This window comes from Theropithecus gelada, chromosome 1, assembly GCF_003255815.1.
Source record: "Theropithecus gelada isolate Dixy chromosome 1, Tgel_1.0, whole genome shotgun sequence".
NCBI classification, from domain to species: domain Eukaryota; kingdom Metazoa; phylum Chordata; class Mammalia; order Primates; family Cercopithecidae; genus Theropithecus; species Theropithecus gelada.
The window spans coordinates 166,342,979-166,415,067 of NC_037668.1; the positions used below are offsets into that span (position 1 = coordinate 166,342,979).

At 35.5% G+C, this 72,089-nt stretch overlaps 1 pseudogene; it reads right to left on the minus strand.

Annotated features, from left to right (window-relative positions):
• Positions 1-13,031: 13,031 nt before the first annotated feature.
• LOC112631989 lies at positions 13,032-29,484 on the minus strand (annotated as a pseudogene).
• Positions 29,485-72,089: the final 42,605 nt, after the last annotated feature.

Sequence of the window (72,089 nt, forward strand, 5' to 3'; positions counted from 1 at the left end):
GGCTTATCTCAAACTCCTGGCTTCAAACAATCCTCCTGCCTCAGCCTCCCAAAGAATTGGTATTATAGGCATGAACCACTGCACCCAGCTTGTAATCACAATTTCTTATTTTGTCCTTCACAGGATATATAGTTCCACTTTCTAATTTCACCACAAGGTGAGGGTTCATGAAAGGGAACTGGGTAGAAAAACTAGTCATGACAAAGAAAAAGAGGAAGGAGAACAAAAGAAGTGCTTTATGTTTCTCACACTTCCTCTTCCTCTGCTTACATCCTTAAAACTCAAGTCTTTTCCTCTTTAGTTTAAAATCCCCTGGAAGGAAACAGTAGATGTTTTATAGCTTAGCCTATTGAATTAGCCGTAAGTCATTCCCTGAAGGCAGATGGACAACACAACAATAACAATACCCTTAGGAAATCACAGACACACACACACACACACACAAAACAGAGGCACACAAGGCTGGCTGACTGCTTTGGTTATTAGAGCAGGCTTGGATGGGAAAATATAGGCAGGAACAAAAGGTAGACAGTAGAAGAGGAACATCCTCAGAGAATTACACAGGAAACCTTCTGGGCACTCACAGACAACTCTGCCTTGAGGGCTTGTTCTGTCTTCTACTTTGTTTCTTTCGTACCCTTTATCTGTCTTACTTCCTATCTTTATTGATGTCAACTAAAAGAGCCAAACTCTGTAAAATATTTGAAGAGAGTTATTCTGAGCCAAATATGAGTGACCAATGGCCCTCAGAAGATCCTGAGAATGTGTGCTGAAGGTGGTTGGGATACAGCTTGGTTTTACGCATTTTAGGGAGATATGAAACATCAAGCAAAACATGTAAGATGTACCTTAGTTCAATCTAAAAAGGTGGGACAAGTGGAAGTGGGGGCTTTCATGTCATAGGCAGATTCAAAGATTTTCTGATTGGCAATTAGTTGAAAGAGTTACCAATGCAAAGGAGTGTCTGGGTTATGAGAAAGGATTGTGGATACCAAAGTTTTATCATGCAGTTGAGCCTCCAGGTAGCAACCTTCAGAGAATAGATGGTAAGTGTTTCTTATCAGACTTAAAGAGTCTGTTCTATCAGTAATTCCAAACGGGAGGAGGGTATATTGAGGTATGTCTGGCTCCCCTCTTCCCATCATGGCTTGAACTAGTTTTCAGGTTAGCTTTGGAATGCTCTTGGCTGAGAGGAGGGATCCATTCAGATGATTGGGAGCCCTTAGAAGTTTATTTTTTGTTTACATTGATAAAGTATTTCCCTAGACCAGGGAAGACAGAGTTCCTGGCTCCTATTCGTTGGAAGGAAGGAAGAAGTAGAGGGTCTAACCACTATTCGCCACAATGATTCTAAGGGGAAGTGCTTCATGGGTTCCAACTAATCACCTATAAATAACTTAAGAACAAAACTATTTCTGGTTTGGTGGCTGGACGTATACTGATGCCTTTTTATCTGGGAGGAATCTAAGCACTTCCCTTTTATCAATTTTCTCTTTCTCTCAGGAAGGACTACCTCTTACTCCTAGGGACATGTTCTGAGTTGTGTCCCATGTGGCTTATTTGCATCTAGGTTGTTCATTGTATACCGACTGAAGTGTCATCAGTAATAGCTTAGTACTAGGAATACCAGTGAATTAAATGTGGTTAAATTTAAGTTGGAAGTCCTTAAAAATTCTCTAACTTTGAAACACCAGAAATCCTCCTTCATTGAGTCAGACATTTCTTAGAAATCAATGTTAGAATCTGTCTTAGAACACGGTCTTAGAAACTGTCTTTGGGTTATCACTTACCATAAAAAATGCAAACTTTTTAGCATGGCATCAAAGATCTTTCGTTATCTCTTTGTTATTTCTACAGCTTATCATGCCGATCTTCTTTATAATGAAACATTTTCAGGTCACTGAATATGCCTCTCCCTCTTGTTTCTGGCCCTTTGTACATACAGTTTCCCTTGTTTCACGGTTTCTTTACCATACTTCCTTGCTGGGCTAAGTTTTCCCCTTTAAGGCAACTTAGATTTCCTTCCTTTTACAGGTTGTTAACTGATTTTCACAAGAAAATGATAAGTACCACTGTTAAGGTACTCTTCAGGGTTCCCCTAGTACACACGAAACTTACCATGTTGTAGCATTTCACATTCTGTTTTCTTTTTCTCTTCTGTCTTTGATTATGCATTACTTTAGGGAAAGTGCTCTTGTACCTCTGGTATTTAGGTATTTGTTTCTGTGATTGAAACTGGTTATGTCTAGGTACAAACTGGTAGAAAAGTACATTATAACTTCGTTAGTGACCCCAAAACTAAATAGACATTTTTAAATTAGGAGGAAAAAAACTGCATTTTATGGGAGTTCAACTCTAAAATGCAGCTATAGGCCTTAGAGCATAGTCAAGTGTTGATTAACTCGGCAATTATTTGCTAAGAACTTGCTTCTCTTTTCCAGTATTCTGTTACATATCTTAGTGGGAGCAAACTAGGTAAGAGTAGAGAACACTCCGGTGGGGAAGGATGATTTGAAAGATAAAAATAAATTTGACTTGACTTAAAAGCTAGGGTTGGAGAGTTGTTATAGATTAATTCATTATTTGAAACATTTGAATGACAGGCTGAGAAGTTAGACTAAATGGAATGTCTAGAACCAATGAAGAATTTTAAGGAGGATTATATGGATGTAGTAGTGACAATGACGAGCAAGATGAAAAAAGACACAACTGGAACAGAATTAATTTTCCTCGCAATTACCTTTGCCCTTTATGTACTTCCTTTTCTCTATGGTATTCCATTCTATACTTCTTCAAATGCTGAGTCAAGGACATAAAATAAAAAGTCCAACTTAGGCACTTTGACACTTAATAACTAACATTATAGAATCTTGGGGTCAAAACAGTCCCAGTCCATTATTCAATATCTAATTTAATATTTTTCACCTTGTTCAGTATTTGAGTTTTCTCCCTATGAGGCTTTTATTACAGTCTATACTTTTAATTCACTATATCCCGATCTAGCTCGTTTAATTTTGAAAACAATTCTCAAAAGAGTTTGTTTATTTAATTGAAACATGTATTTCTTTTAGATAAATGACGAGTCATAGATCCACTCCTTGAGACTGCGTAGAACAAATCAACACTCTCTCATGATAATTTTTCAATTATTTGCACCCAACTACCTTGTTTTCACTTAGGCTTTTCTACTCCACCTGGATAAATGTTTAATTTCTTTCTTCTTTAGGTGTCCTGTCCTAGGAGAACACTCCTACTTTAAGTTATGGTTCCCAGTACTAAGCTTTATGGATATTTGAACTAGAGCACAGTAGTAAATACCAATAGCACACTCTCATTCTTCACACGCTATTTCTGTTAATACATGCTAACCAGTTATATTATTATTATCATTATTATTATTTTGTATGCCACTATTAACTCAGTAGTCTGGGCTTTCTATAAATCAAACACTCTATGTGTTTATACAGTGATGCTAAGCTACGTGACATCATGTTATAGTTTAGGTACAGAAGTAAAGCCATCAATCTTTTAAAAAGATACTTGTACAGCAGAAATGCTATCCATAAGTATTTGTCCAGATTGTTGACATGCCTGATGAGGGACCTATGTTTTGTCTTTTTGTAATTTGATTATTGGCTTTTCTAGTGATTCTGCTTTGTTTCCATGCTTTGATTTGATAGATATTTAAAAATAAACGCAGTATCTGACCAAACCAATCTCTACTTCATCACTGACAAGGTTTTGGCTTCTTACCAAGTCCACATCACCTCATCCCCATCAACTAACATAGTAGTTGCTATTTTCATCTTTACTCTCAGTCTTTCATCACTCAAATTTTATAATGACATTGTCTGGTGATAAAACAGGATATAAAAAAATAGCATGTTTTCCCTATCCTATTACTTATACAGTTGTGACTTTTTTGGCCACAGAAGAGAGGTTTTGTATTTATTGCTATCAGATTACTTCATACTAGGTTTGATCCATTACCAGTCTACTCTGATGACAGCATTTTTATCTGTTATATAATGTATTCCATTTCATATGTAACATATTTTGGAGATTTAAATGAGAAAGTACAGTTTTGTTATTATCCTACAAAATGGACTTAAAAATTTATTCATCAAAGTTTGTTCTTTTTGGTATGAAAATTATTGTAGCTGACAGAGAAGTTAGAAGCAAAAGATTAAGAAGCCCAGGTTTTTTTAATTTTATTTATTTTTTATTGTATTTTTTTTTTTTTTTTTTTTGGTACCAGCCTTTATCAGTGACAAACAGCAAGCTCTGTTTTATGCAAATATCTTTTTTTGTTGTTGGTTTTCTCAGCAAACCTTTATTTTCTTCAGAGAAATACTTCACTAACTCTATTTTTCCCTTTTTTGTTTACTTGTGTATTGCCTTTATTCCAAAGTAAAATAAAATTCATGGGAGCTAAAATTTTCACCGAGACAAGGAAATGATTTTTTAAGTGTTCTCATTTTGTGTGTGTGTGTGAACAGAGTCATCCAGTCATCCAGCTGTTTTTCAATCCCCATATTATGCTTGTTTGTCAGATTTGTGCATTGCATTGGGAAAATATCCTTCATTTACTGCATCTGACTTTGCAGTTTGTAATATAGGTCTGAGATGTATTATTTGCATTCATGTCTCCTTTTACTTTTCTCATAACTGCCATGCAACATGCATCTACCCTTAGGTTCATGAGTTTCGACTGTAGGCTTATAACTTCATTAACTGGACTACTATGATGCCCCACTTACATAAATTAGTGCTGTTTGAGTTTGGTTGTACGTCTACCAGTTCATGTCAATCAGAAGTGTAATCACATCTAGTTATAGTGAATCTCCTGGTTTATTATTGTGCTGAACTGAGGCTCAATTTATTTTAGTTTACTTACTTATTAATATTAATAATTTATTAGTCACAGTATGTATGTTGGTCTATGGACTGTATTCGTTCATAACTCAGCATCTCCTGAAATTGTGCCTTATTTTTTTTTTTGCATTTTTTTTTTGAAAAAATTTATTGTGAATTCTATTGTGGGTATATTTACATGGACATTTTTCTTTTTCCCTCTTTCCTTTTGGTAACAACTTTGATGAAGGAAAGTAAAACAGTAATACTGATAAAATGTAAGATACTAGCTTATTATATGTTCTCTGTACCCTATTAACTTAGTAAGTGTTGACTTCATACGGTCTATATATAAAAAGCCAAGAAGGTCTCAGGTATGTTCACTTACTTTTGTCATTTTTTTTCTGCTGCCTTGATGATATCTATCACTTAGGCCTCTTGAGGTCTGTATTTTGCTAGTGCTGTTGCTGTTGATGGCTTTTATGAGACTCATGATGACACTGCCGAGGCTGTTCTTTCCTGAAACAAGTGATTGGGTCACTATGACAGCTGCACTCCCTGGAATTCTGTTGAGGTGCACAATGCCCTTGAAATCCACTCAAGTTATTGTTTTGTTTCAATAGTAATCATCTTGCCAACCTCTGTCTTTTCATTGGTGTATTTAGATAGTTTATATTTGATATAATTATTGCTATATTAGGGCTTATGTCCTGACATTTTATTTTCTTGTTTTCTAACTGTTCTACTTTTTACTTCTCTATTTTCCTTTTTCTACTTTTCTGTGGGCTACTTGGACAGTATTTTTAGGCTTCTAGGTTGATTTGTCTAGTATGTTTTTGTTTTTGAGTGTATCTCTTTTTTGTGTGTATTTTTTATGACTATTCTGGGTATATTACATTACATACCCAGAGTAGTATTACATTACATACTTAGAATAGTAACTAAAAACAGATACACACAAAAAGAGATACACTCAAAACACATTAACTAAATCAAAATAGAAATATTATACATAAAATAAAAATAGAAATATTATATATATGTAATTTTCCCATCTAGTGTGACATTTGATCAGTTTGAGTGAAAAATAGTCATCTTAAATTTAAGTCCTTTTCATTTCCCCTGGTTGTAACAAAACTGTCTTAAATTTTTCTTCTACATACATTACAAACCACTTCATGATCCTGCAATCCCACTGCTAGGTATTATATCCCAACGAAAGGAAATCAACATATTGAAGAGATATCTGCACTCTCATGTTTATTGTAGCGATATTCACAATAGCCAAGACATGGGAGCAACCTAAGTGTCCATAAAAGATAGATGGATAAAGGAAATGTGGTAGATACACACAATGGAGTATTATTCAGCTGTAAAATTAATGAGACCCTATCATTTGCAACAACAATGATGGAACTGGAAGATATTATGTTAAGTGAAACAAGTCAGGCATGGAAAGAAACAACATTTTCCACTCATTTTTGGAAGCTAAAAATTAAAGAAAAATTGAACTCCTGGAGATAGAGAGCAGAATAATGGTTACTAAAGGCTGGGAAGGGTAGCAGGGAGGAGGGAAAATGGGGGTGGTTAATGGGTACAAAAATATAGTTAGACAGAATGAATAAGATCTAGTACTTGATAGCACAACAGGGTGGTTAGAGTCAACAATAACCTATTGTAAATTTTAAAATAACTAAAAGAGTGTAATTAGATTGTTTGTAATGCAAGGAGATGACAAATGCTTTAAATGATGGATACTCCATTTACTCTGATGTGATTACTTTGCATTGCATGCCTGTATCAAAATATCTCGTGTGTCCCATAAATATATGCAGCTACTATGTACCCAGAAAGGTTAAAAATTAAAAAAGAACCACTTCACATAGTGCTAAAAGTTTTTCTTCAAACATGATTTAGAACACTAAAGAAGAGAAGAAAAACCTGTTATATTGCCATATATATTTTTACTCTTTATGTTACTCTGTTTTTCTTCTCTGATGTTTCAAGGTTCTTTTTATTAAATCATTTGCTTTCTGTTCTAAGAACTTTCTTCAGTCTTTTCTTTCCCTTAAGGATAGCACTGCTGGCTAGAAATTCTCTTAGTTTTTCTTTATCTAAGACTATCTTGCTTTCTTCTTCATTTCTGAAGGATATTTTCACTGAATATTGGATTCTAGGTTGATCATTTTTTTTCTTTCAACACTTGAAAAATGTACCGCTTTCTTCTGGCCTCCATGATTTTTATGCTAAATCTGCTATTATTCAAACTATAGGTAGGATGTAGTTCTTCTTGCTGCTTTCAATTCTTTTATGCTTTAGTTTTCATAGGTATGATATGATGCATCTTGGCATGGGATTTGTTGGGTTCATCCTGTTTAAGGTACACTAAACTGCTGCTGCTGCTTACTCTTATTCTTCTTCATCTCTTTCTCCTCCTCCTCCTTCTGTGTTCTCCTTCTGTTTCTTTCTTCTTCACCGCCTCCTCCTTTGCATGAAAGAAGAGATAATGAAAAGTTTAACAGCAAGGAAATGGGCCACAAGTTCTATTATGCTTACACTAAGCTTTGTACCTTTTGCCAAAATTGGTAAATTTGCAGACATTCTTTTAAGTACTGTTTTAGTCTCACCTTCTTTATCTTCTCATGGGACTCCAATGACACAGATGTTTGATCCTTTGCTACAGGTTCGCATATCCCTGAGATTTGGTTCAGTTAGGCAGTGATTGTCTTTTCTCATTCAAGTCCTGGTTCTTGGTATGATAAGTAAATTTCTACTGTATTCCGGATATGTTGAGTATTAGGCTATGAGAATCCAGATCTTATTTAAGTCTTCTGTTTCAGCAGGCCTCCTCTGATACCACACTGGCAGAAGTGCTACCTCATTACTGCCAAGTGAAGGTGGCCTTCGCTGATACCCAAAGGTAAGTTGTACTTTGTTACTGATCAGCAGGGATGGGAGTTTAGGCTCCCACTAGGTCTCTGATGGCATCATCCTATCTGGGAGGAGGAGAAGTACCTTGTTACTTTGCCCCACATGACCTCTACTGATACTAGGCAGAGGGATGAGGCAGTGTTCATTATTGCTTGAGGTCATAAATGTCCTTTATTTTTCCTGTTCATTCTCTTTGAACACTGTGATGGTTAATACTGAGTGTCAACTTGATTGGATTGAAGGATGCAGAGTATTGTTCCTGGGTGTGTCTCTGAGAGTGCTGCCAAAGGAGATTAATATTTGATTCAGTGTACTGGAAAAGGCAGACCTACCTTCAATCTGGGTGGGTGCCATCTAATCAGCTGCCAGTGCGGCCAGAATAGAAAGCAGGCGGAAGAATGTAGAGAGACTAGACTAGCTTAGCCTCCCAGCCTACATCTTTCCCCTGTGCTGGATGTTTCCTGTCCTCCAACATCAGAATCCAAGTTCTTCAGCTTTGGACTCAGACTGGCCTCTTTGCTCCTCAGCTTACAGATGGCCTATTGTGGAACCTTGTGATAGTGTGAGTTAATACTCCTTAATAAACTCCCTTTTGTATATTCATCCTATTTGTTCTGTCCCTCTCGAGAACCCTGACTAATACAGACATTAGTATGGCAAGGAGGGAATTGGGTTTCTTGTAACAGCTGGGTCAGCATGTAGATTGCCTGCCTGCATGGTCCCCACTGACACTACGAAGGGGTGACACGAGTTACCTTGGGACAGGAATGAATGTCTTGGTTTCTTACTCCGCCTTCTCTGATACTATCATGTGGGGGAGTTTGGGGACCATGTTTCTATCTAATGAGGGTGGAGTCCAGGCTCCCTTCTAGCCTTTGCTGATGGGATTGGGAGTGAGACTGCATTATGCATTTCCATAAATGTTTGACTGGAGTTGTGCTGTTATTATCTAAAAGTTTTCTGTATTGCTAGGTGCCCCTTTCCTCCTCTTTTGGTTAGAGAGAGAGCAGACTTTTCATGAGAAAATCTCTTTGCTCCAGCTGATGATATTTCTGGGTTGCTGGATTCTCTAGCACCCAATCCAGGATGTATGAGATAAAAGGGAAACTCAGGGAACACACTGCCTCATTCTTTGGTCCCACAGTCCCTAGCCAGTCTTGTCTCCACTTTCAGAGTCTTCTTATGTTTCTTTTACGTATAATGCCCGAGGTTTTGATCTGTACTTAATGAGAGGATTAGGGTAAAGTATGTCCACTCCATCTTTTGAGACTTATGTTTTAATACAGTAAAGATTTGACTTCCATCTCTTCTTTCCAAACAGTTGATTGCATATTAGAAGAGTAGTACTGCTAAAGCGACAGCTGAAACTTTAATAACAGCAAGAGGAAAGAAAGTCTCACTACTTACAATTTGCAAAATAAGATACTATTAAGCCTCTATATTTCCATATGCACAAAGGGAGGTAACCTAACCTTAACATTTAATAATAAGAAACTATTCTCAAGCAAATAATTACTGACAAAAATGAAAACAAAAATAATACTCATTTCCCATAATATTTCAAAATAAAATGTTTTTTAAAAGTTTATAAAAAATGAGTTTGAGACATTAGTCCTTTGATATGAAAATATGCTCTATTCTACCATCATAATTGTTTAGGAGAGTTTAATATGACTTACGCTGCCCATTGTTCTCAGTGAGTCACGTTCTTTTTTCCTGACTTTGATACAGTGCTTCAAATTGTTTTACTAATTTTTCATTTTTATTATTTTATATCTCCAAGTTATTGGATCTTCTGGAAAACAGTTGAACCCCGTAGCATATGATTCAGTAAATGCTTTAAGCTAAATAGGCCCAAGAAGGACACCATGACAAGCTTTCCTTGCCCATAGGTGATTTATCTTTGGTCCTAGAACACAAAATTTCACAGCTAGGAAGAACCTAAGTGCTTTTTCATACCACTAGTCATCTGAAATGTATGTCCAACAGAGATGACATGAAATAAAAATTAAACAGTGTGCAGCTGGAATCAGAGTGAGGTTGAGGTCACAGTATAAATATACCTTAAGAAGTGTAGATGATACAGGTAGATCTGAGACTGAAGGAATGTGTCTCTCTTGAAGAGATGACTGCTTAGCAGTTGATATTGAATGAAATAATAATGGAGAAATTTTTTATTTAGGAGTTTAATTCATGATTTATAATAAGTTTTGTAAAGACAACATTCAAAATCTTGACTGAGTTGCTATACTGCTTTGGAAAAAAATGGTATCTATTTTGGTAGTATGTGCTGGAAAGTCAAACTTCTAGAGTAAAACAGACTTCCCTATTTACTTTCTGTTTATATGGTTTTTTGCACATGTTAAATATAAATATTTCTACTAGGAAAATAATAGCACATATAGAAAAATTCTAATAGCCAATCAACCTAAATGCCCATCAATGGTAGACTGGATAAAGAAAATGTGGTATGTATACACCATGGAATACTATGCAGCCACGAAAAAGAACAAAGTCATATTCTTTGCAGGAACATTGATGAATCTGGAGGCTATTATCCTTAGCAAACTAACACAGGAATAGAAAACCAAATACCACATGTTCTCACTTACAAGTGGGACTTAAAGGATAATACATGGACATAGAGAGGGGAGCAACACACACTGGGGCCTATTGGAAGGTGGAGGTGGAGAGGAGGGAGAGGATCAGGAAAACTAACTAATGAGTACTGGGCTTAATACCTGGATGATACAATAATCTGTAAAACAAACCCCCATGACACATGTTTACTTATGTAACAAACCTGCACATGTACCCCCTGAACTTAAAATAAAAGTTAAATTAAAAAAGAACATGTGTTCTAAAAAAAAAAAAAAAATTCCAATGACCTTGAATTTTACTGTTTTACCTGTATTAGTGTATTAAGAGATTCCTGATCAAGTATGTAACTGAAGCTGAAAAAATAGCTATAATTTGTCACATCTAGAAGGTTTCTTTAGCTCTAGTATAGGATGGACTAATCTTTTCATGGGAAAAAATTTAAGAGAGATTAATGCAGCCTGACCCAAGGACAGATGGAAAGATAATCTTGAGGTGATCATAATGTGAATTACTCAGAATATCTAGACCATTTTCTTCTATTAATCCCCTGCAATTCAAGCAAGGAGCAAGAACTATCACTTTTGGAGGGGCATTTCCCCTGGGGACAGGCCTGGAGACTACAAAAAGTGACCTGAGATCCTTGTAGCCATCCTCAGAATCAGATAGGTGCATACTGAATGGTAAGTACCCTGATAATGTCTTCAAAGGCCACTATATGAGACATCTTCTGAGATTTCCCGAGTATTCCAGAGAGATTGGAGCAGGAGCTAGAAGTGTCATTGGGAAGATGACAGTTCTGAAGATGAGAGCTGCACCAGTAAAAACCCTTGTTTCCCTTATGATGGCATATATGCCTTCTGTAGGTTGATGCAGTCTGGAAAGACTAATTAGAAACCTAAATTATTTTCAAGATTTACGTTTATTTGTAACTAATTTATAGCATATATTTGAAAATTAGTTATTTTATAGTTATTTTTTGGCACTGGCCAAATAAAAATACTTCGATCAACCACTCTTTCCAAAAGACTTGGTTCCAGAGACTTGTACTGATCCACAAAGATTTGCTGCTATGTCTCAATGTATAATAAGTATTTTGAATTTATGGAAGAGAAAAATATCTTTTTCTCACCCATATACAAGAAAGATTAACAAGAGAAAAGCATAACACATTTATTTAACATAAGATTTACATGATAATAGGGGTTTTCAGAAATGAAGACTCAGGGAAAAATGTGTATTTTTATGACTTAGGTTTGATGAAGAATTTTATTTTTATTTTACAAACATTTTTTATTTATTTTCTCATTTAACTTTGTTTTAATGTGTCACAAATTCTGTGACAGATTTTTGGTCAAGTTGTTTTCATTAAAGAGCACTGATTTTAAAAATCTAGTAACTTAAAACTGCCACATGCAAAAAAAAAAAAAAAAAAAAAAAAAACCAAAAACAGACATTTCTCAAAAGAAGACATTCATACAGCCAACAGACACATGAAAAAATGCTCATCATCGCTGGCCATCAGAGAAATGCAAATCAAAACCACAATGAGATACCATCTCACACCAGTTAGAATGGCGATCATTAAAAAGTCAGGAAACAACAGGTGCTGGAGAGGATGTGGAGAAATAGGAACACTTTTACACTGTTGGTGGGATTGTAAACTAGTTCAGCCATTATGGAAAACAGTATGGCGATTCCTCAAGGATCTAGAACTAGATGTACCATATGACCCAGCCATCCCATTACTGGGGATATACCCAAAGGATTATAAATCATGCTGCTATAAAGACACATGCACACGTATGTTTATTGCGGCACTATTCACAATAGCAAAGACTTGGAATCAACCCAAATGTCCATCAGTGACAGACTGGATTAAGAAAATGTGGCACATATACACCATGGAATACTATGCAGCCACAAAAAAGGATGAGTTTGTGTCCTTTGTAGGGACATGGATGCAGCTGGAAACCATCATTCTTAGCAAACTATCACAAGAACAGAAAACCAAACACCGCATGTTCTCACTCATAGGTGGGAACTGAACAATGAGATCACTTGGACTCGGGAAGGGGAACATCACACACTGGGGCCTATCACAGGGACGGGGGACGGGGGACGGGGGAGGGATTGCATTAGGAGTTATACCTGATGTAAATGACGAGTTGTTGGATGCTGACGAGTTGATGGGTGCAGCACAGCAACATGGCACAAGTATACATATGTAACAAACCTGCACGTTATGCACATGTACCCTGGAACTTAAAGTATAATAATAAAAAAAACAAAAAACAAAAACAACAACAACAACAACAAAAAAATAAAAAATGGCCCACAAAACATTCTCCTTTCCTTTTAAAGGTTTTATGATGCATTATTATCATTAGCCAGTCTTTTACTATTAAATGGCCAGTTGAAACAAACAGTTTTGATTAAGACTGATCTGCAGGTATTAGGGATAATATTTATTCAGCCTTCTGAGCTTTCTGGGGAGACTTGATGAACTTGCTACCTCCCAGCAGCCTTCTTGTCGGCTACTTGGATGACACCATGACAGCTGTCTATCTTGCATCACGAACAGCCAAAGGATGCAGAGGAGGATAGTCAGAGGACTGCTGAACATGCCTGACTTGGCAGGAACCTTATCAACAAATGGCAGCATCACCAGATTTCAAGAACTTAGGGCCATTTTCCAGCTTCTTACCAGAATGGCCATCAATCTTTTCCTTCAGCTCAGCAAACTTGCAAGCAAGGCGAGCTGTGTGACAATCCAGTACAGGGGCGCTGCCAGCAGGGATTTGGCCTGGATAGTTCTGGATAATCACCTGAGCAGTAAGCCAGCTGCTTCCATTGGTGGGTCATTTTTGCTGTCACCAACAACATTGCCACAACGAACATCTTTGACAGACATAGTCTTGATATTGAAGCCGACACTGTCCCCAGGAAGAGCTCCACTCAAAGCTTCATGGTGCATTTCAACAGACTTTATTTCAGTTGTAACATGGACTAGAGCAAAGGGAACACCTTGCTGGGTTTGAGAACACCAGCTTCCACTCAGCCCAAAGGCACATTACCAATACCACCAATTTTGTAGACATCCTGGAAAGGCAGATGCAACTTGTCAGTTGAAGGCATTGGTTTGAATGGATGCAATGCAGAGCTTCTAGCAGTGTGGTTCCACTGCATTGCCATCTTTATAGGTGACTTTCCACCCATTGAACCAAGGCATGTGAGCACTTGGCTCCAGCATGTTGTCTCCATTCCAACCAGAAATTGGCACAAATGCTACTATGGCAGGTTTGTAACCAATTACTGTAAGTGCTAACTTCCTTAACAATTTCCTTGTATTTCTTCTGGCTGTAGAGTGGCTCACTGGAATCCATGTTACTAACACCAACAATTAGTTCTTTCACACTCATTGTGGAAGCCAGAAGGACATGCTCACGGCTCTGCCCATTCTTGGAGATTACAGCTTCAGATTCATCTACGTGACATATATGTGAGCAGCAACAATCAGGACTGCACAGCCAGCCTGAGATGTGGTTGTAATCATGTTTTTGATAAAGTCTCTATGTCCTGGGGCATCAGTGATAGTCATATCTGATGGTCTCCAATTTCCAGAGGGAAATATCAATGGTGATATCACACTCAGGCTCAGCTTTCAGTTTATTCAAGACCCAGGAATACTTGAAGGAGCCCTTTCCCATCTCAGCAGCCTCCTTCTCAAAATTTTCAGTGGTTCTTTTGTCAATGACACTACATTTATAGATCAGATGGCTGGTAGTGGTGGACTTCCCTGAACCTGGGGTCCAAGACAACCATGTGTACCCAAATTTTATTCCTTTTCCATTGTGGCTTTTAGGGGTGGTTTTTACAATACCTGTGTTCTGGTGACAAACCTATTGCAAAAAAAAGCTATTTTTGTTTTGTTTTGAATTCAGTTCTGTATTAGAAGCCTCAAGAATGTCCATTTTGAAACTACTAAATATGCTTTTATACCTCAACTGAACATGTGACTATGAGCAAGTAAGTCATGAAACATCTTTGATAACAAGTCCCTGGACTGTGACCTAAGTTTTTCACCTTTGCTCCCTCCCCGCCACCCCCAGGCACCTTGGATGACACAAGAAGGCTAGAGGTGGGCTGGAGTTGCTTTTCTGCCTATGTGAGATAAAGCTCTAGTGAAATATTTTTCACTGGGCAATGGGCCTTTGTTATTCATCTGGAGAACACATTGGTCATACTTCAAAATGGTATTTTTCACCTCTTCCTGCCAAAAATAAGAAGTGAGCTTCCTTGGCTTTTCAAACCTGCTGGGTTTCCGTGAAAGTATTGAGAATGCAGCCCTAAGGCATCTTTCCCTCTGAAGGAACTCTACACTTAACCCTCATCCATTCATCAACATTGCTATTTAACTGTATCTACAGGTTTATAGTTCCAGCACCTTCTGTGCCAGATCAACTGAACTCAGGTCTGTTTTTGTGAACTTGTCCATCTTTCCTGATTTCTGAAAGTTGGTTTGCCCTGCAACCTCAAGAAAATTATGTTTCCCCCAATTTATTCAGTTATTTTTTCTTATAAGTCCCCAAGTGACAACTTCAAAGCTCTTTACATGTTGGAGCTGAAACTTGAAGTATCATTTTTTTAAATGAAAATTTACATTAACTATATTTGCCACTTGTCTCTTATTAGATTATGAGTTATATTCTTTTTTTGTTGTTGTTGGTTGACAGTTGTTCAAGTCTACTATATACTTGCTGATTTGCTATGTGCTTTTTCTATCAGTTATTGAGAGAGGGGTATTAAAATGAGTTATATTCTTAACAGGTACCTTATTAGAGGCAAAAGTGGCTAATATTCCTGGTAGAATTTTTAATGTACTTCTAATTTTGTTCTTTAGCAACTATGACACATATAGCTTACAGTAAAGGTCCTTGTATCACTATAGACATTATTTGTAGTACATTTTCAAGAACTCTACAAGAGTTAGGGGCAAGGATCATATCTAAGCTATTCAGATTGATATAAACAGGTTTCTGTCAGACATTGACAGGTTCAGACATCATATTTCAGTCTAGACATTTCCAGCACACAGTTATATGAACTTTAATTCAGGAGATATAAAAGTATCATCAATCTACCCAATGAAAGTGCTGTTACGAATATGATTTATGCTTACATAGAAACACTTTATTTTAATTTTTTTTGAGACAGAGTTCCACTCTCTCACTCACGTTGTAGTGCCGTGGTGTGATCTCAGCTCACTGCAACCTCTGCCTCTCAGGTTCAAGCAATTTTTATGACTCAGCCTCCCAAGTAGCAACACTTTTAGTGAGAGCTGTGGGAAGCTGAAAATTTTTAGCAGGCCTTTGGGTTGTTCAGTTCCACCATCTTTTCCAACTCATCAATTGAAAGTATAAAGTAGAAAAAGAAGTATCCAGATGTCCTTTCTTTCTTTGTATTTTTCCATGTCAGAAGAGAAGTTGAAAATCAGAGATGAGGAATCCCAGAAGCATATATTGGATATTCTTTGTATTGCTCTGACACTGATAAGAACTTATGCATTGCCTCAAGTTCCTCAGAAGACATATCAAATGGTATGGCAGAAGCATTTCTGGGATGGGTGTGGTGTAATGACCTCTGTGAACTGTCTCCCCAGTGAAACAACTATAACTGGTGAAAATTATTAAAAAAGTGGTCACTGGAAACTCTCCTAAGAACATAGAGGAAATGGAGAAATATTTATTCAAGAAAATCTATAGTACTAAATCTGAGTGAGAACTATGGAAGTCTCTTATATTAAGGACATGCCTCATCCCCAGCTCAATGTGATTTAAGCCCTATTCTCAATGGGTTCAACCAAGAAAAGGAGGCTCACTTTACTCTCATCTCCCACACTAAGATAGCAGTTTTTACCTGGAAGGGACAGTTGAGTAAAGGAGGAAGAGAAGAATGAACCATGAGACATATAGAAAATGAAAAGCAAAATGACAACCATAAGTCAAACCATATTAATAACATTAGATGCAAATGTTTTTAACAATCTAACCAAAGATAGGAATTGTTAGATTGTGCAAAAATCAAGATTCGACTACACACCGTCTATTGGCAGCACATTTTAGATTCAAAGGTAAAAATAGGTTGAAAGTTAAAGAATGAAAAATTTTGTATCACGCAAATAGCAATCCTAAGAGAGCTGGAGTGACTATACTAATATTATGAAAAAAAGAATTTTTTTTTTTTTTGAGACAGTCTTGTTCTTGTCACCCAGGCTGGAGTGCAGTGGCACGATCTTGGCTCACTGCAGCCTCTGACTCCTGGGTTTAAGCGATTCTCCTGCCTCAGCTTCCCAAGTCACTGGGATTACAGGTGCCTGCCACCACGCCCAGCTAATTTTTGCATTTTTAGTAGAGATGGGGTTTTGCCATGTTGGTCAGGCTGGTCTCAAACTCCTGATCTCGTGATCTGCCCACCTCAGCTTCCCCAAGTGCTAGAATTACAGGTGTGAGTCACCGCACCTGGCCCAAACAAAAGAATTTTAAAAAAGACGAAGTTACTAAAGAAGGATGTTTTATCGTTAAGATGATTAATTCATCAAGAAGATAATAATTATAGACATATATGTATTTAACAACAGAACCCCAAAATGCATTAAGCAAAGACTAGTAAAATTAAAGGCATGAAATGGGCAATCCAACAATAGTAATTGGAGGCTTTCATAGTCCACTTTCGATGATGGATAGAGTGACTATTTAGAAGACCAACGAGAATGCAGAACCCTTTAAACCAATTAAAACAAATGGACATCTACAGAACACTTAAATTTGCTGAATATACATTGTCAAGCATACATGGAGCATTCTCCGGAATAGTAAACATACTGGGCTAAGAAATATGTGTCAGGAAATTTAACACTGTTGAAATCATAGGAAGTATGTTCTCCTAACAAAATAGAATTAAGGTAGAACAATAAAAGGAACTTCAGGAAACTCACAAATATGTGGATATTAAACAGGGTGCTCCTAAATAATCAATGAGTAAAAGAAGACATTACCAGGGAAATTAGAAAGCACCTTGAGATGAAAAAAATGAAAACACAACATGCTAAAATTTGTGGCATACAGCTAAAACAATGCTTAGAGTAAAATTTAGTTGTGTAAATGCCTGTATTTAAAAAAGAAGAAAAACTTTAAATCAATTACCTAAACTTTCACCTTGAGAAACCAGAAAAAAAGGTCAAACTAAATCCAAATCAAACAGAACAAAGAAAATAATAAAGATTATAGTAGACATAAATAAAATAGAGAAAAAATACAGAAAATGAACAAAACCAAAAGATTTTTTTTAAAAATCAACAAAATTGACAAACATTTAGCTATTAGGATCATGCTAATAACAGAGAAGACTCAAATTGCTAAATCAGGAATGAATAGTTGACATTACTAATGCCTTTACAGAAATAAGTATGACTATAAGGAAATACTATGAAGAACTGTATGCCAGTAAATCTGATACAATTACCATGTTCCTAAAAGGTTACATTCAAAAGTGACTCACTAAGAAATTGAAAATCTAAACAGACTTATAATAAGCAAGGAAACTTAATTAGGAATTTTAAAATGTCTACAAACAACATTTCCATTTCAGGTAGCTTCACTGGCGATTTTTATCAAACATTTAAAAATTAGTACCAATCCTTTACAAACTCTTCTGAATATGGAAAAGGAAGAAACACTTATGACCTTATTCTATGCAGTCAGTATTGCCCTGATACCATAATCAGACAAGGCAACTCAGGTATACTGTACCAGTATTTTTTGTGATTATTGACACAAAAATCTCTTCTGAAATATTTACAAACTGAATCCAGCAACACATACAAAAAAAAAAAAAAAAAAATTCACACCATGCCCAAATGGAATTTATCTCAGGTTGGATTAACACATGAAAATTAAGTAATGTAACATGCCCTATTACTAGAATAAAGGACAGAAATCATGATAATGTCAATAGGTAATTTTTTAAAACAAAATCCTATGTACTTCTATCGCTCTAGCCAGAGCAAGAAGGCTAGCGGTAGTAGTAAAAGACTCAACTGGAAAGGAAGAAATAAATTACCTCTACTTAAGCAACATGGACCTTGTACATAGCAAGTCTTAAGGACTCCACTAAAAAACTATTAGAACTAGTAAACAATTTCAACAAGGTTGCAGGATACAAGACCAATAGATGAAAATCAACTGTGTTTCTATACACTGGCAAGGAACAATCTGAAAATAACATTAAGAAAACAATTTCATCTACAACAGCATCAAAAAGAATAAAATATTTAGAAATATGTTTAAAGAAATGTAAAATATATATTCAGAAAACTGTATAACATCATTGGAAGAAATTATAAGTTCTAAAGGAATAGAAAAATATTCCACATTTATAGATTAGAGGACTTAATATGTTAACATGATAATATTACCCCCCATGATGGTCTACAGATTTAACACAATCTCTATAAAAATCTCAGCTTTTTTTTTTTTTTTTGCCTAAGTGTAAAAACTAATTCTGAAATTTAAGTAAAATTTCAAGGGACCCAGAATATCCAAAATAATGTTGGAAAAAGGATAAAGTTATAGGAATCACATTCATGATTTCAAAACACTCTACAAAGTTAAAATAATCAAGTCAGCGTGGTACTGACCTAATGATAGATATATCAATCAATGGAACAGAATTTTGAATCCAGAAATAAATCCTTATTTATATGGTCAACTGATTTTAAACAAGAATGTCAAATTATTTTGTGGAGAGATTTTTTTTCAGTTAATTGTGCTAGAACTACTGAAAATCCACATGCAAAAGAATGAAGATGAACCCATTTTATTACACCATACACAGCATTAACTGAAATTAATTACAGACCACATTATAGCTAAAACTATAAACATTTTATAAAGTAAATCTTCATGACTTTTAGTTAGGTAATGACTTCTTAGATATAACACTGAAAGTGCAACAACCAAAGGGGAAAAAACCCAGGTAAATTGGTTTTTGTCAAACTAAAAACTTTTGCACCACAAAAAATATTAAAGTGAGAAAAAATGTAAATTACTTATCTAATAAGAGATTTGTATCCAGAATATATTTAGAATTCTTACAACTCAACAATAAAAAGACAAATACACAATTAAAAGTACACAAAGGATACGAATAGGTATTTCTGTAAAGAAGATACACAAATTGGCAAAAAACATCTGAAAAGATGTTCAACAACGTTGGTCATTAGGGAATGCAAGTCAAAAACCACAATGAAATGCCACTCCTTACCCACCAGGATAGTTATAATTACATAGGTAGACAATAACTAGTGTTAGAGAGAATGTGAAGAAATGGGAACACTTATATATTGTTGGTGGGGATGTAAAATTGTGCAACTGCTTTGCAAAATTTTTTGATAGTTCTGTAAAATGTTAAACATAGAGTTACCATGACACTCAGCAACTTCACTTCCAGGTATAAAACCAAGAGAATTAAAAAACATACACATTTATATAAAATCTTGTGTATAAATATCTATAGTACTATTATTTGTAATTGTCAAAAAGTGGTAACAATGCAAATGCTTATCAATTTATGCATGATAGATAAAATGTGATATATCCATAAAATGAAATACTATTTGCCACAAAAAGGAATGAAATACTGACTTAAGCTACAACATTTATGAACCTTGAAGACATGCTAAGTAAAAAAAAAGACTATCACTAAACTTCACAATTTATGATTCCATTATATAAAGTGTCTGGAATAGTCAAACCTCTAGAAACAGGAACTCATTAACTAAGGATGGAGGATAGAATAAGAGTGATTGCTAATGGGTATGCAGTTTCATTTGGGGGTGATAAAAGATGTTCTAAAATTAGATTATGGTAATGGTTCCACAACTCTGTGCATATACTAAGAAAACATGAAATTGTACATTTTCAATGGGTAAATTGTATGGCCTTTGAATTACATCTCAAAGATTTTTAAAAGATGGCATTGCAATATTTCAACTAATTTGACTTGGAACAATTTCTAGTAGATTGCCGGACCAAATTACAACAAATACTGAAAAGTTATGCCTGAATGGAGGAAGCAGCATTGGAAAGTTCATATTTGGTTCATGGCTCTGAAAATAAAATTCTGCTTTCAAATTTATTACAAGTTAACATCTGTCTCTGCCTATAAATGTCAATGAAAAGTTGTGGTCAGTTTTAAAATCAAATTTACTCACTGGTCTTCCTCCAAAAGTGGCTAGCCTGTCAGTGGCCAAAAATCACCCTGCGTTTAGTTTCATGAAAGGGCAGAGAAAAGTCATGACAAATTCAAAGAGTTCTTTGCTCCCAGGGTTAATGTCACTTCACACGTTATTCCAAAGAATGGCAAGCTTGCAATGCATCTTTAATGGCAACTGTTCACGTGAAAGAAAAGAGAAAATATGTGAATTATGTAAATAATATAATTCCCAAATGAGTTGCTTCTATTTGAGTCCTTTTTGTTTTTCAATAGAATGCTCAATTCAGAATATCATAGTATTAGCCAAATGCAGTTAGTGTCCAAACAAGTTCATTGCTCTTCTGTTATAGATTTCAGTTTTTATATATTATTATAATTTGTATTCTTCAAGAAAAAAGAACTATTATCCGAACATAATTTTGTTTTTGAAGTGAATTTGAAGAGTCATTAATTGGACTTTAAGATAAATCAATTTGAAAGGACAATATGGGATATAGAAATACATCTTGAAAAGTGATTAATGACATGGAGGGAAATGATAAATAGCATGTTTCCTTGGAAATGGATTGTAAACTGGATGTCTGAATGATATTGTGCAGCAGCACTTCACAGCCTTGCCACCTAAGACTCAATTTTTCTACTGTTAGAAATACAGCTGTTATATGTCTTCTGCATCTGCAAGAAAAAAAAGGAATGTTCACTTTCTTCTTGGTTATTTATATCTACTTTTTTTTTTAAGTCAATGCCTTTATTGCCCTTTATTTGGCAAGATATTCCAGTGACCAACAGATAGGTTGAATAGATAAGAAGGATGGAAATATTGTACCTGAAAGTAGTAGGTAAATGAAGGAAGACAGCAACCAAAAATATGCTTCTGTTCCTAAATGCTGTGAGTTAGTTCTTATTACTTCTTATAGGTTCATATAAAATAGCTCTTCCCCATTTGACGATTGTCAGCAAACCTAGGTTTAAAGTCAAATAAGAGGATTCAGAAATTCATAAGTAGATATAAATGTAGAAAGAATCAAGGTCGGGGTCGTCTTCCTTCCCCAATAATACTAAATTTATGTATTTGGATTTACATTGGTCAAGGAAAGGTAAACTCAGAATAATAATTTTTTATTTACTTAGATGGACTTTCCCAAATCAACTAAATTTGCTATTGAATTTTCTGTATTTGTTATCTCTCAAAAATAACCATGTAAAACTAAAATAAAACAAAAAGTAGATACAATGTTTTCCTTTTTTGTATTTGTTTTTGCATAATTCAACAGGCTGGCATGTATTTGAGAGGGAAGCAAACAACAGAGGAAACTTTATGGCAGTAAGAAGGCACTAAATCAGGTATTTTCTAGGTTGATAGATCAACTTTTTTTTTTTTTAATCAGAGCCAACAAGATTCATATATTCAATGAACAAGAACTTTGGCCAACAAGTGTGCTATTCATTCTTTGTATAAACTGACTATGAAAGTGCCACGGGTATCAGTTTGAGATTACAAATAAATTTGAGTGGGCAAATTCACAAATACAGAATGAAGTACAAAGTAAAAAACATTACACATTTAGAAGGTTACACATCCGGAAATAGTTTCTTTCGCTACCTTCACTTCCATTAAAATGCATTATATAAAGCTTTATTTATGGAGAAAGGGACATTTAATTATTTTTCTAAAAACAACACGTGAATGCTCATGAATAGGGCAATCTACAGAATCAATGTGATAATTTCTGAAATAATTATAGAAAAATCTTTCTGATATATGCCTCTTCCCCAATTAAATTTGTTGACTGTAAAGGCAAGGTGATGCAAAGTAATAACTATGATGTTGGACTTTTGAAATTCTGTACTATTTCTAAAATGTCATTTACAAAAAAAAAAAGAAAAAGACAAGAAAAACTGCCAATATTGTACTCCTGTAGTGACTGAAAGAGCTTTGGAGTCAGACCTACTAAAGTTTAAAACTGATCCCTCAGGCACTAGATTCTTTAACCTTGAAGGTGTTAGTATAACCACATTGAATCTGGATGCTTCATCTCTAAAACTGGGATAATAATACTGTCTGCTTCATATGCTGGTTGTAAGAATGAAACTTTTTGAAAACTTACCTTAATCATTTCAATTATTACTAAATTCTGTTTTTCAAAAGCATTCAATCAAGTATAAATAAAAATACTTATTAACTTTTTATTATTTCTACAACCATACCCAGTAATCTCAAAAAATGTGGAATTCAACATATATTGAAAGAACGTTATTTAACTTTAAAGATAGAAAGATTATAGCAATTAACTTTATTAGAGTGTGAATATTATATGTTTATTCAATAATTGACTTATAACTAGAGATACTTTTAAAATTGGGTATACATAGATTGTAACATAAGACACATCACACAAACTTCTTGCGTTTAGGAACACTAGATAGATAGCACTACAGCACTATGCTTGGGGGCCAATTTAAAAGGCAAAATTGCCAATAAAAAGCATTAAAATGTGAAAAAAGTGTCACTAAGTAGACCAAGGAAAGGACACTTGTATACAGTATGATGGCTGAAACATAAAGACAGAGCATCACCTTGTTTCCCCTCAGCTGAGAATGTATATGTCAGGTCATTCAGTTTTTTGCGACCCTGCATTTGTCCACACATGACCATGAAAATGCCCTGTCATTTTGAGAGTACAAATACATTTTAGCAAGTGGACAAATTCATAAATATAGACTCTGCAAATAACGAAGATCAGCTGTAGATAGTCCGCCTCAGAATGGAGCTCAAAAATAACCATATAAAACTAAAATAATAATCTCCCATACTGTTATTTTGAGTATATAATATTGTAGAACTTTTTATTAGATTTATTGAACTTTTATTTTCATAGGAATGACTTTGTATTTCTAATTGAAAAATGAAGCTGGTTTTTTTCTTTGTGTCTTATTTTGTCAAAATATAATACTTTATTCTTTTAGAAGATAGTTTTGTAGGTTTGACAAACACATACAGTACAGTCATGAGAATGCCATCAAAATCAAAATATAAAATAATTCCCACACATCAAAAATCTCCCCATAGTCCTTAGTCATCCTCTCCTCCAAGTTGTCTTTGGCAACTGATTTATGTCCCTATAATTTTTCCTGTGCCAGAATATCATATAAATTGAATCATACAGTATAAACCCTTTGAATCTGCCTTCTTTCACTTAGCGTGATGCACTTGAGATTTATTCATATTGTTATGTGTATTAGCAAATTTTTTATTCTTTTTTGCTAAGTAGTATTTCATGATATGAATAGGCACATTTTATTTATCCATTCTTTACACAAAGAAAATTTTGTTTCCAGTTTTTGGTGATAATAGTTAATGCTGTTATGAGCATTAATGTGCAGAATGTGTGAATATGTTTTTATTTCTCTAGCATAAATAGGAGTAGGATTGTCAGATCCTATAATAAGTGTATGTTAATTTTATCAGAAACTGACGAACAGTTTTCTAAGGTGGGTGTACCATTTTGTATTCCCATCAGCAATGTAAAAAATCTAAACATCTTTGCCAGCACCTGGTATTGCCAGTTTTTGTTTGTTTGTTTGTTAATATTGCTGTTCTAATAGATGAGTTATGGTATCTCATTGTGGGTTCAATTTGCACTTCTCTAATACCTATTGAGATTGATTATGTTTTCATAGGCTTATTTTCCATTGATATATCTTTTTTATGAACTGTCTATACAAATCATTGTCCTATTTTTAAACTGAAATGTTGTTTTCTTATTATTGAGTTTAGAGTTATTTATATATTCTGACTACAAGTCCATTATCAAATATATGAATTGCAAGTATTTTCTACCAGTCTATGGCTTATCTTTTTGTTCTCTTAATAGGGTCTTTTGAAGAACAGAAGTTTTGCATTTTGACAAAGTCCAACTTACCACTTTTTCCTTAATGGCTTGTGCTTTTAGTGTGGTATCTAACAAAGTTTTGCCTAACTTAAGGTCTCAAATATTTTTTCCTATATTTTTTTCTAGCCAGTTTATGGTTTTTGATTTTCATTTTAGAGCTATAATCCTTTTGAATTGATACTTGTGTATGGTAGAAGGTATGGAATGAGGTCCATTGTTGTTTACATGTAAATATCTAGTTGGTAAAGACTCCTTTCTTCATTGACTTGCCTTTGCACCATTGTTGATAATCAATTTATCATATATGTGTAGGTCTATTTCTGGACTATATTTCATTGATCTATAGATATTTCAGTACTATACTGTTTTTATCACAGCTTTATAATCAAACTTGAAATTAGGTAGTTTGAGTACTCCAACTTTTACTTTTTCAAAATTGTTTTGGCTATTCTTGTTCCTTTGCCTTTTCATATAAATATTTGAATTAACACACTGATATTTACAAAACAAAAACCCTTTTGGCAATTTGATTGAATTTACATTGAATCTGTAGATAACCATGGGAAGAATTGGTATGTTATGGATATTGCATCTTCTGATCCATGCACATAATACAGGCATACCTTGGAGATATTGCAGGTTCAGTTCCAGACCACTACAATAAAGTGAATGTTGCAATGAAATAATTTACATAAATCTTTTGATTTCCCTGTGCATATAAAAGTTACGTTTGTACTATACTGTAGCCTGTTAAGTTTGTAATAGTATTATGCCTAAAACAATATATGTGCCTTAATTTAAAAATATTTTATTGTAAAAAAAATACTAAATCATCTGAGTCTTTAGCTACTCTTAATCTTTTTGCTGGTAGAGGGCCTTGCCTTGGTGTTGATGGCTGCTAACTGATGAAAATGGTAGTTGCTGAAAGTAGAAATGCCTGTGGCAATTTAAAAAAATAAGACAACAATGAAGTGTGCTGCATCAGTTGACTATTCCTTCCCCCAGATTTTTCTGTAGCATGTGTTGCTGCTTGACAGCATTTTGCCCTCAGTAGAACTTCTTTCAAAATTGGAGTCAATCCTCTCAAACCCTGCTGCTGCTTTATCAACTCAGTATATGTAATATTCTATTTCTTTTGTTGACATTTTAACAATGTTCACATTATCTTCTTCAGGAGTAGATTCTATCTCAAGAAACCACTTTCTTTGCTCATCCAGAAGAAGCAACTCCTCATCCATTCAAATTTTATCATGGTATTACAACAATTCAATCACAATTTTAGGCTCCACTTCTAATTCTAGTTCTCTTTCTCTTTCCGCCACATCTGCAGTGACTTCCTCTACTGAAGTTTTGAGCCCCTCAAGGTCATCTATGAGACTTGGAATTGACTTCTTTCAAACTCCTATTAATGTTGATATTTTGACCTCCTCTCAGCTAATTCTCTTTTTAAAGAATGACTTGAAAATTATTCCCTTTTCTTCAATTTATGGAAGAGTTAGTATAGAATTGATAGTTCTTATTCTTTAGATATTTGGTGAAATTCACTGGTGAAATCATATGGGCCTGGAGTTTTTATATGGAGAAGTTTTAAAAGACAAACCTAATTACTTTAGAAGTTATAATTGTGGGTTTTATAGTTATGATTCCTATTTCATTCTTGATATTAGTATTTTGTGAGTTTTCTCTTCTTACATTTTCTGACAGATCTGCTAGTGGTTTATTTATGTTACTGATCTTTTCAAAGGAACAATTGTTTTAAATTTTCATTGCCCTTTATAAACAATGGAGAACATTATGTTTACCATATCACTGAATTTTTTGCTTTGAATTATTATATAATTATCAGAAATATTTAATTAGTACAATTATACATAATTATGCATAATTAATTTAATAATGCTATGATTATAATCTTAATTTTTTTTTTTTAGTGTCTTTACGTGGCAGCTTAGGTCATTGATTTTAGACCTTTCTTTATTTTTTGAGACAGAGTTTCACTCTTTTTTCCTAGGCTGGAGTGCAATGGCTTGATCTTGGCTCACTGCAGCTTCCACCCCCTAGGTTCAAGTGACTCTCCTGCCTCAACCTCCTGAGTACCTGGGATTACAGGCATATGCCACCATGCCCCGCTAATTTTTTGTATTCTTAGTAGAGACAGGGTTTCACCATGTTGACCAGGCTGGTCTTGAACCCCTGTCCTCAGGTGATCTGCCTCCCTCGGCTTCTCAAAGTGTTGGGATTACAGGTGTGAGCCACCCACCTGACCAATTTTAAACCTTTCTTTTTTAATATAGGTGTTTAGTAGTATAAATTAAACACTAATTTAATTCCACAAATTCATTTAGTTTTTTTCTTTTTGCATGCTTGTTTAACCCATTGGTTATTTAGAAGTGTGTTGTTTATTTTCCAAATATTTAGAGAATTTCTAGATATCTTTGTTATTAATGTCTAACTAAGCTTCACTCTGGTCAGATAATACATTTGTATGATTTATGTTCTTTAAAACTTGTGGGTCTGAATATAGTCTTGCCTGGTAAATGTTCTGTGGGCACTGGAAATGAGTGTCCCTTACGATATTTTTGTGTGAAGTATTTTATAAATGTGGATCAGATCAAGTTGATTGATGCTGCTGTTCAAATTTTCTGTATCTTAACTGATTTTACATCTCTTTGTTCTACCAATTATTAAGAGGTAAGTTGAAATCTTTGACTATAATTGTTGATTACCTTATATTGTCTTAGTTCCATCATATATTCCATTTATGGATTTTCTTTATAAACATTAAAGTTATGCTGTTAAGTACATAAACATTTGAGATTATTTGTTTTGTCTTTTTCATGAATAGACTTCTTCTGGATATTTATTCCTAGTAATCTTATCTGCTTCATGAAATCATCTTTTTCTAATATTTATGTAGATAATCCAGATTTAAAAAAAATAGTTTTAGTATGATATGTCTTTTTCCATTGATGTGTTTTTAATCTACGTGTTAGTTCATTCTCATGCTGCTATAAGAACTGCCCAATACTGGAATTTATAAAGAAAAGAGGTTTAATTGACTCAGTTCTGCAGGGCAAGGGAGACTCAGGAAACTTACAATCATGGTGGAAGGGCAAGCTCACATGTCCTTCCTCACATGATGGCAGAAAGGAGAAGAATGAGTGCCCAGTGAAGGGGGAAGCCCCTTAATAAAACTGTCAGATCTTGTGAGAAATAACTCACTATCACTGACAACAGGATGGGGGAAACCACCTGTGTGATTCAATTACTCCACATGGTCCCTCCCATGACTCATGCGGATTATGGGAACCACAATTCAAGATGATATTTGGGTGATAACACAGCCAAACCATATTAATCTCTTTGTGTATTCATATTTTAAGTAGAATCCTGTAGGCAGCATATAGTTGAGTCTTACCTTTTTATACATCTGACAACCTCTGCCTTTTAATTGGGGTATTTAGATATTTTATATTTAATGTGATTATATCTATGATTGTGTTTGAGTCTATAATTTGTTACTTTTTCTTATATGTCCCTTATTTCTTTGTTCCTTTGTGCCCACTTTGCCTTCTGCTGAGTTAGCTATTTTTTAAAGTTAATTTTTGTCTTCATAATTAACTTATTAGCTATAACATTTTGTTTGAGTTTTTAGCAGTTGTTTTAAAGTCTGTAGTGTACATCTTTAATTTATCACAGTCTAGCTTTATATAGTATTGTATTATATTATATCATATATAGCATAAGAACCTTACTGGTAGTAAGGTTATACTTTCTGAAAGTCAATAGAGTTTTTAAATTTTAATTATAAATTATTTTGAATATAAAATTACAATTTTCTCACAATGATCATAATTAATCTTAAAATACATCGTATTAATATTTTAATGCCTCTAAGAAAGAAGAATAAAACAAGTTGAGCACTAAACTTTTATCAGCTTACTACATTGAGAGAACTTCCAAGCCATGGTACGGGGAAAGGAATCCAGACAGAGTCTGTAGTTTTCAGCTATAATGAATAATGCTGTTATAAACATTCATGTGGATGTCTTTTTGTGAACATATGTTTTCATTTCTCTTGGGTAGACACCTAGGAGTGAAATTGATGGGTTTTATGGTAGTTGTATGTTTAACTTTATAAGAAGCTCCCAAACTGTTTTCCAAATGGCTGCACCATTTTACATTTCCACCAGCAATGTCTAAGGGATCCATTTTCTCCACATCTTCATCAACATTTGTTAATGTCTGTTTTGTAGCTTATACTCATTCTGTTGTGTTTGAAAACATATTTCACTGTAGTTCAAATTTGCATTTTACTGATGATTAATAATGTTGAACATATTTTATGTCCTTGTTAATCACTCATACATCTTCTTTAGTAAAATGCTTGTTCATATACTTTACCCATTAAAAAAAATTTATTTATTTTAGAGGTAGAGTTTCACTTTGAAGCCAAGGCTGGAAGCAGTGGCACAATTATAGTTTACTGAAACCTCAAGTTCTTGGGCTCAAGTGATCCTTCTGCCTCAGCTTTCCAAATTGCTGGGATTACAGTCATGAGCTATTGTTTTTCCTTTTTCATTTGAGACTATGGTCCATTACAAGTTAAATTTTTTAGTGGTAATACACACATATATGTGTGTGTGTGTGTGTGTGTATAGATAGATAGATAGATAGATAGATAGATAGATAGATAGATAGATAGAAGTAGCAAGCTAGTCTCAGATGATCCTAATTTTGTTGGTGACATCGAAAGCATCATAATCAGGAACCAGTTGACAGCTGAACATATACTTTCCATCAGGCTGATCAGGGTGTTGACCTTGGCCACATCAATGCCATACAGCTTCTTCACAGCTTGTTTGACCTGGTGCTCATTGGCTTTAACATCTACAGCAAACACAAGTGTGTTGTTGTCTTCTCTCTTCTTCATGGCTGACTCAGTGGTCAGGGGAACTTGACGTTGACATAGTAGCCAAGGTTGTTTTTCCTGGGGTCTTCCAAGGATATTTGGGCTGCCTTTGGAGGCACAGTGTCTTGGGCCCCTGCAAATCTTCTTTCTTGTGTGGCTGTGGATGCCTTTCAGCACTATCCTCTTGGCCTTCAAAGTCTTTGCTTTGGCTTTGGGAGGGGTGGGAGCATCCTACTTCACCATCAGTGCATTCTTTTCCATCATGAGTTAATTTTTGTGTATGGTGTGAGGTATGGTCTATATTTCTGTTTTTACATATAGGTTACCAATTTTTCCAGCACTATTTGTTGAACAGAAAATCCTTTTTCCAATGAAATGCCTTTACACCTTTGTCAGAAAAATTGTTTTTTAAAGTTATTTAAAATATAAGAATAACTTAGTTAAAATTTTTCTGTATCTTTTCTATTTCTTTGTATAGCTCTTCATTTCTTTGTGTAGCTACAGATTTCCATATGGTATTATTTTCTGAATGCTTAATTTTTCTTAACATTTTTTAAGTGTTGGTAAAAAATTCTTTCAGATTTTGTGTGTCTGAAAAATAGTGTTTCTTTCACTTTCTTTTTTCATAAATATTGCTGCATAGCATAGAAATCTAGACTGACAAATGTTTCAATATTTTAAAGATGTTGCTTAACTATCTTCTATTTTGATAAACGTGCTTCATTCATATCTTTGTTCCTCTCTTTAAGTAAGTCTTTTTTTCTTCTTTTTATATTTTCCCTTTATCACTGGTTTAAGGCAAATTTGATTATGATGTGCCTTTGTGTAGTTTCTTTGATGATTCATTTACTTATGCTTCTTTGTGCTTCTTTGATCTGCAGGTTAGAATTTTACCAATTTTGGAAAATTTTTGGCTATTTCTTCAAATATTTTTAATGCTCCTGTCTGTCTCTCTTACCTGATCTGCAAGTCTTCCAATTACATGTGTGTTAGGCTACATGAAGTTACCTCACATTTTACTGTTGCTCTATTTTTTTTGTTGTTTAAATTCTTTTTTCTCTCTGTGTGTTTCATATTGGTTGGTTTTTATTTTTATTTATTCATATTCACTAATCTTTTTATCTAAAGAGTATAATCCTTACTATTAATCCTTGCTATTAATCCTATATCATTAACTTTTTATTTCAACCTCTGTTTTTCACCTCTAGAAGATTGATGATGGCTTAAAAAAAGAACATTAGGGAAAAAACTACTGAAACCTAAATAAAGTCTTTAGTTAATAACATTATATTGATGTTAATTTCTTGCTATTAATAATGTACCATAATTATGTAAGAGGCTAGTGTAGAGAAGTTGGGTGAAGAGAATGCTCCTTATTTTCTTTGCAACTCATTCTGACCACAACAAAGGTCCATGGCTGCCAGGATGGGCTTTCTTATTCCAATAGCTTATCAACCTAGATTCGTAGATGAGAAATGAGTTAGTAATTTGTATAATAAATGCATTAATCATCTGTCTAAAAAACCTGTGTTCTTTCTGAATGTACTTTTTATTTCTTCTACCTTGAGCATAAGAATATCCATACAAAGTCCTTGTATTACTAATGCTATCATCTGTGTCATATTGTGGTCAGTTTTGATTGATTGCTATTTCTCCTCATTATGAATTATATTTCTGCTTCTTTGAATCCTAATCATGTTTTTTAAATGCTAAACATTGTGAATATAGCCTTATTGGATGCTAGATATGACTATATTAAAATTATATTTTCTTCCATAATTGAGGTAATATTCTCTGGGTACTGTACTTAACTCTGTATGTATTGCAAGGTTTTTACCACTCTGGCTGATGAGAATACCAACTATTATTAGTGCTGTAGGATCTATGGGAAGTGTTCTTCCTAATTCTTTCATGTGGTTCTTTACCTGACCTCATGTAGTTATCTCATATGTATGTTCATATCAATAATCAGCTGGAGACTTCAAGTGGAGAGAGCTCTGCAAACATCCAGGATTCTATTTTTGTGTGATCGTCTCCCCTCCAGTATTCTGCCCTAAATCTCCTGTTGCCTTAGTCTCCTGTACTTTCAACTCTGTCTCCTCAATGTAAGGAGACCACTGTGCTCCATCTGGGTTCCTCTTCCTGTGCCAGGGCTTGGAAACTTTCTCAATACAGTAAGCTCATGAAAGTTTAGGGTGCCACTTGTTTTATTCCTGTTTCTTAGAGACATTAAAAATATTCAGCTTGGGTGACAGAGCAAGATCCTGTCTCTAAAAAAGTAAAAATGTAAATAAATAAAATGTTAATGAAATTTCTTTGAAGATTGATCATGGCCATTTGAGAAAAGTATGCTTTGACATACAAAATAACTTATAAATTTTTTAAACTATACCTACTTCAGTTATTGGGATTAAAATCCATTCCTGAAAAAAATTTCTGAAGAAAAATTATGTAAAAGGACATATTAATTAAGAATAGTTACATGCTGGGTGAAGCATATTTAAAAAGTCAAGAAAAAGCAGTTTGTCTGTGGAAAGGAAACAACTCTTCATATATATACATATGTCCTATTTAGTTGCCATTAACAGCAATTGGTGCCTTGCTGTGGTTGTCTCATCTGTTGAAATTCAACAAAAGTGTTATAATGGCTGTTGATAGTTTATAAAGTCAATCCTTCTATAAAGAATTTAGTCAAAGAATGTTAAAACTTGGAAGGCGTCTTAGAGATCATGTAGTAATTCAGCTTTCTTCTTTCACATATAAAGAAAGGCGAGAACTAATATGTGAATCAGTGTGTTTCATACCATTAAAAAACAAACAAAACCTTTTACAGGCATATTTAGGACATAACTAAAGGCATCTGGCCTCAGGGTTCTGTGTTATTTTTTCCCCAAATAATCAAGAACTGGAGCGTACAACTAAATGTATTTCATTTGTGGAGAACTGGTTCAGTAGACATAGGCTTAGATTACTCTAGAAGGTAACTTGTCATTTGTACCATGGTGTTCTTTTTACATCTGAGAGCAGTAGCTGTTCTATCAGTCATGGCTCTGGTATTTAAAAAATTCATCTTAAATGGTCGAAATAAAAAGGGTGGGGGCAAAAGCAGAAGAGAGAACACTGAACACTTACAAGTCTAGACAGTCGAAGCCTCTATCACTCAATAAATCCATCTATTCAATAGACTTTTCTTAGCAGTTCAATTACTGTATTGCAGAGTAATACTTTGAGATAAAGCCCAGAGAGACGGTTGATGAAGCAGGGTCACTAACATGATTATAAACCAGATTTTATTCTGAAGGAGTTTATAATTTGAAAAACGTAAGTAGGCATAGGGATTAGTAATTCCATGATCAGTAATGATTAGAAAGTGGTTATAATAGCTAGGACTCTTGTTTTCAAATAACAGAAAACCCATTTAAACCAGCTTAAGGAGAAATAACTTACTCTAAAAAGACTGAATGATTTCGTGAAATGCTACAGTTGAAATGCGTCCAAACCCTTGAAAACAAGGATACTTTGTCAAGCTCCTCTCCTCATCTTTACTCTCTATTTTTCTCTGAGTCTTCCTATTCCTCCCTTCACATATGCTTTGTTCTTTCTCTTCATACATTGACTCACTCTGCTTCTCAGGTTCTCAAACAAGACTCTGCTAAATTCCTTTCTGGAAAGGAATTGAATTGCTCTCATAGTCCCAATTCCAAATTCTGGGTAAAGGGATTCTGACTGTGCTTGAATGAGTTAACCACCATCATATGAATTAACTGTGGCCAGAGGAGGGGATGTGGCTTGCTCTGAGTTCGCCACGTGTGTGTGGCGCAGAGAGGCAGATCCCACATAAGGTGGTGAGGTGTCTGTGCCCCGATTTTTGACTATTAAACACTGGAGCTGAAAAATAGTTCTTTGGAACTTTTCAAAAATTAAACCAACTATTGAGAAGAATATCTCAAGAAGTTTTAATATCATTTTAAATAATATATTTGAGTAAATACATTTTAATGTTAAGTCTATATTTAACCAGTATTTGTTCATTAAATAAGAGTCAAGATTAGGAATAGTGGGTGTGGAATAAACAGGAGAGGTTCTTTTTTAGTATACGATGGTTTAGAGGAGAAGGGGCCTGGCTGGAGAGTAGAATGCCATAAGAGGTTCTTACAAATCAGCCCTTCCTTGCCTGTCTACTCAATGGATCTTTTTCCCCATTCTTAATGTGGCCTTTGGTAATTAACTTTACTGTTTTATCATGGCTTCATTTGAAAGGTTGAAGCCCTTTCAACTGGTAATACAGTCTATAATCCAATTTAATAGAATTAACCCCATATTTCTTTCTTTTTCCCTTTTCTTCTTTCTTTCTTTCTTTTTCTTTCATTCCTTCTTTCTATCTTCTTTCCTTCTTTTCCAGGATTCCAGACTAAATTGATATTTAAAATATTTATCCTAAATCTGATATCCAATAAGGATAGCAAATTAAAAATGAAAGAGAAAAAAATAAATTTTGGTTATTTCTTCTTTACATGGGCTTCAGTTTACTTTACAGCATCTTCAAATTCAACCAAAAGTGATCAACAAAGTAATGCCTTCTATGTTAGTCCATTCCTGTGTTGGTATAAAGAAATACTTGAAGCTGGGTAATTTATAAAGAAAAGAGGTTTAATAGACTCATGATTCTGCAGGTTGTACAGGAAGCATGGCACCAGCATCTACTCAGCTTCTGTAAAGGCCTCAGGGAGCTTTCACTCATGGCAGAAATCAAAGTGGAAACAGGCATGTTACATGGCTAAGTCAGGAGGAAGAGGGAAAGAGTGGGAGGGAACGTGTCACACACTTTTACTCAACCAGATCTCATGAGCTCATTCACTATCAGTAGGACAGCACCGAGGGAATGGAACTAAACCATGAGAAATCCACCTCCATGATACAATAATCACCTGCCATCAGGCCCTACCTCCAACACTGAGGATTACATTTCAATATGAGATTTAAAGATGACATATATCCAAGCTATATCACCTTCCTATTCAGAATATCATATGTAATAGAGGAAGATTTTGCTTCTTCCTCTATTACTAAGCCTGGTGTTTGCTAAGCCTGATGTTTGCTTTGATAATTACTCTTGATCACATTAAGTTTCTAATCAAACAATTGGGAAAGATTAGAAATATAATTCTGGATGTTTTGTAACATCATAAAATCTTTATCTTTACAACTGAAAATAAACATGGAATAAATGGAGAATTGCGTATAAGTGACATGCAAATTACTATTCTTTCTGCCTTAACTTAAATTAGACTTATTCTTTGTCATCTCCTGGTTCTTTGAGATCTGTCTATTGATATTCTTTTCTCTCTTCTCCTGACTCACAAGGCAATTTCCATTGTTGTTTTGCAAATTAAATCAGATTTCTCTTTTGAAGTACAAGTCTCCCCATTTTATGATCCTCTTTAATATTTTTCTTTCCAGAGAGAAACTCTCTGTATTTCTTACAAATTCTAATAATTAGGTTGCAGCCTTTACCTCCATTTCATCTTTTGCCTGTAGCTTCACTAAGGGTGCTTCTAACATCTTGATTTTACAATTCCTTGGTTCCCTTTATTTCAAACAATCTACTCCAACCATCAACCATATTTTTCTTCATGTTTCAAGTGACTCAGCTTAAATATATCAAATTATAAATTTATCTTCTTCAATGACAAATTCCTGTCTTATCATTAACTGCTATTGGTAGAAATTTCATAGGGAACAGCTTTGTATATTTTCTTGAGCATAGTTTTTCAAGAGGATTTGCCTAAAGGTGTTGCAGAGTCTTAAGGTATGTATTTTTTACTCTCATTAGATATTTCAGATTATTCTCTAAAATAATACCAATTCATCTTCTAATATTGTCAGACCTATTAATATTTATTTCTTGGATGGCTGTAAATATTATGTTATTGTAGTTTTAATCTTTCCACATTTATATGGGTCATTTATTCTGTGATTCCATGTTTATGTTTTTGTTTGTCAAGTTTCTTTTTTTCTTAGAGATTTGTAAGCTTTTAAAATGCCTGTATGATAAATACTAATCTTTTAGCCATTAAATATTTTGTCAATATTATCTCTAGGTGGCTAAGACTGTGTTTATATGTGTTTTGTCATAATGGAGTCACATTTATTAATCTTTTCTTTGGTGATTTGTCTCTTTGAAGTGTTGGTTAAGAAATGTTTTTCTACACCATGTCATAAAAGTAGTCTCCTATGGTTGTAAATGCTTTAAGGTTTTATTTTCATATTTAGCTCTTTAAGCAACTTAGAATTAATTTTTGTGAAATGGGAATATAATTGTACTTTTCATATGATATGAATTTCTCATTTTCATTTCTTTTACTAGTGATCTGCAAGGCTATCACTATAATGTTTGAAGTTGCTACATAGTATATCTTCTTTATTTGATTCCATTGATCTATTTATCTAGACCAGTGGCAATACCACTACCAATCTTATTCTTCTTGTTTATAATTGTTTGGCATAGTCTGGATTTAATTTTGAATTTTATAATTTAAGATCAGTTGTTTGGGATTGAATTTTTATAAATTTGAGGAGAATTGATATTGTTAAGATAGTCTATCCTTTTGCAATACGATATACCTATTCAGGTCTTGTTTTGTAATGTTAATAAAGTCCATTTATTCATTCATCAAATATTTTTCTGAGGCCCTTTTATGCCAATATTATCCTAAGAGTTTGGAATCACTGAGGAAATGAAGCCTACATTCTAACCAGAAGAAAGAATATATATAATATATAAATAATTTACATCACATGTAAAACAATGTAGGTGCTAAGGGAAAATGAAAAACTAAAGTAGAACAGGAATTCAGGAGTCATGAGAAAGGGCAGTTTCAATTTAAACAGGGTGGTTAGAATAGATCCAACTGAGAAAAGGACATGTGAGCAAACACCTGCAGGAGTTGAAGGAAGAATATTCCAGTCATAGTCAATAGACCTGACATATATACACATATACATTTGTGTGTATATACATATATGTACACACATATAATATATAATATACACATATATAATATATGTATATACACATATACATATATGCATATATAAATATATACATACGCATTATATATTTGTGTGTATATACACGTGTATGTGTATACATATATATCATATTAATATATATATCCTGTGATGGGATCCTGCCTGAAGTACTCCAGAATAGCTTGGAGATTTGGTGAAGAGTGGGTGAGAAAGGAAGTGAGCTAGAGAAGCAATAGGGACCATATCATCTAAGGTTCTATGAACTCTTGAGGAATTCTGCATTTATCTTTTGGAGACTGAAGAGCTTACCAAGGTTTGGAGCAGAGAAATGTTACAATTTATCAGGCTGATATATTAAGAATGGACTAAAGTGAGCCATTATCACACCACTGCACTCCACCTTGGGCAACAGAATGAGGCCCTATCTCATAAAAAAGCAATGGACTGAAGGAAGAAGGAGTTAGGCAGCAAAACCAGTGAGAGGTCTATTTGAGGAATCTGTCTGAGAGACGATGATGGATCGAACCAGGAAGATGGCAGAAGGGATGGTTGGATTCTGGATATATTTTGAAGGCAAAATCATCAGGATTTCCTGACAGAAAGGATGTAGGTTACAAGTAAAAGAAAGGAGTCAAGAGGATACCAAGCCTTTGTCCTAAATGAAGGAGTTGCTATTTATTGAGATGTGGGAAGCTTCAGGTGAGATCAGAAGTTAATTTTAGACTTACTGATTTTTAGATGAATATTAGACATCCCTGTGGGTGTATTTAGTAGAAAGGAAGATAGGCAAATGTGGAATTTAAGGGAGAGGCCTGGTCTGGAGACATGAATTGTGAGACTGTCAGCACATAGACAGTACTTAAGTCGTGAGATGGTTATACTGAATGACACAGTGAAAGTGTGTATGCAGAAAAGAAAAAGTCCGAAGACCATGGAGGAGAAAGAGAACTAGCAATAGATACCAAGAAAGAACACAAAAACAGACTGATGAATAAAATTTATTAAGAAAGAGTGATCATGTGCATTGGATGTTTCATTAGGTCAATTAAGATGATCATATTAATTGACCATTGGATCTCATTTGGATATTGGTCAAGTTGAAAAGAGAAGCTTTGGTAGATTGGTGGTTGTAAAAGTCTGTTTGGAATGTGTTTAAAAGAGAACTGTAGGAGAGAAATGGAGTTTAGCAAATCTGTGAGTTTTGTTGCAAAAGGGAAAAGTAAAATGACTCTGTAGCTAAAAAAGAAAGTCAGGTCAAGAGGTTTTATTGTAATAAAGAAATAAGGGCATGTGTCTATCTTATATGTGTTAATGGAAATAATAAGAGAAAGAAATTTGATGTAGGAGAAAAAGGAAATTACTGGAATTATGTTCTTGAAGAGAACATAGGGGTCTAGTGAAACACAGAAATGATTATCAAAGATTACCATTATCTTTGATAATGATCAGGGAAAATGCCTGTGATTACAGATTCTAGTAAGTGGGTAGATATGTTCGTAGGTTTCTGCCATACCAAAGGTAGTACCTTGGCTAGAGTAGATTAATATGGCTTCCAGTATGTCATAAGCATGCAGTGATTGGACAAATGTGCTTTTTTTCTATCATAGGAAAGAGGACCAGAAATAGTTTGCATCCCCATGGAATAGGCAGCAATCTATGTTCACAGTTTTTCTCTTATTTTCTGTCCTGATATAGTCTGAACAGATTGGGATGACCTGGACATCTCACAGAATGCCATATTGATCCATCAAATCAATGACATCATGCTAATCTAGCAAGATGAGTAAGAGGTTGGTATGCTGGAGGTCTTGGTAAGTTACACGTGCTCCGGAGAGTAGAAAACAAACCTCATGAAGATCCTGGGACTCATCACAACAGTAGGTTTTTAGGGCTTCAGTAGTCAGAGTGTGCCATTACATCCTTCTAATGTAAAAGACAAAATGTTATGCCTTGCACTGCCTGCCACAAGAAAAGGGAAGCATACTTCCTGGTAGGCCTCTTGTGGCACAGGAAACAACACATTTCCCAAGTAGGACTATTGATCTGGTCCTGGTAACACGAGCAAGGAGAATTTGGGTTACACCACCAAGTAAACCTCTGAGAGTTACTGAGGGGGTAGCTGGAGAAAAGGGGAAATTAAATGGATAACAGAGGAAAAAGACAAAGGGATCAGTTGTGTCCCTGCACTGACTACTCTTTAGTGACTCTACCTTACAATGATACTTATCCTATCTATGAGCATGCTTGAAAACTCTGTAAGGGGCTACACATTTATAAGATTGACCATTGGGTTTACACTGGCATTTTTATTGGTAAATCAGTCGCAGATTGAAACAATTTCCCATTAGGTCATACTATCCTGGATGTTTAAAACTGCATATGCCTGGAAGCTAAAAGTAACTGGTAACTGACAAAATTCCTTAGATGAAAATTATAAAATGTAGGTTTTACAGAAATCCTCCCATAGGAAGCAACAGTTGACAGAAATGTCAGCTAAGTATTCAACTAATTCCTCTGAGATCAAATAACAACTCTCCAATCAACTGTTCAAATCTAGAATTGAATATATTTCCCCTTGTAAGCAGCTCTCTTCCTTTGGGTAGCCTCTGCTTAAGGGAGATACTGTGCCATTTTGTGTTGCAAGAAAAAAGAAAATACCACCTCATAGTCATTACCTAACTGGGACCCTGAAACTATTATAAAGTAGCTGTTCCCAGTGTACTCCCCAGTGCCCCTAATACTGCTTAGTAGAAAGATTGGCTGGAGAGTATTTGTGGAACACAGGGAGGATCACCTGATGAATGCTGGTGCATGAAATTCAACTGCTGTTCATTTGTTTTACTTAACAGATCTTTACTGGTTACTTTTTTTATGCCAGCAACTTTGCTCAGCACTTTGAGTGATTAAAAATAAACAAGACACAGGCCATGCTGTCTTAAGGACTTTAAAAGAGATTTTAGTTCTTTAGGAAATGTTTTTCAAAAAACCCAGTAGCTCTCAAATTGGACAGGGAGCTTCACTGGATCACTAGGTCTAGGGTGGCACCTAGGAATGTGCCTGATTAGTCACCCCCACCCCCCATGATGAGTCTGATGTCATTGATTATTGGATCTTACCTTGAAAAAACACTTCTGTATTATTTGTAATACGAGACCTGAAAACAAGACCTTGGAGAAGGAAAGAAATCACAAAAGGCAAAATAGAAGAGTTGTGAAAGCTGGATATGTGTTACCATTTTAAATTAGGTGTTTCCCACCCACCCTCCACACTTAATACAATTTAAATGAAAGGCCCAGGTCTAGATTTCAGGACGTGTGACCCAAATTCTCCTCGCTCATGTTACGAGGACCAGATGGGCTCAGTACCATTAATAATGTATATACTGCAGTCAGCATCAGCTTGGCCACTCTGGAGAGCAAGTAGCATCTTAGGAAACGTGCCTCTCTGAATACTGGTGCCTTTTAGTACATGCCTCATGTCTCTATGGACAGCAACATGAGCTTTCCATCTCTTTCCTCGCCTATCTTTTAAGAGCCTGAAGCAAATGTATTGAAATCGTATGTAATTTTATTATTATTTTTAATTTGGAGGAAAACCCCTGATAGACGCTTCACTCGCATTTCAAGCAGTAAATAATCCAGGAAAGCCATTAATGAGGTAATTTTTGAGTGCTGGCATCGTTTTATTTTTTCTCCTTGAATCCCTACCTTCTTTTGTATGTGCTAGTGTTCTGCCATCTGCTTTCTGAAGGCCATGTGCCATTCTCTTAGGTTTCCTGGAAGCCTGTAGGTATAATGCTTATCTCAGCCTCTGAACAGCTAACCCTGTCTTTTTTTCAGTATGGGAAAAAAACATTTTAATCTAATTATAAGATATCTTTTAAATAAAAATGATTGTCTACCCATGTGTTTCTTGGGGCTTTAAAAAATGATCCTGCTATTATTATTAGAGCTCCGTGTTTTGTTCAAAACACAGCCCACATACTTTAAAATTTACAGCAAGTTAACAAAACCTCTCTTTGAATCTAACATCAGTCCTGTGGTCAAAACACTTGTCATAGTAATAAACAACATCGTAATTAGAAGTACTTTAGTGAATTTGGGTCAATATATCACTCTCTTAGAACACATCTTAAATTTATCACAATTATAGCCTGGGGAAAATTTGGCTTTTTGGCCTTCGCTAGTTTAAGTCATTATTTTGAGAGCAAGTTGTGCTCAACCCAGAGTTGAAATGCAGAAAGACAATAAAGCAAAATGTTTGAATAAATGGGTTTTGATGGTCTAAGAAGGGTTTATTTTCATTCCTCTCATACCAAATAATAATGATTTCAGGATTTTTTGTGATTATACACAATACTACTTCTTTTTAAAGTTGCCTATTGAACCATGTAATAATAGTAGGTTTTATTTATTTAATGTTCACTCTATGACAGACATTGTGCTAGGCACCTTATGTACATTACACCACCAAGTAGTTGCTTGAATTTGTAGGTGAGAGAATTGAGTCTTAGAGAGTTTAAGTACCTTTCTCAAGATCATATATTTAATAAGTGACAGGGCTAGAAATAGAACGCAGCAGCCCTGGCAGCATAATTCTTAACATGGTACGTTTCCTCTGATATCCATTGCCACTAAGTTCCCCAAAACCCATGGAAATAATTTCTGAGAGATAGAATATATACAAGAACGTCCACTGCTTTAGCAAGGACAAAAAAAGAGAAGAAGCCATTAGATTTGATGATAATGCATGCACTAGTAACATTAGTGAGTGATGCTTGAGAACTGTGTGCTGAGAAGTTCAACAAGAAAGGATGAAACTGTGGTAGCTGCATGTGGAATGTGTAGTCTTATGGTCTGGTTGTTTTCTTTTCTTTTCTTTTACTTTGAATTCTGGGATACATGTGCAGAACGTGCAGGTTTGTTACATAGGTATACATGTGCCATAGTGGTTTGCTGCAACTATCAAGCCATCATCTAGGTTTTAAGCCCTGCATGCATTAGGTATTTGTCTTAATGCTCTCCCTCCCCTTTCCCCCCACCCCCTGACAGGCCCCAGTGTGTGATGTTCTCCTCCTTGTGTCCACATGTTCTCATTGTTCAACTCCCACTTATGAGTGAGAACATGTGGTGTTTGGTTTTCCGTTCCTGTGTTAGTTTGCTGAGAATGATGGTTTCCAACTTCATCCATGTCCCTGCAAAGGACATGAACTCATTCTTTTTTATGGCTGCATAGCATTCCATGGTGTATATGTGCCACGTGTTCTTTATCAGTCTGGTTGTTTTCAATTCCTGTCGATGAATAGGCTCTAAGGAAGTAATAAGTGTGGCATGTTATAGAAACAGGAGAAGACAAGTGTGGCTGTAACAAAGTGAGCAACAATCGTATGGAATAAAGTTGAAGAGGGGAGTTAAGATAAATTTCATGTAGTATCTTGGAGTTATAGTGAAGGGACTGAGTATATTTTAAGAGCAGAGGAAAGACATTGGGAGGTTTTAAGCAAAGAAGAGTGAGTTTTTGAGGCATATTTTTAAACGATCACCTTGTATGCTGTCTGATGAATGGGTCATAGAGGACGAGAGAGGCAGCGGAGAGAGCAGTGGGAAGGTCATTACGTTTGTCTATAATGATGGGTTTAACTAAAGAGGTAGCAGTGGAAATGGATGGACTCAATATATACTCTGGGAGTAGAGTTAACAGGAATTGGTGATGAACTGGATGTAAAGCATAAGAGAAAGATAATAATCAATGATGACGTCCTGAAATGACAGCAGAGGGCTGGTGGTGCCACTTATTGAGATGGGAAAGATTAGGGTTGGAGGAAACTAAGGAGAAAAACAAAAGCTTTGTATGGGTACTTTGAAATGTTTTCAAACACCAGAGAGGAGATTTTAAGTACACAAATATTACACGTTCAAAATATGGAAGCTGGGTTTCTGAGTCTCCCTGAAGTAAGTCACGGAAACAGTGGGTGGGGTGTGAATTTCAGGCAGCAGGAGTGAAGGGCAGAGTAGGGGAGGATGTCCCTGGAGGCTGGGTACGGGATTATAGTGGAGGCTGGTGCTCTTTCACAGCAATTTTTCACAGAAAAGTGACTTAGCCTCAGGCTTGAGTAGAAAGCTTTTTAGCTATAGCAATTAGCTATTTTAGTTTGAATACAGCTATTACTCAGGCTGGAAATTGGCCCAAGAAGTAGTGATGTAGACTTGTCTGCTTCAGCAGACTTTATAAAGTCATACCAGCCACCCCTTTAAACTCACTGATAACCCCCAGATTCCCAGGTATTATTTTGTTTTCCTAGGCAGAACTAGTTCCATCTTTACCCTTGTAACTAAAGCCCCTTCAAAGGCTTCAAGATAGCCTTTCCTTTCAAGGACAGGCTCCCTAAGTGATTCTAAGGTGATTTTCTTTTCCTTTCATTCTGTCACATTGCTGCAACTTCTCTTGATAATGACACTTTATTTCTGTCAAAGTCCTCCCTCTGGTCAGGCATATACTATAACAGGAACTGAACATATGATTCTAATAACATTGTCTTTAAAGCGATCCAATTATTTTAGTTGTACAAATTATTCTAGCAGCAGTACAAATTATTCTAGAATCATTCCATTACTGTGAAGATTCTGCTTGTTCTTTTCATACACATGAGAGGTAGCATCAGCTGTTTGTGAGTCCAGAACATTCTATTTGGATCATTCTCAAAGAAACACATCATTCAAAGCTGTGCCAATAGAGAATTAAAGCTTTCACATGACTAGGTATTCAAAATGTAAATACAGCTAGCTGTGGCATTTTAGAAACCCCAAAGTAAAAACTTTACCACGAAAGGAAAAAAATAGCTTGAAAAGAGGACAGCAGGACAAATGAGGACAGCTAGTCCTTTTCCAGCTTATTTTTGTTGGATTCATTTTGAGTTTTGTAAACCAAGCGCCAGTTAGATCTTGAGGAAAAAATCTAACTGACATAATTCTCTGAGTCAACCTTCACACAAAAAGGTTTTGAACATCAAGGCAGCATTAGCAGCTTTCTAGCCTCGTGTCTTGATTGATCAATTTAAACAGGGCTAAATATATAACTTTATAAATACATCAAATAAGAGTAGAAAAAATACAATTTCTTGAGTTTTTCTATTACTGAAACCAAAGTGACAACAAAAACTATTCTTTTAAAAAATCTTAAAATAATCAAGCATAAAATTGTATTTGCTTTGTTTTTTTCCTCTATCAAATGTATATTATGTCTTTCTAGCAAATCTACACTATTTTAAAATACTATGTTATACATTAAGGATTCTGTAAAATATTATAAAGCAGAAGCTGCTATAAGGAAATTGTTTTCTAGGTAAAATACCTTTTTTTTTTTCTGTTAATGTCGCGATCTTTTCTCATCTTCAATGCTATTACTACTATGATTACAAACATTCTATGTTCAGCAAAACAGTATATGGAGTTTCTTTGGGTACAAAATTATTTTTAGGTGCGAATGCCTAACTTTTTGGCCATTCATATACATATTCCAACTGGACTTCCCATGTTTGATAATTTGTGGGCATCTTACATGCCACAATACAGAATCCCGCTCTTTACCCATTGACCCAACATATTGTTTTATAGCCAACAACTTTGAGCCAATATGTAACTTATGAGATGTTGAGGAGCTAACTTTGAGTGTTCAAGTTTATCCTTATATTTTTAAAATGATCGGTACCACATTATTATCTAATGATAAAAACAATAAAAAAATTTTTAAATATATCATGAAGCAACTAATTCCTAATAAAAGGCCACTAAAACTCCTATGTGATTTCATTATATAGTTTCTTATTTTGTGTGGCTTTCGAAGAGGAATATATAACTTCCCTGTAAGAAGAAATAAAACTGGTCAATTGAAATCCGTGTCTTCAAACAGGTTGTTTTAACTGAATATATTTCTATATCTTCAAAGTATAATACAAATTTAAAAGATGGTAAATGGATTAGAAGTAGTAGAGTGCTGTTTCATCTACTAAGTGAATAATTACAATGGCTTGGATTTTTTTTAAATTTAAAATTTCACGTGAAATGACTTTGGTGAATGAAATAAGGGAAGCCAGACAAAAGAGAAAGATGAAGCCATAAGTAGATTTTATATTCCAAAATTTAGGAGTTTCTTTCTTTTTCTTTTTTCGTAAAACGATTTCCTTCAAATTATTTTATTTCTAAATAAATATTAGAGCTGGGTTTTTAGGTAAAGTGGTGATTATAAGCACATTCACATTTCTACCAGACAGCAGAGATAGTGCTGGCCTGTCAACCCAAATCAGAATGCAATGCAACACAGAGCCCTTGGCCTCTGCAGTGCGTCACACTCCCTCCATCTTCCACTGAGGGGAATAACCTCCCTCTCTGCTGTGAACTTTCATTTAGGTCAGCAACGTGGTGCTGCAAACCGAGAGGTGTGCTTTTATTTTGGGGCTTCTCAGCCCCAGATTTCAAAGCCAAAGCAATAGTGTGGTCTACAAGAGGACTTTAAATAAAGTCAAACAGAATCAAATTCCCTTACTAACGATTATTCCAAACTGCCTTGTCCAGATGGCTTCTTACAGGGAAAGGGAAGAAAAAGGGGTACTCATGCTCTGCTTCCTTTCATGCTGGCGGGCAGTGATTATTGTTAATGACCCACAGCTGTGCTAGCTCCCCCACCACCTCTACCCTCTGCTCACCCCCATTTTCTCGCTTTCTTCTTATTTAAGCTTTTCTCCAGTAAGACTTGCACAGAGGGAGGTGGGAGTAAGTTTTATGATGGATCAACTGTCAAGACTCACCCTGAATCTGGCTTCTCATGAAACCTCAACACAGCAGTGGGCTCTACTCCAAAGCTTATAGCTCTGCAAAACCAGGCAAACTTACAGTTTCTAATTTTTCTGAATGTCCCAATGGACATTTGTGAATTAATTCAAGAAAAGCAGCTTAAACATTCCCCTTAACTTTTTGCATGTATTAGTTGCTTCATTCATGGCTAAAGAATTAGATGTGTTCTGGATCTAGGTTGTAAGGAGCACTAGTACTTTCCATTACTGAGCATACCTAGAAAGAGGGACAAGCAGACAAGGGGGTCATTTGTAATTTTTGCTATTAAATCAAATAGTCTTACGAATATATTCCTTGAGTTCACTGCCCCCTCTACCTTCATCACTTCAATTGGTTCATAAAAGTTGGATTGAGAAGGGCTTCCATATAGTGAGCTTTTCAATACACAAAGGACTTGAAATGTCTTTGAGATACTGTCTAGTCAGAGTTGTTCTATCGTAAAATATATCTGGCTTGCTAGCTGCCCTTACCTCCCACATGACACATACCCTCTGTACAGGCTCTAGCTGCACATCCTTGGAAGATAGGATATGGCTGTTTCTGGGTGAGGCTTTAAGCTATTATGATGATTAATGATACTGATGCTCAATTCTGCCATTATGAATAGTATATCAACACTAATACTATCAGTGCTGATATTTAAATAACATTAATATTTTTGATATTAATATTTACTGTCAATATTAATCCTTAGAGTTTCTGTTGCCATGATTTTTGAAGTCTCTGATAGAGTCTTTCTTACTCTTGGGGGCCCATGATTTTCTTAGGATGTTGTTTCTTATGGTTTCTACTGCTTTCTAAAGCTGTGAAAAAGGAGAGTAAAACAAGTGTGAGAGCAATCCTCACTTTCCACACTTTGACCATTGGCCTACATTATTCTCATTTAGTGTAGTTCTTTTTTTATGTGCAAGTGGCTCCCACTTGAAATGCCCTTTTATGGAAATGTTGAGAAATATGAAAATATATGTTCTTAGAATTTTTCAGTTTTCTTCTATAGCTCTTTCCATCTCTTGCGTTCTATGAAACTTTCATTTCACCTGGAATGAAACAAACTAACCACCTGTATTTCCAAATCCTAGGTATTCATGAAGTTCAAATAAAAAATCACTTCTCTTAAGAAGTCGTCTCTGACTACCCTAGCTCTTTCTGTCTATAAACTCAATAGCATTTACTGTGTATTTGTTACTTGCTACTTTGTATTAAAGTTATTAATACATATTTCCTATATACCCAGATTTTCTATATTCCTCTTCTAGATTAGAAATTCCATTATATAGTAGAACTATCACTGTACTCTTTACTGACTGCATACACAACAATGCCATACTAGGTGTTTGTTATATATAGTTTTGAATGACATGTTCTAATATACATAGTTGACCATTTAACAATGTGGGGGTTAGAAGTGCAGATCCCTGCATAGTTGAAAATCCACTTATGAAACAAACTTTGAAAGATACTGGCAAGGAGCTTCCTGAGTTCAGGGAGAAACCATTTATGAAACCAATCCATAAAAAGGGCTTTTGTCCTGGCCTTGTTGTGCAACCAAAAGACTGGTAGCTGGTATTTATCTTCTCCCTTCAAGGGGTTAGGGGTTAGCAGCTTTATAGATAAGGGCAGTCCTGATCATAAACCCAACTACATTTACAGAAAACAATAGAGTTAGCCTATTCCTTACTGCCTTAAAATTTGGTGCTTGCTTTTCTTTATTACTAATAAATAATCCTTTGTGGATTTTCTTTTTCTAGAATATGACACTTTCATCTGCAGTAAAAGCCTGTTCAGGCAGATATCCTTTCTTCTCCATGATTTTCTTAATGATATTTGGAAACTCATCTGCTACCTCTTGGTCTGCAGAAACTGCCTCCCTGTCATCCTGATGTTTTTTAAGTCAAACTTCTCTCTAACATTATCAAACCATCCTTTGCTGGCATAAACTTTTCCAGGTTTGGATCCTTTACCCTCCTTTGCTTTAAGGTGTCATGTAATGACTTCACTTTTTTTCAAATCATATTAGGATCTATAGCTATGGGTCCAGGGTTTGTAGGTATGCCTTTCTTACAGCAAACCTGTACCCATATACAATCTGTCTTTTCAGTATGAGACAAAAAGTTATTTTGCAAATAGTGCAAGATTTTGTGTCTGCTGGCATTGCTACAGCAAAGGCTTCACAAATTCACAAATTTCCTTTTTTTAATCTTATCTTTTTTTTTTTTTTAACAATGATTCTGTATTAGCCTGTTCTCACATTGCTATAAAGAAATACCTGAAATTTATAAAGAAAAGAGGTTTAATTGACTCACAATTTCGTAGGCTATACAGGAAACATGGCTGGGGAGGCCTCAAGAAACTTCCAATCATGGGAGAAGACACATCTTACACGGCTGGAGCAGTAGGAAGAGAGTGAAGTGGGAGGTGCTATACACTTTTTTTTTTGAGATGGAGTTTCACTGTGTCACCCAGGCTGAAGTGCAGTGGCACAATCTTGGCTCACTGCAACCTCTGCCTCCCAGGTTCAAGTGATTCTCTTGCCTCAGACTCCCGAGTAGCTGGGACTATAGGCACATGCCACCATGCCTGACTAATTTTTGTATTTTTTTTTTAAGTAGAGGTGGGATTTCACCATGTTGGTCAGGTTGGCCCTGAATTCCTGACCTCAGGTAATCCACCTGCCTTGGCCTCCCAAAATGCTGGGATTACAGGCGTGAGCCACCATGCCTGGCAACTACACACTTTTAAACAACAAGATCTCCTGAGAACGAACTCACTATCACAAGAACAGCAAGGGGGAAATCCACCCCCATGATCCAATCACCTCCCACCAGGTCTCTCATCCAACACTGAGGATTACAATCTGACATAAAATTTGGGCAGGGACACAAATCCAAACTATATCAGGTTCTTACACTATTCATTTTTCTTGAAATGGCAGCCAAACTGCAGTTGCTAGACCTCAGTCTATGATACATATTAAGCAATTTAACTTTTTCTTACAATGTCGTATTTTATCTCTGTTTCTTGGGAGCACTTTCAATATCACCAGCAGCACTTCATATGAGTCTCATAGTGTTATTCAATGTTTACAATATTGCACTAAACATGATAAAAATATGTGAGAACTGCAAGTGGTCACTTTTTACTGTGATATGTTATTTCTTGGGGAGACGAACGGAGACAAACTGCTCATGTGGAGATGATTAGCCCCAGATGTCTTCTTAAGGGGATGCTTACAACATTTGAGCTCACCACAGTAAAACAGGAGATGGCTACAAAATGATTACAGTGGTACAGTAAGTTGTAGTTCATTTTATGCACTTATAATTTAATACTGCATCTTTACATTTGTTTATATGTTTCTCCACTGAGAATGGTGCTACATTGTCCGTCTCCTCTTTCAAAGTTTTTGAAAGAGTTATTTATTGATCTCTACCTCTACTTCTCTACCTCCACTCATTTTTCAGTCTACTGTGATTTGTGTTATACTTCTTGTTTGAAGGTCAACAAAAACCTCCTTTTCCCTAAATGAGGGGAGCAACATCCATGACTTATCTTTTTATTTACTTCATACCTCATTCAATACTATTGATTCAGTTCCTTCTGGAAACACCCTTTCCTTGGGCTGGATGATCGTGCACTGCCGTGTGTGTGTATACATAGGCATGTGTGTGTACGCGCACATGTTCCTACCACTCCAGCCACTTTTTCCTCAATTTCTTTTGAAGGCTTCTCTTCCCCCTTCCCCACACATCAATTTATCTCTCTTTGAAGTACTAATTTCCTTGAGTATTTTTTGTCTTAGAATAAAAAGAAAATTAATGAATGCTTATTTAGTGTCAGGAACATTTCTAAACACTTTTATGTGTATTAAGTCATTCTATTGTCACAACCACTCTATGAATAGGTACCGTTGTTCCTGCAAATTATTTAGTGTCTAAAAGAAAATACTGAAGGAAGGAAAATATAGGAAAAGTCACAGAGCTTGTAAGCAGTAGAGCTGGGATATGAACAAATTAGTCTGAATCCAGAAACCGCATGCTCAACCACTATACTGCCCTGCCCTCTTTCCTTCTCACGTACTCCCTAGGTGATCTTATCCACCTTCATAGCAAGGGAGCCAATTCAAATTACTTAAAAAATATTTGTTCAGCTCATACATAATGCCAGGTACTGTGTTAAATGTTGAAAAAATAAATATGAACAAAGCATGGTTTCTTACCTAACTCTAAAGAATCATTATAGTCTTGTCCCTGTGAAGATGCATTCTTGGCATTAAGAATTGCCAGTCATTTATAAAATGTTCTTCTAATATTCTGAAGTCTTGGCATATCTGTAGTCATTATTTCTCTGATTACTATTTATATAATTATGCCTGTATTATCTCAGGATGCATTTATATTTAGGATGCTCCATAGTATCAAAGACTCACTGCTCCTTACATGCTGCTGTTACTATCCTATCCTTCTTTTTAAACCATGTCCTTGAAGAAAACACAACTTGTATAGAAGTTTCATTTTAACATCCAACTTGAAATTCTCTCTTTGTTTCCTTTTGGCAGGTTCAGCATCATTATTCGGACAGCTTTTGTCAACCATGATGCATCAGAACTTTCCACAAGAACACAAAATAAGTGGTATAAAGATAGGTCCCCAGTGCAAGAAAACACACAAGGTGCAGAACGCATTCACTAATGTGGGATAAAGTTCTGCATTTGCGGTGTGGTCTGGTAATGCTCAGTGGCCCAGAGTATACAAAAAGTCTTTTCTGAGTTCTCATTGGCATATATCCAATGCTTCCTAATGGATATATAAATGAAAAAAATAGTGTTATCTTAACGTAGCACTGAGTGGAGGTGGCATTTAACAGACATGTATGCAAAACTGACTTAATACATAGTGATACTGCATTAATAATATTTTGAAAAACATAAGGGAAATGGAAGAGCACTTCATGGAGGAACCACAATTTGAGGAGAGATCATAATTAGGAGGTAGTCAGAGAAAGATGATGAATATAGGTGATTAGAGGATAAATGTAAATTCAGATTAGGAGATAAGGGATTGATGAAGGTGATTATAGGGTGCACTGGCTGGGGGGAAGAGTGGCAACCAAGGAAAGAATTAAACCGGGCAAGGTTTGATGGTATTAGACTCTCATTTTATTCTGTGCACAATGGAAAGCCACCAAAACAAGTTTTAAGCCAGGAGAAGATGTGGTCAGATTTATCTTCAGGAAGATAATTCTAGTAGGAATCTGGAGGTTTGATTGGTTAGGACTGTGTGGAGATAGAAAATCTTTATGAAGCTGTTACTATAAGCAAATCACAAAGCATGGGCACGTGCGTAGTTGCTAACTGGCAAAACTCTGTGTCCAAAACCCAGCTCCTCCAGTTTTTTAACTACATGGTGCTAGTATGTTACTCACTCTCTATTAGTCTTAATTTACCCATCTCTGAATTGGGAATGAGAATATCGATTTCATTGATTTGTTGTGAGGATTACATGAGGTAATGATTACAGTGTGCTTGGAACTCCATAAGCATTCACTAAATTTAAGTCACCATCAAAAATTTATTAGGGCTATGAAGGTAGCAAGGGAGATTAGGATACGATTTTGAGAATTCAGTAGTGTGAAGAAAAAGGATCTGACAGAGGAGGAAAAAAAGATAGAGGTCAAAGATGAGTCCAAATTTGGAGACGTAATGTTTTATACTGTGAGATGAGATATGGGATATTTCCAGCATGATAAGTATAAGTCTGGTGGAGGGAACAGAGGAAATTATGTTCTATTTAAGACTTTTTAAGATTGAGGTAGCTAATGATAAAACTAAAGCTTTCATGAATTAGTTGGAAATTTGAGACTACTCATACCTCAGAAGAAAGAATTAAACAGCAGATTAAAATGTATTCATTTAAAAGATACATGTGAAGACATAGCTACTTCAGAAGAAGTATTTTATGAAAGGTGAAGGTAACTGAGGAAGCAACCATAAATAAAACAAACTCTCAGAGATGAGTAAAAAATGAGGAGATGAAAACCATATTTAGAAAGGCAATAAGAGAAATAAGAACAAGCAGAGTCACAGAGACCAAGGATAAATAAGTTTAACAAGTAAGAGATGGTTCAGTAGCAACGAAGCAGATAAATCTGCTTCATTATAGATTGAAATAAAGCCATTGGTTCAGTAATCGTGAAGAAGGACTTTGGTGACCTCAAGAGGGTTGTTTAGTAGGAAGAAGTCTATATTACTGCAGTACAAAAATAAATGAAATGTAAAGAAAAAAGATGGTAGGAATGGGGACTGATTTTTCTTTTCAAAATCAAACTATGTAAGTGTAAGTTAATTATAGCAAAGGAGAAATTAGCAGAGACGCCAGTTTGTAGTTGAGGTAGTATTTTAAAATATTTTTTTCTACGGGAGATATTTGAGTATTATTAGAACCTGAGTAGAATGTAAAGTAGAGAAATAAATATCAGAATCATGTATAAATGAGAAATACACACGTCATGCCTAATGTTGGAGGAAGTTCACAGTACTTTTGGCAATGGTGATCTAGGGATTCAGAATCAACCTCCTGAAAATAAGCTAGACATGCTACGGAAGTGATGGGGTGGTATTCTTTGCATTTACATGTCTTGGGGGCCATAGTACTTCCCAAATCTGTGGGTTGATGTCTTTTATCAAAGTTGGAAAACCACACCTTCATGGTAAAATTGTTGAAAACTAAAGATAAAAAATCAAAGTTAAAATCTGACAGAGAGAGAAAGAGAAGACGTATTATCTTCCAAATGCCGATTATTGACTTCTGTACAGAAACAATGAAAGCCAGTGAAAAATTGAATGATAAATTTAAAGGGCAGAAAATAACATAATTGTCAACTTAGAATTGTTCAAATAAAATTCTACATAAGACTATACCTCAAAAAGAATGTAAATTAAAAGCATATTCAGACAACAAAAAAAAATTAATTTGTTGTTAGCAGATCTGAAATTTAGAAATACTGAAAGGAATGTACAGGCAAGAAGAATATAATCCCAGATGAATGCTCAGAGATTTAGGAAGGCTTAAACAATGTTGAAAAAAGTAAATAGGTAACTAAATCTAAATTAAAAAAAATAATTTCTGAGGAGCTGCAAGAAAACAATAGTATGCAACTTGGAAGAAAGATAAATTATTATTTTAATAATTAATTATTTAGTTTTTCTTTGAGACAGAATCTTGCTCTGTCGCCCAAGCTGGAGTGCAGTGGCACGATCTCGACTCCCTGCAACCTCTGCCTCCTGGTTCAAGCTATTCTCCTGCCTCAGCCTCCCAAGTATCTGGGATTACAGATACATGCCACCATGCCAGTTAATATGTGTGTGTGTGTGTGTGTTTAGTAAAGATGGGGTTTCACCGTGTGTGTGTGTGTGTGTGTGTGTGTGTTTAATAGAGATGGGGTTTCACCATGTTGGTGGCCAGGCTGGTCTCGTACTCCTGACCACAGGTGATTCACCTGCGTTGACCTCCCAAAGTGCTGGGATTATAGGCATGAGCCACTGCGCCTGGCCTAATAATAATTTATTAAAGCATTGTCTGAGAAGTGGGAAAGTACTAATTTACATTTGACTTCCACAAATGAGAAATTCATACTGAAGAAAGAATGGAAAAAGCATGTCTAATAATCTATTGGAAAAGAAAATTAGAAAAATGAAATACAAACTCCCAAAGAAGACAAAACAAGGCGTGGGGGACACATGGGACAAACAAAGAGTAAGTGGCAGGCTTAAGCCTAGATATTTTAGCAATGTGGTAATATGTCAGTTGAAGACAAAGATTGTGAGACTGTCGAGAATTCAAAACTCAATTCTATGCTACTTATAAGAGACATACTTTAAATGTAAGTCAAATGTAGTAGAATGGAAATAGCTGTACAATGCAAACACCAAAAGAAAGCTGATATACTTGCATTATATCAAACAGAAAACACAAATCCCAAAGCATTGCTGCAGTTAAAAATAAGCATTTCATCATGATAACAAGCTTTAATTTATAAGGAAGATGTAATTAATAATTCTAAATTTGGAAGAAGTTCATGTGCTTCTGAGACTAGGAAGGAAGTTAAGAATAGTGAAGATTTAGGGCAATTTTGCACAATCTTTTTGAATCACAGACTCTTTTGGAGAATCTAATCAATATTATTGTCCTATGATCAAAAAATAGGAACATAAACATAGGTTTTGCTTACAAAAGCATAGTTCAGGAACTTCCTAAAGCTGAGTTAAGAATCGTTGATAGCCTCTCTTTGAGGTTTTGAGGAAGAAAACAAGTTTATGTTGCTTTGCACATGTAAAGCTCTGTTTTGAAATAACATTTTTATAATGTAGCCTTTGACCAGAGAAACTTAATTTTCTCTAACATTTCTCAGAAGCAAAGAACAGAGAAGAGAAAAGAAATGGTTTGATCTAGAATTTGAGAGTAATGGAGTATGGGGTCTTCAAAAAGTCAAGAGAGAAATTTGAAGATGTTATAGACTATGTTGGTGAACTGATTAATTGTGTAATCTAGGATAAGTAGGGAAGAAACTAAAGATGGAAGGCATATTTTGTGGTGATTGAGAACATGAGCTTTACACTTAGGCAGACCTAAGACATATGGAGTGCATTGCTGATCAACTTAAATTACCTCCTGAAGCCAAAGTTTTCCCATTTTCCCAATGGGGAAAATACTTACCTGTGAATGTTGAATGAAAAACTGTATGCAAAATTTTTAGTAAAAGTCATTATTAATAACATAGACAAGTTGAAGAATTGAAGATTAGGTTGTATTAAACACTAATTTTTATATGAGAGAGTATATGGGAGAACTGGACAGGAAGAATTTAAAGTCATATGGATGATTTCAGAAATGGTACTATTTTGAATTTTTAAAAATTCAGAATATGGCTGTGCAAGTAAAATCCCAAACTGGAAATAAAAGACATTAGAATCATGTCATCAAAAATGAACAGCTACATAGTGACATATTCTCCCCACCCAGCTACCCCAGGGTGTGGGAAAGCATGCCAGCTATTTTGAGTATTTTTGACCTCTTTTTGGTTGTATAAACTCACTTTTTCCCTAAATTTTAAAATTTCCTTTTTTTATCTCTTTTTCAAAAATTTTAATACAAGGTTAGGGGTACAGGTGCAGGTTTGTTACATAGGTAAACTTGTGTCATGGGAGTTTGTTGTACAGATAATTTCATCACCCAGGTATGAAGCCTAGTACCCATTAGTTATTTTTCCTGATCTTCTCCCTCCTCCCACCCTCTGACAGCCCCCACTGTGTGTTGTTCCTCTTTATGTGTCCATGTGTTCTCATCATTTAGCTTTCACTTATAAGTGAGAAAATGCAGTATTTGGTTTTCTCTTCCTGCATTATTTTGCTAAGGATAATGGTTTCCAACTCCAACAATGTCCCTGCAAAGGACACGATCTCATTCTTTTTTATGGCTGCATAATATTCCTTGCTGTATATGTACCACATTTTCTTTATCCAGTCTATCCCTGGTGGGCATTTAGGATGATTCCATGTCTTTGCTATTGTGGAGAGTGCTGCAATGAACATATGTGTGCATGTGTCTTTATAATAGAATGATGTATAATCCTTTGGGTATATACCCAGTAATGGGATTGTTCAGTTAAATGGCATTTCTGTTTAGGTCTTCGAGGAATCACCACAGTGTCTTCCACAATGGTTGAATTAATTACACTTGTACTAACAATGTATAAGCATTCTTTTTCTCCACATCCTCACCAGTGTCTGTTCTTGACTTTTTAGTAATAGGCATTCTGACTGGTGTGAGATGGTATCTCACTGTGGTTTTGATTTGCATTTCTCTAATGATCAGCGGTCTTGAGCTTTTTTTTTCTTATGATTGTTTGCCACATGTGTGTCTTTTTTTGAAACATGTCTGTTCATATCCTTTGCTCATTTTTTAATGGGGTGGTTTGATTTTTTTCTTGTAAATTTGTTTATGTTCCTTATAGATGCTGGATATTAGACTTTGATGCATAGTTTGCAACAATTTCCTTCCATTCTGTAGGTTGTCTGTTTATAGTTTCTTTTGCTGTGCTGAAGCTCTTCAGTTTAATTAGATCCTATTTGTGAATTTTTGCTATTGTTGCAACTGCTTTTGGTGTCTTTGCCCATGCCTATGTCCTGAATGATATTACCTAGGTTATATAACAGGGTTTTTATGGTTTGGGGTTTTATATTTAAGTCTTTAACTCATCTTGAGTTAATTTTTGTTTATGGTGTAAGGAAGGGGTTCAGTTTCAATCTTCTGCCTATGGTTAGCCAGTTATCCTAGCACTGCTTATTGAATAGGGAATCCTTTCCCCATTGCTTATTTTTGTCAGGTGTGTCAAAGCTCAGATAGTTGTTGGTGTGTGTGCAGTCTTACTCTTGGGTTCTCTAACCTGTTCCATTGGTCAATGTATCTGTTTTTGTACCGGGACCATGCTTTGTTGCTTACTGTAGCCCTGTAGTATAGTTTAAAGTCAGGTAACGTGATTCCTCCAGCTTTGTTCTTTGTGTTAGGATTTCCTTGGCTATTTGGGCTCTTTTTTGGTTCCATATGACTTTTAAATTAGTTTCTTCTAGTTCTGTGAAAAATCTCAATGGTACATTAATAGGAATAGCACTGAATCTGTAAATTGCTTTGGGCAGTGTGGCCATTTTAACAATATTGGTTTTTCTTATCCATGAGCATGGAATGTTTTTCCATTTGTTTGTGTCATCTCTGATTTCTTTGAGAAGTGTTTTGTAATTCTCATTATAGAGATCTTTCACCTCCCTAGTTAGCTTTATTCCTAGATATTTTATTCTTTTTGTGGCAATTGTGAATGGGATTGCCTTCCTGATTTGGCTCTTGGTTTGACTGTTTTATAGGAATACTAGTAATTTTTGCACATGGATTTTGTATCCTGAGACTTCACTGAAGTCGTTTATCAGCCCAATAAGTTTTTAGACTGAGTCTCTGGGTTTTTCTAGATATAGGATCATGTCATCTGCAAATGTGGATAGATAGTTTAACTTCCTCTCTTCCTGTTTTGATGCCCTTTCTTTCTTTCTCTTGCCTGTTTTCCCAGGCCAGAATTTCCAATACTATGTTGAATAGGAGTGATGAGAGAGGGCATCCTTGTATTATGCTTGTTTTCAAGGGGAATGCTTCCAGCTTTTGCCCATTTAGTATGATGTTGGCTGTGGGTTTGTGATAGGTGACTCTTAATATTGAGGTAAATTCCTTCTGCACATAATTTACTGAGAATTTTAAACATGGGTAGATGTTGAATTTTATCAGAAGCCTTTTCTGCATCTACTGAGACTACTGAGATAATCATATGGTTTTTGTGTTTAGTTGTTTATGTGATGAATCGTATTTATTGATATGTGTATGTTGAGCCAACCTTGCATCCCAGGGATAAAGCCTACTTTGCCATGGTGTAGTAGGCAAAATAAAAAAAGTTTATTTTGCCACATAAACTTTTTGATGTGCTGCTGAATTTGGTTTGTCAGTGTTTGGTCAAGGATTTTTGCATTGATGTTTATCAAGGATATTGGCCTATTTTTTTTGTTGTTGTTATTGTTGCTGTATTTCTGCCAGATTTTGGTATAGGAGGATGCTGGCCTCTTGAATGAGTTAGGGAGAAGCCTCTTCTCCTTAGTTTTTTGGAATAGCTTCAGTAGTAATCATACCAGCTCTTCTTTGTACATCTGGTAGAATTCAGCTGTGAATTCATCTGGTCCTGGGCTTCTTTTGGTTGGTGGGCTATTTATTACTGCCTCAATTTGAGCGCTTGTTATTGGTCTGTTCAGGATTTCAATTTCTTACTGGTTCAGTCTTGGGAGGGTGTATGTGTCCAGGAATTCATCAATTTCTTCTAGATTTTCTAGTTTATGTGCACAGAGGTGTTCGTAATATTCTCTGATCGTTGTTTATATTTCTCCAGTGTCAGTGGTAATACACCCTTGTTGTTTCTGATTGTATTTATTTGAATCTTCTCTTTTGTTCTTTATTAGTCTAGCTAGTGGTCTATTTTACTATTTTTTTTTTTGTTTTTAAAAGACAGCTCCTGGATTTGTTTATCTTTTGAATGATTTTTTGTTTTTATATCTCTGTCTCATTCAGTTCAGATCTGATTTTGGTTATTTCTTGTGTTCTGCCATGTTTGGTATTTGTTGTTGGTTCTCTACTTATTTTAGTTGTGATTTTAGATTGTTAACTTGGGCTCTTTCTAACTTTTGAATGTGGATATTTAGTGCTATAAATTTTTCTATTAACGCTGCCTTTGCTGTGTCCTAGAGATTCTGGTATGTTATATCCTTGTTCTCATTAGTTTCAAATAACTTCTTGATTTGTGCCTTAATTTCATTATTTACCCAAAGTCATGCAGGAGCAGGTTATTTAATTTCCGTGCAATTGTATGGTTTTGAGTGAACTTCTTGGTCTTGATTTCTAAGTTGATTGTGCTGTAGCCTGAGAGACTGTTTCTTATGATTTCAGTTCCTCTGCATTTGCTGAGTGTTTTAATTCTAATTATGTGATAGATTTTAGAGTATGTGCCATGTAGGGATAGAAGAATATATATTCTGTTGTTTTTGTGTGGAGAGTTCTGTAGATGTCTGTCAGGTCCATTTGATCCAGTGCTGAGTTCAGATCCTGAATATCTTTGTTGATTTTCTGTGTTGATGATCTGTCTACTACTGTCATGAGGTGTTAAAGTCAAGTCTCCCATTATTATTACGTGGGGGACTAAGTCTTTTGAAGATCTCTAGGAACTTGCTTTATGAATCTGGGTGCTCCTGTGTTGGGTGCATATATATTTACAATAGTTAGACCTTGTTGAATTGAACCCTTGACCATAATGAATGCCCTTTTTTGTCTTTTAGATTTTTGTTGGTTGAAAGTCTGTTTTATCAGAAACTAAGATTGCAGCCCCTGATTTTCTTCTGTTTTTTCTTTCTTTTTTTGCTCAGTAGATTTTTCTTCATCCTTTAATTTGAGCTTACGTGTATCTTTGCATATGAGAAGGGGCTCTTGAAGACAGCATGCCAATGGGTCTTGGTTCTTTATCCAGCTTGCCACTCTGTGTCTTAATGGGGCACTTAGTCTATTTGCATTTAAGGTTAGTATTGACATGTGTGGATTTGATCCTATCATCATGATGTTAGCTGGTTATTTTGCAGACTCGTTTATGTGGTTGCTTTATAGTGTCACTGGTCTGTGTACTTTAGTGTGTTTTTGTAGTACCTGGTAGTGGTCTCCCCTTTCCATATTTAGTGCTTCCTTCAGGAGCTCTTGGAAGGTAGGTCTGGTGATAACCAACTTCCTCTGGATTTGCTTGTCTGAAAAGGATCTTATTTCTCCTTTGCTTACAAAGCTTAGTTTGGATGAATATGAAATTCTGGGTTGGACTTTCTTTACTTTAAAAATGTTGACTATTGGCTCCCAATCTCTTCCAGCTTGTAGGGTTTCAGCTGAGAGGTCCGCTGTTAGTCTGATTGACTTCCCTTTATGTTGACCAGACCTTTCTCTCTAGCTGCCTTTAACATTTTTGCTTTCATTTTGACCTTGTATAATCTTCAGATTATGTGTCTTGGTGATGATCTTCATGTAAAGTATTTTACTGGGGTTCTTTGCATTTCCTGAATTTGAATGTTGGCCTCTCTAGCTAGGTTGGGAATGTTTTCATGGATGGATATCCTGAAATGTTTTCCAAATTGGTTCCATTCTTACCATCTCAGGTACACCAATCAGTCACAGATTTGGTCTCTTCACATAATCCCATATTTACTGGTGCTTATATTCATTCTTTTTTATTGTTTTTTTCTCTTGTCTGTCTGTCATATTTCAGAAACTCAGTCCTTAAGCTCTGAGATTCCTTTTTTCCTGCTTGTATATTCTGCTATTAATACTCATGATTTCCTTATAAAATTCTTGTAGTGTGTTTTTCAGCTCTGTCAGGCTAGTTACATTCTTCTCTATACTGGTGATTTTGTCTCTCAGCTCCTGCAATGTTTTCTCATGATTTCTAGCTTCCTTGAATTGGGTTACAATGTACTCTTATAGCTCAATGAACTTCATACCTATCCATTGTTCTTGAATTCTACTCCTGTCATTTCAGCCATCTCAGCCTCAGCCTCATTCCAGTCTCTTGCTGGAGAGGTGATGTGGTCATTTGGAGGAAAAAAGACACTCTGGCTTTTTGAGTTTTAAGCGCCTTGCACTGATTCTTTCTCATCTTTGTGTACTTACCTACCTTCAATCTTTACGGTTGCTGATTTTTGAATTTTTTTTTTCTTTTATTTGATGACCTCAAGTGTTTGATTGTGGTATATAAGGTGGATTCAGCTGACTGGTTTCATTTCTGGGAGATTTTAGGGGGCCAGTGTTCAACTCCCAACTTCTGGACTATGTGCTCTAACTCTGGAAGACTAGTATTGGACCCCAACTTTGTTCTCTAGCTCCTTGAGGTTTGGAGTCCACTGCACTGGGGGAGCCAACGTATAGCAACTGCAGCAGAGTACTGTAGCAGATGCAGGAGTACCTGCCTCCCTGTGGCCATTCACCACAGTGGTAGAGGTAAGGCAGCTGGGGGAGGGGGAGATAGGGGCCCCTGCTGAGACTGTGTACACAGTTGCACTGGAGGTGGTGTTGACTTGGGGCGGGGTGCTGGCTGGCACAGGTCTGGATGCCTTCTCTTTGCCCCGCAAGCAGAGTGATCACTCGGGGTGTGTGATGGTTCCTGTTCTCTTAGCAAGGGCTGGGTGCTGGCAGGGGTAGAGCTTGTTGGCTCTGTCCCCACCAAACTCCATCTACAATGGCAGTCAGTTGGGGTTGGGGGGCATACTACACTTCTGCATTCTGGCAGGTCAAGTGAGGCAGAGTGTAGACATGCACCAGCAAAGCTACATGGGGTGTTGCTGTGGCTTGGAGGAATCTGCAATATGAAGAGGGAACATGCAGGCTGGTGTGTGGCTATAGGGGCCTCCTTGCTGGAGCTCTCCATCTGTCCAGCATGGTCCACTGGCACAGAAGATGTGGTGTGGGCCCTCAAGGTACCTGAGACTGTACTGTAAGTAGACATGGTCAGGCTGGGGCCCCAGGAGATGCCAGCAGACCAAGGAGTTCTCAGGTCAGACCAGCTCAGGGTGATGTTCAAGGCTTCCCTGCAGAGATAAGGCCCAACAGTTCCCCTAGGGCCAAAGTCTCTTATTGGAGCAAGTAGAACCCAGGGGGATGACTGTCTTTGGCCATACTTCACTACAGATGCTCTAGACCAAACCCTCAGGGCACCACATCAGCTGGCTGCTGTCCCACCACACTTTGCTTGTCTCCTGGGGCTTCCACCCCAGAGAAATGTGGGTCAGCAGTCGCTCAGTGCAGTCAGCCCAGGATGGAGGGTCTGTGTTGTGGGCCCAAGCCAGGGGTTCTCTGGTGACAAGCAGTGGGGGGTGTGTGGGATCCATGGGAGACAGACTGGCCTACTCTCTTTGGGTCAACTGCAGCTTGTTGGAGGTGTGGATAAGGCACTTAGGGTCTTTGCTCCTTTGTTAGTCAGAGGGTAGTGACTGGAGTGGACCCCAAGCATACTGCAGCAGCCCTAGGAAAAAGTAGCCAGACTATTATGTGGTTGTCTGTTGCCATATCTCCTCACTGAGCTGTTCCTCCAGGCCTGGGTCTCTAGCCAGTAGCAACTCAGCAACTTCCTGGACAGAGCCTCCAGGGGCAATCGAAAGCCCCTTTGCCATTGCCTCTGTGGTGGAGCTGTCACTGCTTCCTTGGACTAACGAAGGAGCAAAATTTCTTTATGTTCCTAACCTTTTATATCTTACTGCTATTATTATATCAATCAATCCTAGTGTTGTATCAATTAATCACTTACAGACACTAAGCATGAGGGAAATGAAGGAGGTCAAAAGGCAAGAAGCATGAAATATTGCATTGAACTGTGCTAGTCTGACACATGCCTTGTTAGTATAGAATGATGACAAGGAACTATTTCTGATAGGCATTATAATTAAAACCAGCATATTTTTTTCAAGGCTTCAAGAAGTGAACTAAATTTCCCTGAACCCCGAAAGGTTCAATTCAGTTCAGGAAAATGTTAAGTTTTATGTTATTCTATCAATTAGCTTTCCAAGCTCTAATTATAATAATAGACATTATGTTGCAAACTTGGAAAGCGTGCATTTACATGACAGATCCAAGAATCAAATGTTCTTATTATCTTTCCTTTCATTTTGCTTTTCAAGTACTTACTTCAAAAAACAAGAAGCAATTATGAAGTACTTAAGGAGAGGAAACACTGTATTCTCTTTTCTTAACTTATTAATTACAGGACCCTCTGTTGATCAAGGCAAAGGAATTGTCTTTCTAAATTCTTGACAAAATAGAGAATATGATCTTGTCAAAGGACACAGTTTACCAAAAGCATTCCAATTCCATGATGATACAAAACTCACTTGATTAACAGATGAACAATTTGTTCCCAGGAGGCAATATCTTACATTATAATTTGAACATTTTTTTACATTTATTTACCAAATGTGAAAACAATTGTTATTGTTCTTTTTCCTCACCGTTACACAAATGGTGGCAGGGGGCCTGAAGACATACATACAACAATGCTTTGACAAGACTCTTTCCACTTATTTTGGCAGTTTCTCCCCATGATTTATTCCATAAAAGAAAGAAATAAATTCTGTGATTTCTCCTCTCCTTGACCTTCTTTCTATTTTTGTTTAGACCTTAATGTGTAGCAAACAGATTTCCTGTAAACTATTTATGAAATGATAGAACATGTCATATGTACTTAAATAATTTTATTCACCCTAAAATAGGGATTAATTGGAGAAGTAAAAAATGTGTGCAAATATCTTGGTTTTAATATGTGGTTATATTCTGACAGCCTTCATTAATCTTTATGTGACCCTATGTAATAGGTCTTGTGGATTTGTCCTGCTGTTATTTAAAGACCAATCTGAACATTCTCATTCATCTCAAACTACATCAAATCAAACCAAAACCACAAATCTGATACTAAGCCCTTGAAAACTCACATTGATCTTTAAAATAGGTTTCTCGGAGTGATAATAAGAGTGTTTAGCTGACAAATCATAAAGATTTCAGAATTTCTCTCTAAATACCTGTTTCTGTCTTTCAAATTTCTAGTTTTCAGTATTCCCATGTCCCCATGCCTCTTTTTCTTTTGTATTGAACTCGACTCTTGAAATCCTAATTCCGCCCGGTACTAGAGGTCTAACCTTGAGCAAATTCCTTAACTTCCTAGGTTTCTATACCTGTAAAACAGAGATATTAATAATGCATACTTCATAGTGTTGTGATAAGAATTAGGTGAGGTAACAAATGCAGATTTAGAATATTGTTTGTTACATGATAAGAACTTAGTGTTAGCTATTATTAATTATTAATTATTATTATTTGAGGGATTTTCTAACACATAAGATTAAGTCATTGTTATCACTTGAAACGTTTGGACCTCAAGCGGTGGGAGAACTTCAAAAAGCTCTGAAGAAATGTTTAATATATTGGAATAGTACTTTTGCTTATTTCAATCTGCTTTTAGCTTGTTGCAGTTTTAATCCTACATTTTTGCATTTTAAAAGCGTTTTGCCCATAATTTTAGCTCAACTCCAAATCTGTTCGCTTCTGTCTCTTAATTTATCTTTCTTCATTTTTGTTTTTATCTTAGTATTCATTTCTTCTCTTTTTTAAAAAATTCTTTTCTTTCTCTGGCTTTAATTATTTAATTATTTATTGATTGATTTACCAATTTATTAGATTTCAGTTTTCTTTATAAGCTTTGTGGTGTTTAAAAAAGTATTTTACAATTAAAATAGCAGAAATGTTTACTAATATTTACTGAGTGTTTTCTATTTGCAGAGTACTGATCTAAGGGCTTCATATGAATCATTTTATCAATTTTTACAATAGTTCTTTGAGATAGATATTATTATTATCTCCATTGCACAGATGAGAAAATTGACATAAAAATAGGTTATATACCTTGCCCAAGGTTATATAGCTATCAAGAGTAGGAAATAAAATTTATAGTACTCTATTTTGCATTTCATTTTGACTACTTAATTTTAACCTAATTTATCATTTTTGGTGTGTTTCTAAAATTTTTTTCCTATTATTTTCTAGTTAATACTGGTAAAAAGCAAGTTGGTATGGTGAGAGCATTGTAGAATTGCCTTCTAAATGGGAGATGTTAGATTGATGTATTTCTTTTAGCTGATGCTGAAGTTACCATTTTTAGATCTGCCGTCTTAGTGGAGTGAGAAGCAGCATGGGTTTTGGATTCAGATAAAGCCTGCCAGCAGTGTTACAGGAGAGTCTTTCTGTATGTTGGTTGTCTAAAATTTCATGTAGTGGAGTTTTAGGATAAAATTAAAGTAACTCTGTGATGACAGTCATTGATAAATAGACTTTTTTTTTTTTTTTTGCTTGTTGTCTAGGTTGGAGTGCAGTGGCACAATCAGCTCACTGCAGCCTTGAACTCCTGGGCTCAAGCCTTCCTCCTGCCATAGCCTCCCTACTAGCTAGGACTATAAGTGCATGCCACGATGCCTGCTAATTTTTATTTATTTTATTTCTTTAGTATTTGTAAAGACAGGGTCTCATTTTGGTGCCCAGGCTGGTCTCAAACTCCTGGCCTCAGGCGATCCTCCTGCCTCAGGCTCCCAAGGCGCTGGGATTACAGGTGTGAGTCACGGCCCACAATCTGAAGCTGTCCCAAGTGCTGAAATTGCTTACAAAATGGTTCTCCTCCCTGACTACAAGTTTCAGGCATAAAAACAAAACAAAACAAAACAAAACCAGTTTTTTTAATGATTTCAGCCATCTCCCTAAGGGAACTGGATTTGCGGTAATTGTGTATATTTCTTCCAATTTAATATTATCATCTCTCAGTTCCTAACCCTCCCTCATGAAGACTTATTGTTATGAAAAACATTAAGAGATATACCTAATGTAAATGACGAGTTAATGGGTGCAGCACACCAACATGGCACATGTATACATATGTGACAAACCTGCATGTTGTGCACATGTACCCTAGAACATAAAGTATAATTTAAAAAAAAGAGAGAAGCCTCTAGTGGAATTCTACTGATTGACAGTCCTATCAATCAATTAACTTTGGCTGATATGATTACTCTCCAAATAATCTCCAGATTTCCTCCTGCTACATTTAATTCTTCTTACTAATTCTACAATTATTAATAGTTTTTCCCTATGCAGCTTCCTTGATCTGGATAGCCTAAAGAAGACTTTCCTAACAAAAACCAAGTTGTACAACCCTTCTATTACTGCTCATATGAACTTAGGTTTACCAGTTTGGGCTTGAGTCAATCTTGTATCAATAAAACTAAATAATACTAAACTCTATAAGGTAACAAGTTTTATTATTACTAACCCAGTATATTTTCTGAAGGGAGCTTCTCTTAGAATGTAGTTGCGGGATCCTAAATGCAAAAACACCTTGTTTTCTCATAAATGAATGTCCTCTGGTTTGCATATCTTTCAAAGCATGATTCCAAGAAATACGAGTGCAATTTGATACTACTGGATATCATTTTTGTGAATGAAGCCAAATAACCAATTAGCCTTTTTTCTTTCTGTTTTTGGAAGTGACATCTCAGTACCAACTAGCTCAAATAGAAGAGCTTGCAATTGTTACGTATTTTCCAAATATGTTCCTCTTAAACTGTGTTTCCATGATGAACATAATTATTAACTTGCTTGCCCCAGTAAAGGGTGTGTGTTTATTCATTCTAAAGTTTATTGAGTCAAATCTGGTTAATAATTCAGTTGCTGAGATACTTTATATCCTAATTATCCTAATTTTATCAAATAATGTACTAGGAATTTCTCCTACTTTAATGTTGACTGCATAGGTAGACAACAGATCATCAGTGTTTTCATCCAAATTATTGATTTTCATCCAAAAATGACCTTGATGCATATGGCTCTTTCCCACATTATCTTCAGGCCTTTGCTCAAATGTCACCTTCTCAGCAGGGCCTTCCTTGAACATTCTTGTTCAAATGACAACCTATCATCCCCCAACCCTGTACGTTTCTTGGCCCTCTTTTATGCTTTATTTTCTCCCATAGCCTTTACCATTTTATACATTACTTACTGTTTTTTGTGTTAGCTGTGTCCCTTCTTTAAAAGTCTCCATAAGGATAGGGATCATTTATCCTCCTTTTTCCCTGCTGTATTCCCAGCCTGTAACATAGTATCTGAGATATGGTAGATGCTTAATAATGGTTTATTGAATGAATGAATGAGGACGTTTGGGTTGTAATTGCTTACAAAGTTTTAATTCTGCCTAGTTATTGACTCCATGGGTTTATAAGGTTTTCATAAAATATTGTATCAGTTATCTTAATGAAATCATCAGAAAAATGTGTACTTAATTTATCTGATATACTAACATTACGTATCATTATACTTTAAAGTCAGACTGACTAGACTTAAATCCTGATTCTATCACTTATAAGCCATGTGGCCTTGGATGATCTTCCAACCTTTTTTCGGTAACAGTTTTTTCTCTTGAAAAATGTGGAAAAAAAGTGATTATCTATTTTAAAAGTGCCTGACATGCAGTAAGAAGATAAACTTCCTGGCAAATAGTAAGAACTCAATAAATGGGAATAGGAGAAAATACTATTTTAAAACATTTACTGGAAAATAATACATAGGGGTGTGTGTGTATTTAATAAATATCAACACATAATTGTTCTATTGTTCTTGTGCAGTATTCCAGACCTTAAGCTTTTATACATGATTATGGTTTTTATGCTAAGGAAAGTAATGGAAATGTTAGATTTTACAGTTAATATTATTCTGTGTACTGTGTAAGAAATATTTTTGCATTACACAAGCTCTTCCTTGGTAGTCAGTAAGGATATTTGGAAGCATGGCCACAAAATAGATCACCTTCCAAAGCTTTCCACACACTGTGACAGCTTCCATAATTCTTAGAATTTGGCTTAGTAAAAATGTGTGAAAACATGTCACCCTATGAGTTAAACAATTTCAAATGAAGAAGACAGAATATAGATGTTAGCAGAGACTAAACATTATTGATTAGGTATTGATATAGTTGGATATTTGTCCCCGCCCAGATCTCATGTTGAGTTGTAATCCTCAGTGTTGGAAGTAGGTCCTGGGGGAGGTGTTTGGGTCATGAGGGCAGGATCCCTCGTGGCTTGGTGCTGTCCTTGCAATAGCAAGTGAGTTCTCATGAGATCTTGTGTTGTAAAGTGTGGCACCCTTCCCCCACTACCAATCCCTCTTGCTCCTGCATTTACAATGTGATGTGCTTGCTCTCGCTTCACTTTCCACCATAAGTAGAAGCTCCCTGAGACCTCCCCAGAAGCTGAGCAGATATAGGTGCTGCGCTTCCACTACAGCCTGCAGAACCATGAGCCAATTAAACCTCTTGTCTTTATGAACAACCCAGTCTCAGGAATTTCTTTATAGCAATGCAAGCACGGCCTAACACAGATATCTGGAGTTATTTTTAAGATAATTTAAATCTTCAGGAATCCCAGCAACTTTAGAGAAACACATGTGAGAGTAAAAAATTACAGATTTTTCTTTTGACCTGTCAAATAAATTCAACAAGCACACGGGGGATAGGCCAAATCTCACTCCCTTTTCTATACTGAGAGCCAAAGCTGAATGGGTGTTGAAGACTGGCTTTTCTCTTTTAGGGTAGGATAGTTTTTCTTCTCATGACATTTCTGTTTTTCAGATTTGACAGTCTTGTGAAGCTCTCTTTTTTGGGTGACATTAACCTCAGACTTGAAGAAAATACTAGGTTTCATATCATTTCACAACTGCATTAATGTAGCATAAGTTTATTTTCTTTGCAAATCATCCTTGTCATAGGTTACCAAAAATCAGTACAAGAATTACATGAGATTATACAGGTTAAGCAACTGGAAAAGTGTCTAGCCTGTGGTTAGCACTCAAATGTTAGTTATCTATGTCACATATATATATCTGTATGTACAGACATAAATGTCATATATATGCAAAGATATATGCATTGATAGAGATTTTTGTCATTAAAAGAAAAAGTTGGGCTCTCAGGGAGGCACTTCCTGTCTCAGTTCATGTACATTCTGGAATCTTTATAGTCCAAATTAAGAAAGATTCATGAATAAGATTGTATCCACTTTCATCTTGGTACGTTACAAGATGTATGTCTCAGCCACCATTATGTAGGAAAAACAAGTAAGAACTCTATCAAGTATTAGAAGTGTGTGATATCCAAAATCATATTTTGCCACTAACTTTGGACAAGTCACTTAATAGTTCTGTGTCTCAGTTTTCACGACTAGAGATAGATGTTCTGAGTTTACTTTTAGAATCTGTAAGATGAAGTTCGGGGTAGATTTCCTACCCCAGAGATACAGAAATTTTGTAATATTTAGCTAGCTAGCTATATTGATCGATCTATCGATCTATCTATCTGTCTGTCTATCTTACACTTAATAGAATGCCAGAAGAACTCCCAATTAAATTAAAAGAAACTCAAAGCCAGAATAGTGGTAAGCAGGAGCTGGTACCACAGTGACCCATGAATGTTTAGATAGAGATTTAGAATCTCCAGGCTGGGAGCTGAGCCTGAGAGCCATGGCTTTGAGGCTGGGCTAGAGATAACCTGTAACTGCCCCAAACAAGTCCTGCCCAAGACTATCAAAAAGGAAAGAGAAAAACGGTTTCTTCTGCATGGGAAGCAGCAAAGGAGAATCTGTTTATTTCGTAGGCAGGGGAAATAAATGGTTACCTGTGGAAAAAAAAAATGACTCTCAGAATGGCATGAATGGGGTTTTTAAATGTATACTTTCTTTGTGGCTTCCTTGTGTCTTAAGTATAGAAACTTTAAATGAAACAGTAAAATAAAAACTCATTCAAGACTTTAAAAAGTACTAGGAAAGAGCAGAGACATATGTGAACTCTATGACATGATAAACTTCAAGAGAAAAAGCAAAATGAAATAAAACAAAAAATAAATGCAAAAAACTCTTGAGTATGAGCACACATGAAATAATTTACCAATCTTATATATGGAAATATATCATCCATAAAGGAGAGTCAGCAGATTCATTACAATCCCAAGAACTTGAGATAGTGGAACAAATTTTGAGATATTATAAAATAAAATAATAGTGCTTAAGGTGATAAAAGAGATCAGACAGGCGCCTAAAATTATAACTGCAAAATTGAACATCATGAAAATAAGAAAAAAACAATAAAGCTTCCAGAAAAAAATTACTAAAATTTAAAGTGTACTGGGTGGATTTAAGAGTTGATTAAACACCACTTAAAATATTACTGAATTAAAGAGTAAGTCTGCAAAAGAATTACCCAGAATTCGGCACAGAAAGATAAAGATCATGAAAATCTGAATAATACACTAATGAAGTTGACAGAATGAGAAGTTGTTTCTTTCATAAGAGCTTCAAAAGGAGATATAAAAATCAGATTGTGGATGAGGCAATATTTGAAGGAATAGCCAAGAACTGTTTACACTGTGCTTGAAGAAGGACATAGGTGTTCAGATTAAAGAACAATGCATTCCAGGTAGTTAAAAAAGTCTTTAGCTAGATGTATTCTAGTGAGCACCCTCTGAGATGAAGTGTGTTATTATTTTTCTTTATTGTAGCCAAGACTACATAACATAAAAATTTCCATCTTAATCATTTTTAAATGGTTATTTAAAGAGATATCTACAAGTCTTTTATCTTGCAAAACTGAAATTCTGCATCCTTTGATCAACTCCTCTTTCCCTCTCCCTATCCCGTGGCAAATATTGTTCTATTTCTGTTTCTAAGGGTTTGACTATTTTAGAAACCTCATGTAAGTGGAGTCATTCCATATTAGTATTTTTGTGACTGTATTATTTCACTTAGCATAATGTCCTCAAGGTTCATACATGTGGTAGCATATGACAGGATTTCCTTCCTTTTTAAGGCTGAATAATATTCCAGGTGTGTGTGTGTGTCTGTGTGTATTACATTTTCTTTATCCATTCATTTGCTGATGAACATTTAGGTTGCTTCTACCTCTTGGCTATTATGAATCATGCTGCAATAAACACGGGTATGCAAGCATCTCTTTAAGATTATGTTTGCAATTATTTTGGACATATAACCAGAACTGGGATCATTTAATCAAATTGTCACTTTATTTTAAATTTTTGTTGGATTTCTATACTGTTTTCCAAAGTGGCTGCACCACTTTACAATCCCACAAAAAGTGCCCAGGGTTGCAGTTTTTCAACATTTTCACCAACACTTGTTTTTTTTCCGTTTTTCTCTTGTTTAGTTGACAATGGCCAACCTAAGATATGTGAGGAAATATCTCATTGTGATTTGATTTGCATTTTCCTACTGATTGGTGATAGTGAACATCTTTTCATATGCTTGTTGGCCATTTATATATCTTTGAAAAAATGTCTATTTAATCTTTTTGCCTATTTTGAATTGGATTGTTTGGTTTGCTTGTTGTTGAGTTGGAGGAATTCTTTATATGTTCTGAATAGTAACCCCTTATATGGTTTGCAAATATTTTCTCCCAACCTGTAGGTAAATTTTTTATTTTGTTATTTTCTTTGTTGTGTAGACACTTTTTTGTTTGATGTAGTACCACTTGTTTATTTTGCTTTGGTTGCCTGAGCAGTTGATGTCGTATCCAAAAAATCACTGTCAAGGTCAATTTCAAGGAAGTTTTTCCCCATGTTTTCTTCCAGGGATTCTATGGTTTCAGGCCTTAATTTAGGTCCTTAATCTATTTTAAGTTGACTTTTGTGTATGATTTAAGGTAAGTGTCCAATTTTATTTTTATGTATGTGGATATACAGTTTTCCCACGAGTATGTATTGAAGAGACTATCCTTTTCCCCATTGTGAAGCCCTTGGCACCTTTGTCAAAGATCATTTGACTGTATATATGAGGATTTATTTTTGGATTCTTCATTCTATTTCATTGTTCCATATGTCTGTCTTTATGCCAGTACCATACCATTTTGATTACTGTAGCTTTGTAAGATATTTTGAAATCAGGAAGTGTGAAGCCTCCAGCTTTGTTTTTCTTTCTGAAGATTGATTTTAATATTTAGGGCCCATTGACATTCTGTATGGATTTTAGATTTTTTTTTTTTTTTTTTTTGGCAAAAAAATAGCATTGGCATTTTGATAGGGATTGCATTGAATCTATAGATCACTTTGGGTAGTTTAGACATTTTAACAACATTAAGTCTTTTAATCCATGAACATGGGATATTTTCCATGCACTTAAGTCTTCTTTTTTTAAAATCAATGTTTTGTATTTTTCAGTATAGCCTTCACTTCCTTAGTTAAGTTTATTTGTAAGTATTTTTTCATTCTTTTTTGTGCTATTGTAATGGGATTGCTTTTTTTCTTTTTTCTTTTTTTTAATTTTTAATTTTATTTTTATTTATTTATTAATTATTATTATTATACTTTAAGTTCTAGGGTACATGTGCATAACGTGCAGGTTTGTTACATATGTATACTTGTGCCATGTTGCTGTGCTGCACCCATCAACTCGTCAGCACCCATCAACTCGTCATTTACATCAGGTATAACTCCCAGTGCAATCCCTCCCCCCTCCCCCCTCCCCATGATAGGCCCTGGTGTGTGATGTTCCCCTTCCCGAGTCCAAGTGATCTCATTGTTCAGTTCCCACCTATGAGTGAGAACATGCGGTGTTTGGTTTTCTGTTCTTGTGATAGTTTGCTAAGAATGATGGTTTCCAGCTGCATCCATGTCCCTACAAAGGACACAAACTCATCCTTTTTTATGGCTGCATAGTATTCCATGGTGTATATGTGCCACATTTTCTTAATCCAATCTGTCACTGATGGACATTAGGGTTGATTCCAAGTCTTTGCTATTGTGAATACTGCTGCAATAAACATACGTGTGCATGTGTCTTTATAGCAGCATGATTTATAATCCTTTGGGTATATACCCAGTAATGGGATGGCTGGGTCATATGGTACATCTAGTTCTAGATCCTTGAGGAATCGCCATACTGTTTTCCATAATGGTTGAACTAGTTTACAGTCCCACCAACAGTGTAAAAGTGTTCCTATTTCTCCACATCCTCTCCAGCACCTGTTGTTTCCTGGCTTTTTAATGATCGCCATTCTAACTGGTGTGAGATGGTCTCTCATTGTGGTTTTGATTTGCATTTCTCTGATGGCCAGCGATGATGAGCATTTTTTCATGTGTCTGTTGGCTGTATGAATGTCTTCTTTTGAGAAATGTCTGTTCATATCCTTTGCCCACTTGTTGATGGGGTTGTTTGTTTTTTTCTTGTAAATTTGTTTGAGTTCTTTGTACGTTCTGGATATTAGCCCTCTGTCAGATGAGTAGATTGCAAAAATTTTCTCCCATTCTGTAGGTTGCCTGTTCACTCTGATGGTAGTTTCTTTTGCTGTGCAGAAGCTCTTTAGTTTAATGAGATCCCATTTGTCAATTTTGGCTTTTGCTGCTGTTGCTTTTGGTGTTTTAGACATGAAGTCTTTGCCCATGCCTATGTCCTGAATGGTACTACCTAGGTTTTCTTCTAGGGTTTTTATGGTATTAGGTCAAACATTTAAGTCTCTAATCCATCTTGAATTAATTTTTGTATAAGGAGTAAGGAAA